Raw genomic sequence first — 70,870 nt, 5'->3', positions numbered from 1 at the left:
ATGATCTGTGAGAATAATTGCTCCACGGAGTGTTCCTTCCAAAAAACAGAATAATGAAGTATAAGAGACCAGGCTGAGCATGCAAACCCAGCACCCAAGAGGTAGAGGAAGGAAATTTGCAACAGCAAGGCCAACCTAGCTGTATACACAGGTCCTGTCAGAAACAAAAAAATAGCCCAAAGCATGTGACCTCTGTGTATGCTCATGGGTGTCTGTCACTCATGTGTATGCACATGTGTTTGTCTCCTGTCATTTGTGTGTCTCCCATGTGAGAGCACATGTGTGTTTGTTACATGTGTGGTGTGTTTTCTTACCATACTCACAAAAGGCTGGTGAGGAATCCAGTTGGTAAAGTACTTTTTACATAAGAATGACGGGCTGAGTTTGGTCTCTAACAATCACACAAAAATCAATCCAGATCATATGTAATCCCAGCATTGACTGGGGAGCCAGGGGCGGGGTCTCTCCAGGGCTCACTGCCAACAACTAAGGCAGGTCAATGAGCTCTAAGATGGAGAAAGGTTGAGGAAAACACCCAGCTCTGATTTCCACATGCATATGCATACGTGTGCATGCATGCTCACCTGAACACACATGTGCACATAAAGAATAGGTAAAACCACAAGAAACACAAAAGAATAAAGATGCAAGCCTAAAGCGACTCAGTGCGGGTGTCTACTCTTCAACTGTCACCTGAGAACACAGTCTACAGTAACTGAACAGCAAGCTGAGTTGAATTTGTTCGAAAATATATTTGGTCAAAAAAAATTAAAAGTTCTGTTTACTTTGTAGTCTGTTTTTTGAATGGTCTGATTAATGCCTCTTGTAATTCTAGTGGTTGATTCATACCCACAGGAGACACGTATTCCTGTTCTGGATTTTATATAATTTAAGTGAATTTCACGAATTGTAAAGAAAGAACAATGCAAGATTAAATTCCTTTCCAGACTCATCTTTGCCTGCATAGTTCTTCCTCTGGCTGCACACTCTGATCTAGGAAACCGTGTGCTTTATGAAGGGTGTGTAAACAAGTAATAACGGTAGATGGGCAGGGTGTGGGGTTGCTGTATCATACCAGCAAGGGGGTTGTGTCCATGGCTGACCTTCCTACAGACTGTCACACAGTGTGGCTGCATCCAGCTGGACTGAAAATAAAGATCCACTCATTCATCTCATCATCATCATCGTCTCTTCGTCGTCGTCGTTGTCATCGTCGTCTTACAGGGACGGAAAGACTACCCAGTGGTTAAGAGCGCGTGCTGATCTTCCAGAAGACCCGATTCAGAAGAGCCAAGTTAGTTCCCACCATCCACATGAAGCAGCACACAGCCCCCATGACTCCAGCTCCAGCACCCTCTTCTAGACTCTGAGAGCATCTACACACACACACAGACACACACACACACACACACACACACACACACACACACGTAATTAATTAAAAAAAAAGCAAAGCTACCTTAATTTCTTTAAATATTTTCATGTAAGCAGATCTCATTGCAAAATGGTTTTAAATTAAGCTGTGATTCACAGAGCTATGCAAATGTCCGTGCTGGTGACACAGAAATGCACTCTGTGATAAACAAGCCACACAAGTATGCACCACAAACGTTTAGAGACATGAAGGATCATGGTTAAATCCGTGAACCAGTTCCTGAACAAGAGGGTGAATGAGGGCCCTGGGAGCACAGAATCCCACCATGTTCTCCCTGGGCAACCCAGTGGCCTCTTACATGGCAATTCACAGGCTTTGCTCTATAGGGAAACCAGAAGGTCCTGCTCCAATTCACACATTTCCTCCTGCCCTGCTAGAGCAGTAGCTAAGAGCTTACAGGTTGATCCCTCAGCAGGAGGCAGAGAAATACAGCCACTGGGAATGGTGTAGGCTTTTGAAGCCTCAAACCCCACCCCCAGTGGCACATCTTCTCCAACAAGGCAACGCCTCATCTTTCACCATCAGATCCACCAACTGGGAACCCAGTTTCTAAACATATGAGCTTGTGGGGGGCCATTGCCATTCAAAACACTACAGTTCCAGAATTGAATTTTGTTCATCAAGCCTGGCAGAGATCCATCCTGCTGGCCTGTCTACTGTCTCCAAAACACAAGCTGGACAGCCAGATTTGGGGATGAAATTATATCATCTACAAATTTCAGACACCCAAGCAAAGTTTGAAACAGGAAGCTAAGCAGTACTGTCTTCCTGTCTTGATCACGGCTGCTGGAAAGCAGTGTGTAGAGACACTTAATCCTCCTGCCTCAGTGCTGAGGTCCACACCGAGTGTATTCCTTCCTTCTGACATCTTGTTCCTCCCCTGCCTGGAAAGCAGTCCACCCAGATATCTATTGCAGGACCCAACTTCCTATAGGTCTTCTGTCCGAATATTGTCCCCATACAAGGATCAGCTTTTGCCACAGGCTTGACTTCATCATCAAAATCCTGACACATCCTGACCTAAAACTTAATGGGGCTTTCCAGAATATATCTAAAAAGGAGACAGCTCCGATCCTCTCCTGCCCCTTCCTCTGCCGTGTCTTTCTGTATCGTCTCAGCATTAAAGCCTTCCCTGTATTCCCGTCTCTCCACTGAGCTGCAGACGCTGTGAACATGGGACTGACATCTGTTAATCAGCCACAGGATAGCGCTGGGTCAGGGTAGGTGCTTGACAAATGTTTGTCAAACAATTAATGTCTATTTTATGGAAAGTGTTAGTCGGATTGGGATGCTAGAGGTTGTCCCAGCCTACCAAACCATTCTCTTTGTGGCAGGCACTAGTCTCTTCCTTATATGAGACAAAATTCTCCAGACAAATCCCTAACAGAACCAAACAGAACAGTGGGGTCAGGCATGTCCACAGACAACCAGAACCCACCCACTCATTTAATCTTTATTTACAGAATATTTATAAGAGACAACTAAAGTTGTTCTTTTTAAATTATTTTATGTGCCAAGATGATGTAGAGTCATAAGCCTTAGCCAGTGTGTTTTCCCTAACAACCGAGCAAGCGAGTGCTTACTATACCAGATGTAACTGAGTAACACAAGGCCCATAATCACTCCTCCTAGGAAGGGGAGACTATACCACTTCCTCTGACCCTGTTATTTTGGTATTTAAAGAGAGGAAACCTAAGCCTCGGTGAACCGAGGGAAGCTTCCCGGTGGAAGCCTCATGACAAACCTTCCAAGGGAATAAGCTAGAATTTAGAAAGAGTGGCCTGTACAGTCTGCTGACCTGAAGCCAAAAAGATTATAATTCATTTAAGAAACAATGCAGGCTTTGGTGCCTTTATTCTTATTGATGAACATTAATTTTCATGTTGCTGTATATTTGCTAGCAGAATATAATGGAAAATACAAGCATATACTCGCATGCCTGGTTAGAAACAATGACAAAATCAGTTAGTGTGCCATGGAAGCCAGCAGCCAACAGATGACCAAGGGAAATGGGTCAGAGATGAGCAGGAGACTGGAGGAAGAGCTGGCATCCCAAAGTTCAACAAAGAGATATGCCTGCAAACAGCACTTCCCATTTATGGCGCATAATTAAATAACTTATGTGGCAATTAAATTACATGCCAATTAAGTAGAATTGCAAGCTCTAATGCAGCGAGCGAAAACAAGTGAAGTCGTCACCAAAGCACATCAATTGCTTTTCTCTACTAAGCTGAATTGACATTTTTAAAATGATTGCTGACCTGTCTCATGTAATTCCAGCATTTAGAATATAAGTTTGAATTAGATCATTAAAAATGTAAAGTTAAAAAAACCAAAACTGAATCAGGTTATGATAAGTAGATTCTGCCTCATCCAAACAAAACAGTAAATGAAAAATCTGTTGCAATGAACTGTTTTACTATAGTTATTTAAATCCATTTTTGTGTGTCTTTGAACTGTTAAAAATGGGGTTTTCCCTGAAGGAAAACAGTAAGTACCCAGAACTGTGTTTAGATACTACAGTAAGCCAACTTCTTCACCCATGCACCAAACTTTACACATACTTTACAATGCATATGCAAATCTGTGTACATCCATAGCTGCCAGGCCTTCTGTGATGTGATTGGAATTCTATTTATTGTTTGCTTAATGACTGCATTTTAATATAATAGTTTCTTTATAAGCCTGATGCTACAGTTTTCATGTCTCCTTGAATGGAGTCAGAAAGCTGTTACAAGCAGGAAATTGCCCCCAGTCTACATAATCTTTTACCCATAACCCACCCTTCTGCCTGATCTTCTAGTTCATATCCATCATACTGGGTTCCAGCACAAAAACAGGGGATCAGAGCAGCATAGCCCTTTAGGGCTACGTGCCCATCCTGTGTGGTCCCTGGGTCTAACCCTCAGGGCCATATGCATAAAAATAATGCAAATGAGGAAGGGGGATATCTATTCCTCCCAGTCAACAAACTGCTTATCCCACTGGAGTCCACCAGGTCTATCTCTGACCGGTAACAACCATTTGCTTCCACCTAGGTTTGGGTGGAGGCTGGTGGCTGGCTATGCACACCTCCTGCCTATCTTCCTGACAGAAGAAATGTCCTGTTCATCTTCTGGATACGACAGCAGAGATATGCACAGATAATCATGACGCTGACTAACGATGAACTTCCAGGCTTATGTGGAGAAATGGTGACAAATGGAGAAACCTGTCATGAGAGGGGACACCCTAAGAAAGAAGGGTAAGTTGGAAGGGAAGTCTGTCGGATCCTGCTACTGGAATAGCGTGTGCAAGTGGGATGAACTGTGGGAAGGTGGAAGTTGAGGCAGCTTATAGGTTTCATTTGGGGTTATGTTTCAGTGAATGGCTGCTGTACAGAGGATGGTGATTCTAGATAATTAAGTTATTCTGGTGACCAGCCTAGGTAAGCCTAGGTGTGTCCTGAGAGACATTAGACCAACGTATTCTAAAGGAATGAACAGAGGGGACTGAGGTCAAAGGGCAAGTATAATTAAAATGAAAGAAATGATTGAAAGTATAATTACATGCTGCAGACCCTCTGGGCCCCTTTGTCTGCATGGAACGGGTCTCTAGTCTCGGTTGGCAAAGCGTCGGATGACAGACCAACATGGGAGAGGTTGTGTAGGATCTGAATGTAATTTTTCAAATCGAGCATCAGACTTTTTATGCAGAAGACAATAAGGAAGTTGGGTGACACACCAGCAAGGTACAAAGAGGTTACTGGATTCTTACATAAAACAGAGGAATGCAAACACAGAAGGTCTAACTGGAACCACCTGGGAAAGAATTCATTGTTAACAACTGGGATCAACAAGGCCTCCACCTAAGATTCACTTAATCTTAGAAGCCAGGGTCAAGGGCTTCACGCCCATGCCATAGTTCCTATTTTAGTCTATTGTATAGTCCACCTTCCCCTTAGGCCATTGTAAATACATGTGTATGGGTGTAACTCCGCTATAGTTCTATCTATTCTGGTTTCTCCTTTGGTCTGAAACTTCCTTCTTCTTTAGTGATGGTAAATTCCTGTGTAAGGGAGTGACTTAGCTTTTATTCAAAGTGAATAGTGTAGTACCAGAGGCTATTCTAAATGTCAGTGAATAGCAACATTTTTACTAAATTTCAAGCCCATGGTCTTGCTCAAGGACGTTCTAGGACTGTTAGAACACTGGGGGAAGGCTTTAGCTATGTCAGAATTCAATCTTAAAAGGCACTTATAATAGGGTAATACTAAAAGAGAGCACGTGGATCCATACACTAGACTAACTTGGGAATGGAAAATTAATGTATGGGTTAGAGAGAACGCCAGACTTCAGGAGTGAGTTTCCATGAAACTCTTCTGCCTCATGAGTAGCTTCCAAACCTCTCGGCTTGTCAAACTGACTCGACCAGAGTGCGTGACAATTACAGTGAGAAAAAAAGAAGTATGTGAATATTTGTGTCTCTCCAACGTTCATACGTCACAATCCTCCCTCTGGTGACCACAGAAATGGATGCTTGTTACCTGCTGCTCTTGCAGAGGACTGGAATTCAGTTCCCAGTACATATATAACTCCAGCTATGCCCTCTTCCAGTCCCCCCATCAACTCTCTCTTTCTCCTTCTCCTTCTCCTTTTCTTTCTCTTTCTCTCTCTCTCTCTCTCTCTCTCTCCCTCACTCTCTCTCACTATCTCTATTTCTCTCTCTCTCTTTCTCTCTCTCTCTCTCTCTCTCTCTCTCTCACTTTAGAAACTCCTTCTCCTCCAAGATGATGATCTTAGGAGTTCTGGCCTTGGGAAGAATGAAGGCCTGAGTTCCCAGGAAGACAGTCCCCCTTCCACCACGGCAAGACATGATTGGATATTTTCACTCCCCGTGGCAAGCACAGCAGGTCAAGCATGTCTTCATACATCTTCTGGGACCTTCATCTTGAAATCACAACAGTAAGAAAGAAGCCCCATTGTTTATAAACCACCCAGCCTCCAGTAATTTTTCATAGCAGCCCAAATAGGCTGGTGATGGTTTCTTATCTGGAATCAATTCTACCAGCTCTCTTGTTGCTTTAAAAAGTATGCACACTGATTGTCACCAGTCCTTGTCACTGAGGGAGTTGAGAATGAGACAGATGAAGTCATATTAGTGACAATGCAGGCTGTCCCAGTGATCCTACTGTCTGGCTTGGGGTTGATGACTCCTTGCAAATTCTCCAACAGCCATTCCTCGAGGGCCCAGGGCCATATGGACCCATTAAACTTGCCTTGGTGTGGCAGGGGCAAAGTCTTGCAGGCCCTGGATACTGCTGCTTCTCCCTTGTGTGTTTGAGTATGAGCACAAGACCTGGGGAGAACAGGGGAGGTGGGGAGAGAGAATTGACCTTGAACACTAGAGGGGGAAGGCTGATCAGCTCAGGCCTGGCTAACTACATGTGGCTCCTAGTCCTCTGAGACTGAAAACACTGGAGGATGAATCAGGTGTCACAGGCAGTTGCTCAGGAACAGAGCAATTCTAAGCAACTGGGGGAAGACAAAACTGATGAGCAGCAGCCAGTCTAGTATATGGGCCTCAGGACATGGACCAAGCTGGAAACAGGTCCATAGATATCAACACACCAGTGATACCCAAGCCTAGAGACTCCAACAGTGACTTCCTTCCACTGAGAAGGAAGGGCTCTGGGAGAAGAGAATCATATTGCAGTTGTAGAAGTCAGGGTTGAGAGGAATTGAGGTGCCTGTATCATCACAGAGGATGAAGATGCGGGGATTCAATACAGCAGAGCTAACAAAGAGGTCACAACAATGGGATTTGGAGACATGCTTGTATGTCCTATCTATACAAACAAGACTGGGGCAAGAAGATGCAAATACGTTTGTGGATGCAAAGTGGTATTTTCTTCATTGTGAAGAAAGAAATCCAGTTAGGTGATCCACCACCAGAGAGAACAAAATGCAAAGAAAGAGCATTCTTCCTTTGGTTAATCAGCAGGCTGGCACTAAAGACATAAAGAATTCCAGCAACTTAAGGGTTTTTGTTTATGCGGGAATGTCGTTCCATAGGCATTAAATGGGAACACAGTCTGAGGAGCACTTAGAAGCTGTGGTGATGACCTTGTAAACAAGACTAGGGGAAACCCCTTAATACATCCAGCATCATTCGCAGATGAACCACAGAGCACATAAAACCCCTCAACAAGGAGACACAGTAAGACAGAATTTGGTAACAAATTCTACGCAAAATAATTTCACCAGATAAGATGTGTCATCCATGAGGAGTGGTCCTTGTATTTCACACAAGAAGCTGTGATGAGGGAAAACACACAGACAGGCAGAAGCCTGCTATCTCAGGTTTTAGACTAACCACAAGGAATGGCTAGGAGCTCATTCCTAGAGATGCAAACATGTTTTCTTTCTTTTTCTCCCCCCAACCCTGCCCCCCGCGGCACCGCTTACTCCAGCCATATTTATTTCATGTATGTGGGTCACTGTCACTGTCTTCAGACACAGCAGAAGATGGCATTGGATGCCCATTACAGATGGTTCTGAGCCACCTTGTGGTTGCTGGGAATTTAACTCAGGACCTCTGGAAGAGCAGTCAGTGCTCTTAACCGCTGAGCCGTCTCTCCAGCCCTGGTGCTTTCTTTTTAATCAGATAGTTTTAATCACCAGATAAATATTTTGTCTTTTTAAAACAAAACTAAATGAAGCTAGCAAGATGGCTCTGGGGGTATGGATGTGGCTCAGTGTGTGAGGGTATGGCTCAGGGGTGAGGGTATGGATCAGAGGATGAGGGTGTGGTTGAGTGGATGAGGGTGTGGCTCAGGGGTGAGAGTGTGGCTCAGTGTATGATGAGAGTGTGGCTCAGTGGGTGAGGGTGTGGCTCAGTGTGTGAGGGTGTGGCTCAGTGGGTGAGGGTGTGGCTCAGGGGTGAGGGTGTGGCTCAGTGGATGATGAGAGTGTGGCTCAGTGTATGATGAGAGTGTGGCTCAGTGGGTGAGGGGGTGTCTCAGTGGGTAAGGGAGTAGCTCAGAGATGAGGGTGTAGCTCAGGGGTGAGGGTGTGGCTCAGGGCTGAGGGTGTGGCTTGGTGGGTGCTTGTTGCTCAGGCTGAGTTCACATCCTGGAACCCACATGGTGGAATGAGAGAACCAGCCCCTGCACATTGCTGTATGGTCTTCACAGCCTCTCAAACGTATGAATGAAAAAATAAATATGCAAACATAAAAAGCTTTTAAAGATAAAACAAAATCTTGAAAATGACAATTTGATATTTAAAAAAAAATTGAAAACAATAAAATAATTCTCTTAACTTTCTACTGCTGGAATATAAACCATCACCAAAGCAACTTGGACAAGAAAGAGTTTGTTTATCACAGCTTGTAGTTCTCGTGACGGGAAGTCAGGGCAGGAACTCAAGCAGGAGCTTGGATTCAGGAACTCAAGAGGCCATGGAGGAGTCCTGAATACTGGTTTGCTTCTCATGGCTTGCTCAGACTACTTAAGTTGTTTTTATCAGGCCTTTTGTCATAGCATGAAAAAGGAACTAAAACACTTTCAAGTCTAATTATGTGAATTTCAACAATCTTAAAGTATATCTCTCATCACCAGCAGTGTTTCTCATAAACATAATTAGTCCCATGGGTGATGAACTACTCTGTTGTTTAGCTCAGGACATTTCTCTTTTAATTGTTTTTCTCATTTCCTAGGGTATGTTCTGGTTGAACAATACCTATCATGTGTAGTTGTAATAGCATGCTAATCACTCAGCTGATGGAAATTTGGTTGTTTCCAATATTTTACTATTAGTATGATTACGATGAAAAATTACATGTGTCCTTATAGATATCCCTGACTAGGAGAACTTCCTGTGGAGGGAACAATATCAATTTAAAGGAGATGTGTGTTTTGAGTGTAAAGCACTTCCCCCCTCATTAATTAATTAGTTAATTAATTAACCTCACAGTCCAAGTGCAGCCCTGCCCTCCTCCCCTCCCCCACCCTCCCTCCACTGCCATAATTTAAGGTCTGCTGCTCCTTCTGTCATATTTCTTCTCAACCCTTTTTCCCTCCAAGGGAGAGAGTTACTAAGTATTTTCTGTTATAAAAAGTGTTCTCAGGTCGTGCTCATTTCTTCTCTTTCTTTTTGCACATTGTAGGGTGATCCTCTTCACTCCTCTCCTTCAATGTATCTTTCCTCTTGGATACTGAAAATTAAGCATCATTTAAACATATCTTTTGTGTGGCAGGCTATGAAGATTATATGGCAATTCTCCTACTCTTAAATTCTTACCTCTCACCCATGCTGCATATTACCAACTGAGGCTCCAATTATTAAATCATCGCTTCCAGTTCCAGATCTGGCTAGCGATACGTCTGGCATTTAAAGCTATGTCTTCTGCCTTTCTGAACCCTGGTCTTATTGTGTTGGGGTTGCATATGCATGTGGCCCCTCCTTCTTGTCTATAGGGGATCTCCAGTCGCATGGATGTCTGATTTTGGATCATTTGGTTTGGGTAGAAAATATGCACTTCGGAAGTGTGGTTTCCTTCAGACTGTGATGCAACACAGGGATCATCCAATCAACATCTGTATGTAATTGATTTGCAAAGTATTTTCTGGGTGGCAACTGTCGATCTAGGTTGCTGAGCTTGCTATTCCTGTTAACACTTGAGAATTGTAAGCATTGGCTAAGGTCCCGCCATACTCTCACTATCTCTAAGTGCTTAGACTGAGATATTAGCTGGAGGAGAATTTTCCAGTTGCTGCAGACATTTAGCGAATACTTGTGTCATACCATGTTTTGGGAATCAGTGTCAGGGAGACACATGAACCATCATGGATGCCCTACTAGTCAGTGACAGACAATAGTGAACGCAGGTGTGTAAGACATAACACTCCCTAGGCTTTTCTGTAGAGAGATTCTCTTACAGACATCACTTGTTAATTTAAAAAAAAAAAAAACTGATGTCCAATGAGTTGTGTGTAAATAGGAGGTAGGACATTGGCTGGAGGAGAGAGGATTCTGGGGAAAGTGAGAATATATACGGGAGGTTCAAGGGAACTTGAGGGGGAAAGATGTAAAACAGCAGGTATCAGAGCTCAGGATGGAATAAGGAGAGATTCTCGAAAGACACTGAGAGAGACACCAAGGAAGAGGCTAAGGAAGAAGCAGGCCAGGGCTGAAGGAGAGGTAACTAACCAGGTGGTAATCATAAAATAGTTCAAATGGGTTAAATGAGTTACGAGCTAGTCAGGGAAGCTTATGGCCTAGGCATTTAATAATAAACCAGGGTCTCGGATTCATCATTCCAAGAGCAGGGACTGGGAAAGGTTTTTTTTTTTTAACACTTTTCCTTGGATGTAAAGTTCCCCAAACATGGGCTTAATGAAGTAATAAAAAAACAAAATAGAAATAGAATTTTAAATGGCATTTTTAAAAGCACCATACTGAAAGTTGTCATTACTAGAGATGGCTGAGCTGTACTTGGATGCTCTGTTGCTGTGGGATGTGGCTGGCCGAGGACGCTAAGTCAGGTCAGGTTGACCTGACAGGCTTTGTCATTCTTGGAGGTTTCCTGGTACAGAAAACAGCTCTTGATCCTGAGAACCGTGGGCATCCCAGAGTCACATGTAATTTCTTGCTTTAATGTTTATTTAAGGACAGTAGGAAATGTTTCCTGGTTTCTTTACCCTTTCAGACGGGTGGTCCCCAAGCCTGGCTCTATGGTCAAAGCAGATATAAAGAGCTGACAAAGACCGTTAGAAGACTTAAATGTGCAGGTGGAACTCCCAAGCACCACTATGTGACTGCCCCGTGTCCCCGAGTTCCCTGTGATGGTTGGTTCTATGTCACCATGGTCATGTTTTGTTTATCTACTTACAAAATCATTACAGTAACTCTAAGGAATTCCCCTGTAGTACAGGGAGGCCTTTCCAACCAACTAGTTAAAAGATTTAATCACAAGAAACAAAAAACCCTGAAGTTTCACTGAGAGAATTCTGCCTCAAGACTCCAAAGTAAAAATCCCAACCTACATGTCTTTCCTGCTTGCTCTGACACATCAACTCCTGTAACTACTTGAGGGAATTGCTTCAAATAATCCTCTTAATATATGTCTTGTTGATAATGTTTCTCTGCAGACTCCTGATACACACACACACACACACACACACACACATCCCAATTGTGGGAAATACTTTACAGGGTCATATCCCCATTTACCAATGTGGCCAAGGATATTGGTCATGTTTTATATATCTTTGTCACCTCAGATTACAACACAGTGCCTCCCCAGACTGACCCTCACTGGATGCCATCCAACCAGCAAGCAAGTGAAGCCAGGTAAGGATGATGAGCAGGATCAGAAAAAAGCCAAAAAGAACCCAGGCAGAGCGGAGCTGGACAGGAGGCAGTTCAACACCTACGGAAACCAGGGGAATAGTAAGTTAGAAAAAGCCAAAGACCTTGAGAGGAGAGCTTGAATTTTTTGCACCAATAGCCAGCAAAACAAGCAAACAGAACTCAGCTCTACCTCAAGCTCCTGGTTGAGTTTGCAGGATAAAGGCTGGCTTATTGCCTTGTTCTCTAGCTCAAGTCTTAGGCATAGAACTCAAAGAACCCAGGAACAGAAATCCAGAAGCAATCACTGTCTGCCTTTCATCAAGAACAGCTCTGATGGCCTAGGCCATGAGCCCTAAGCCCTAATTAGCAGACTGCAGTGAGCCAGAAGTTGGGACAGGTCTACAGCCAGAATTACAGGGAGATCCACACAGAAACACACCCCATGCAGTGGCATGTTAAACGTGACAATTAACTCAAAGTATGCCTAGTTTTGCCCTCAAAAGTAACTGGCCCAGACCAGTGACTGTGAAGTAGCATGGGGTCTGGGTGTGTTAACTCCCATTCACAAGGCACGTGTGCAAACAGGTCAAGCTGTCCATTGCAGCAGTAGTAGATTAATTCATTCTATGCTCTCGGCAGCAGTAGTGTAAGTTCCTCGTTACTGCCCCAGTGTTGTGAATTCTCTAATGAAAGACACAGACACACACACAGACACACACAGACACTGACATAGACACACACACACACACATCCTTTTATTTCGATATGCATTAAGTAGCCCAATGGCTAAACCACTTCAACCCTCCATGTTGCTAGCACACTCTCTCCTCTGATATTCTGGAATTATTACTTACTAAAACCTATATTCCATCCTGGCTGCCCCGTACCTAGGCCTACAGCCCTCCTGGGCTAGCCATGATCCCCAACTCTTACATGTTGGCAGTCTCAAGCCTGGCCCTTCTGCTCCCCTGACATGGCAGCACTAAATCCTTTTTCTTCCCTGGGTTCCTTTGTCTGCAAAGTCTAAAGTCCCACCTCTGTCTCCCTGCCCAGCCAATGGGTAACTCTGTTTGCCAATCAGAACCAGCTGGAGGCAGGGACCCTCAGCATCTTCCATGCAGATGTTTCCAGTAATTTGGGGAACACATGTAGCATTAGAACCAATCTACAACAGTTCATGGGGCCTGGGTGTGTTAGCTCCCACTCACAAGGCAAGTGTGCAAACAGGTCAAGCTGTCCACTCAATCATCACATCTTTATCTTTTTACACAAGAAAGAGCCCTCCATGTAGGAAGTGCTTACAGCCCCACTCTAAGGATATGAGATATTGTCTTCCTGAAACTTTGCTAAAGTGTTATTTTATAGGACAGTTAACCAGTAAGATAAATGGTGGCTGAGCATAGACCATGTTAATAGCTAAACTGCTATGATTACAGCAAACACCTCAAGCCATCAGTGGCTATCCCTCAAATACATGAGGAATGATGTCTACTCACTACTTGGCAAGGGTCCATCTTCAGACTACAACCTGCTACTCTATCTACAGAACAAATGGAACAAGACAATCCGCCACACGATGTGAAAGAGAAGGATGTGGAAACGGGTGGGGGTGGGGGGCGGGGTGTAGAAATGGGAGGATGTGTTCGTTTGAAGAAAAACACACCAAAAGTGAGTAACCAACCACTACTAAAAGTGAATAGCCGACCATCATCTCCTTGGACATAATGCTGGTGTGAGATTTCTAAAAGGCTGTCCTTCCATTTAGTCTAAAAGAATTCCAGGATAGAGCAGGTGTAATAAGGCCACAGGGTCAGGAGCTATGCAGAAATGAGGTTTGTGTTAAACACACGAGACAGACAAGGGCTTCAGTGTTCTACAGAATTTACTCCAGGTTAAGATACTATGAAAACCAAAGCAGACAGGTCTTAACATGTTAAATTTGTGAACTTACAATTTTAAGTGAAACTATGAGACTCATGTCACATATACAGCAAACTATAAGTGACCATGAAGCATTTGATGGGTGACCATACTGAAGACCACAGACCCAGGATAAGGCTGCTGACCTCCCAGACTACAGGTAGCTGGTGACCTCCCAGACTACAGGTGGCTGCTGACCCCCCAGACTACAGGTGGCTGGTGACCGGCATGCAGTATTCTGATATTCTCAAAAATGTTAGGAAAGCTGACTGGGAGGTCTCCCAAGTATTGCTCATTTTTGCCGAAGCTTTCCAGAGGCTTACAGACTGAGATGACATTAGTTTTAAAAGGATATTTTTCAGCCCAGAAAGTCTTCAGGGCCCAAGACAGCCATGGCTGAGGGGGCAGGTGACTCCCTAAAGAGTAGCAGGCTTGGGAGCCCAGGAAGGTCAGTAGAGGACCATTTTGAACTTGTACATTTTATTCAAAGGTCTGAACTTAATCAGACAAGAAGGTCTGAGATGAAGCTGTGTGTGGTAGTGTGCATCACTACTGATTATCCCAGCATTTAGACGGCTGAGGCAGAAAGATCACTGTGAGTTCACGGCCAGCATGAACTACAGAGAATGATCCTGTCTCAAGCACAAAACAAAAACATCCAACCAAACTAAGAAAATGAAGAAAAAGGAAGAAAAGAGTTTTGTGATGCACGCAGACCCCATTGGGCACACCTGCTCTCTGCAATTATGTCACTCACTGTGTCTACTCCCTAAAGTCCTGTTTTTAATACGTGAACCTCAATCAAATAACACTGTTTAAAGATGGTGGTGCAGAGACTTGAGGAAGAAGGAGCCCAGTGACACAGGTCTCATAAGAGGAGAATCATTTTCCCCGTCTTCCCACTGCCGTGAATGATATCTTCGTGGGCCTGGGCTGCTTTCTCCAATGGATACTCAGAACCTATCACAGGTTTCACCCAACCTTTTTCTATTCCTGCTTGGAGAAGGCCTGCGAATTGTTGAAATTCCTCCTAGAGGAAAGGGATTGGAAGAAAACAAAAGTGTGTGTTTATAGTCATTTGTTTCTTGGCAGTGGACCACATGACCCGAAAGGTCCCCTTGCAAGTATGAAGATTGACAGTTTTCCCAGATCCACACTTTAATTCTCTGTCATTTGCATATGCCTGGGACAGTGTTAGTATACGAAGTACCGTCTTGACACAGCTGTAACTGACTAGTGCTCCCTCTCCATACTGCGGCTCGCACGAGCCACCTCTCCAGCCAGGTGACCTAGCTTAGCATGACTAAACTGTCAGTCTGCTGACCAGCACAGTCAGAACTTCCCTTCCTTACCTTGGTGGAAGAAGAGAGAGAGACCCCAATGATGCTTGTTTCTTTTGCCATGGTGTCCCTTGGGTTTATCTCAATGGGACCTCGACAGCCAACAACCTACCATGGAAACAACAGGTACACAGTTGAAGGTTGCTGTAAAACGGGCTTGAGCCCTGGTGAAATTCACGGTGCTGAAGTCATACTTACGACGACCCGTCCTCCGTGGGACAGAAGCTTCAGGTCATTGCTAAGGTTCTCATTCGCCAGCATCTCAATAATCACATCAACCCCCTTGTCCTTGTCACCAACAGACATCTGCATGGTAAAAGAACAAGATGGAGGCGAGAGTCGGTAAAACCACTTCTCTAAGCACGCATCAGAACCAACAGTGCATGTTTTAAAATAATCTAATTACAAAGTGACCAGTCACACTCTCTACTGTACCAACTCAGAAACATTGGGTGCGATACCATGGTCAGGTCAAATTTGTATGGATTAGTGTGTGTGTGTGTGCGCGTGTGCGCGTGTGTGTGTGGTGTGTGCATGTGCATGTGTGTGGTGTGTGCATGTGCGTGTGTGTGTGTGTGGTGTGCATGTGCATGTGCATGTGTGTGTGTGTGTGTGTGCTCGAGCATGTCTATGAGTGGATATCTGTGGTGTACGGATGGGTACCTGTGTGGGGGTTGGGGGTTGTGGATGTGTATTTGTGGGTGGGTGTGGTGTGTATTTCTGCCTGTGTGCATATCAAGTTGTGTTATAAGTGGTTTATCATTTGCTTGATATACTGATCCTTTCTGCCTGCACTGTTGGGTTGGTTCTCTACATTTTAAACTGGTTCTTAAAGATCCAGCAATGTTATAATTATTTTGCATTAGGTTTATATAACATTCTAAGTAATGAGTACTTAAGCCTGGCACTGTAATTGATGTAGGAAAATGAAGGAAAAATGACACACAAGGGCCTTTGGGGAATGCTTCCTCACACCGCAGCATTGTGGGAGAGGTGGGGAATGCTTCCTCACACCGCAGCATTGAGGAAGAGGAAAATGCAAACTGTTACAGGCTGCAAAACATGCAGAACAACATGTTAGGTAAAGAACTCCGTATTTGGGTTTTGGTTTGGTTTTATTTTTCAGGTGTTCATTAATTCAGTGTTTTAGGTACTAGAAGCTCAACAACAGACAGGAAAGTTAAAATTCCTCTTTGAACAGAGCTCCATTTCAGTTATTTCTTGGTACAAATATTTAAAGGGACAGGTATCTCTAGGAACAGAGTGGACAGAGCAACTCTGAGCTCAGTAACACTCATCAGGTCAGAGGGAACGGAGGCTTAAATAACAGAGGACAGGAACTTGAGAGATCCTTGTCAAGGGGTGAAACTGGCAGAGCAATGGGGGTGGGTGACTGGAGGGCAGCCAGGAGAAGCTGATTTAAATGGGCATAAGCAAAGCTCACGCGGAGACAGCACAGGGTAAAGTGCCCGCTCACAGGCTTCTCCAGATCCAGCACCACAGAGGAAGCTGGAATCCCAGAGCTGGGGGCAGAGATGCAGAGATCTGGTCCTGCTAGCCAGGCAGTCTACAGGGAGGAGTGAGTTCCAGGTTCACTGAGAGGCCTTGTCTCAGAAAAAAGATGGAGGGTGACAAAGGATGACATCAAGGTGAACCCTTGCCCTCTACACATCCATGCATAAGTGCACATGCACATACACACACACACACACACACACACACACACACAATTTGAAAACAGCCATAGACAATGATATAAGGGTTCTTGTCAGGGTAACAGGTGAGTACCAAGGACTACTAGGCTAGTGACACAGAGATGGAATTCAGGCGATGGAGCCAACAAAGGGCATACATACACACAGACACAAAGATACACAACGTATAATAATGTGAAGAAGAGGAGGTTACTAGTGAAGCCAGTGAGCAGGGAGACAGAGAGTTTCAAGAGAGCCAATCAAGATCTCATGCTCCTTAGGATAAGGACAGACACAGAGCAGCCTGGACACAAGAGCTCTCCACTCACCAGAGACGCAGCCACTGTGAATGTCAGAGTACACACAGGCAGAACTGCACAGGGAGAGAGGGGGCAAGGGAGCAGTGAAGCCTGCTGTTTCTAGAAGTTAGGCATGGGAAGAAGAGATGGGATGAGGGGATGGGAGAGGAGAGCGGAGTGGAGAGACGTGGGGAAGATTCCTGAGATCAAGAAAAAGCAGAAGCCAGCAGGTAAGTGAAGGAGTCACCCTCGTGGCCTAAAGTCAGATGCTGGAGAAACAAGCAGCAACTTTCCCCAGTAACCAGTCTTCTCTCAGCTCAGACACGCCTGAGAACCACATCAGCACTGAGCACCAGGAGCCAGCTCCTCTCTGCATGGCACAGGTCAGAGCTCTGGCTGGCATTTTTTTTTTTTTTTTTTTTTTTTTTTTTTTTGGCAAGGTGGTATGGTGGAAATAACCCCATGCACACATTCTTCTTCCTTGGATAATGACCTCCTTAAGGCACTCCATGCCTGCAAAATTCTCATTGTCCTACCTTAGGACAGTGCTTTTGAGGATGAGCAAGGGAGTAAGTGCTGATTCCATTATCAGTGATATATAAATAAGGACTTCAGGATTCAGGTGAGCAGTGGACAGAAGTCAATGGCTGAGCACTTGCCAGGCAAACCAGACAGACAGATAAGATCCTGTGTGAACTGTATGGTAAGCAACATTATCTGAATGTGCCTCACTGTGGTGGGTGGAATAGTGATAATCCGTACCCAAGGACCCCATTAGCAAGCGGCATCTTTCCTGGATAGGTACATCTGGTTTGTAATTCTGGGAACCTCGAGTGCAATGGGAATTTCACATCCTTAACAACTGCACTATGAGCATCTTGTAGCTGCAAGCTTTACTTACAACGTGATCTTTCAGTTGACTTTAGAAAGGCTCCGTCTCATTTAATTCGCAAGTGTATTACAAGCATGGCAGCAAAATCTGGACAACTAGATGCCTGTCCTTTTAAATCAATTAAAACATTTATAGGGGTGAGAGAACATATAGATATGAAAACAGAAACAATGTTACTTACTAAGCAAAATCATGTTAACTCGTTAAGAAGGCAGTTGTTAAAATGACTTATTTTAAAGCCAAGTAAGTCTCCCAGAAGCAAAGTTTGACCTTAAACTGTAGAAAAGTGTACCTTGATTTTATCAATATAGTTGGCTTCTTTGTGATTAAACACTTCGTGGGCTCCGTTTTGCAGAACAAGCTTTTTTCCTTCCTCAGAACCAGCTGTGCCCAAAACCTTTAAGCCATGAGCTCTGGCAATCTGGCATGTAGCTAATCCAACCTGAAAGACAAAACATAACCCTGACATCACATAGTCTCCACATTCCCTGGAAGCCTCCAGTGCCCACAGGGAAGTGTGGATCTCACTAGTGCAGTGGTTCTTAGCCTATGGGTCATGGTCCCTTTACAACAGTCACCTAAGACCATCAGGAAACATACATATATTTATGTTACAATTCATAACAGTAGCAAAGCTACAATTATAAAGTAACAATGAAAATGATTTTCTGGTTGGGGTCATCATAGTATGAAAGGGTCACAGCATTAGGAAGGCTGAGGACCGCTGCTCTGGTGTTGAACTTTCCTGCAGGAAAGAATCATTCTCCCAATGCCGTGCTCAGCACACCTCACAGAGCTTGCTGAGTTCTCCATCACTGTCAGTGCTATGCCGACGAGGAGCTGTAAGCTCTGAAATACATCAGCTTTGAGCAAGTCTCACAGAGCAGAGCAGGCCAAGCCACACTGCAGCCCATGACCACTAACTACTGCAGCAGGCCAAGCCACACTGCAGCCCATGACCACTAACTACTGCAGCAGGACAGCTGCTAATACACGCTTTGTGCAGGAGGTACAGCCTTTAAAGATTGCCTTGATGCTTCTACCTGGCTTTATTTAACCAATTAAATAATACATTCTTTATAACAAGCATAGGGCCTCTATTGTGTAAGTTAGAGATATAGGCTCTGCCCATGGACTTAATGTAAAAAAAAAAAAATTACATTCCAAAGAGAAAACAGGTGATGTGAGTTAACAAGTGAGTGAAGTCAACAGAAAGCACTGGGGAAATAAGAAAACCACCCAGGGTTAGAGCTGTGGAGAGGGGCTGTCTAGGCCATCAGGAAAGGTGACCTGGAGAAAATGAGGAGAAAGGGGGTGGGGGGAGGGGGATCCAGGCAATCCCTGTCCCGAGGGTGCAGGTGGTAAAGGGAAGGGTAGAGTGGGAACACGCTCGGGGTGCTCAAAAGGCAGAAAGAAGGATGGTGTGTCTCAGGAACCAAGCTCACCGCCCAGTGGAGACTGACGGCCAAGGTCCACGGCAAGGTAGAGGCCCTGGACAACACTGAGAGCCATGGTGGTGCGGAGAGCCTAAGCTCTCAAGGAGTGGCAGCAGCTTTAGACTCTGGAATCAGGCAAAGACCCTGATAGACCTGACAAATATACAGCCAGGAAGTCAGGATGGTGTGAAACGACCCTGTAGACAACTGCTGGCCCAGAGCAGGGCATGGAGTTTGTAACTTCAGCTATTTACCCTCTTTCTTCATTGGAAACAAAACCCTTCCCAACAGCGGTTTGTATTAAGTTTTTTCTATCCCCAGTTTTATTCAGAGTCACATTTAGAAAAGCACTGACTTCTTGAAAAGGAAATAAATACTCAGGTACTTCTTTTTCTTTTGAGAAGCTCAGTATGTAGCCCAGGCTGGCCTGAACTCATGGTGCCTTAGTCCCTGCAAGCTCAGTATGTAGCCCAGGCTGGCCTGAACTCATGGTGCCTTAGTCCCTGCAAGCTCAGTATGTAGTCCAGGCTGGCCTGAACTCCTGGTGCCTTAGTCCCTGCCAGTGCTGGGTTCTCACCATGAGCTGCCATGATTGGCTGTTATTTCCTGTTACGTATCAGTTTCAAATGCAGACCAGGACTTCTTCAACGCTTTCTACCAGACCACTGTTTATCTGGATTTTGTATATTAGGTATTATAGACACATGAAACATACATATGAATCAGCAGTCTCAGAGTCTGACCCATTACTCTGACTTTATGAGCATCAAGGGTAATATTTATCAAATTATATAAATGTTGAAGTGGCAGACGTGTTTGGGCCTACTTCAGAAATTGTTGAAAATTCTATTTTACTCTTTAGCCAAAATTTAGTGCATTATTTTTCAATGAAACTCAAGGCAGCAATTCACTAGTAGTTTTTAAAAATCAAGGATTCTGTGTGTGTGTGCGTGCGCGTGTGCACGTGCATGCTGCCATATGTGCCCAGTGTACATGTAGAGGCCAGAGGCCAACTTTGAGCATGTCTCCTCTCATACCAGACCATCCTTTTAAACCTGAATAATCTAACCCAGCGCAGTTCACACAGAGCATTAACTGACAGGGTCGTAGGCTGGGCTACTTTCCACCAAGCCAAAAGTCAGCAACCATCTGGTAGAGGCAGGGAACCAAGTCAGGCAAACTGCCCTCTGATCAGCACAAGTCAGGCAAACTGCCCTCTGATCAGCACGAGTCAGGCAAACTGTCCTCTGATCAGCACAAGCTTGCACAGACTCACAAAGTAAATGTAAAAACTCAAGATAAAAAGTCAAGCAACTATGATCTGGAAGGCCAATAGAATTGGGTAAAGCAGGAGAAATAATTACAGTGGGAAATACGAGAAACCCACTGGATAGCGACAGCCCTGCCCCTCCTGGGCTGAAGCAACCCATGGACTGAAGGCCCATGCAGTGGATGAGGCTCTGCCAGGCTTTCTATAATCTAACCAAAGCAAGTATGCAGGACCCTATGTAAGGAAGGATACAGCCAGCCCATCAGGAGGAGCACTGTACTGTGGGGTCACTGCAATTGACCCCCAAAACTTAACCTTTCTATTAAAACTATGATGCTAATAAAATCACATTCTAAGGTGCAGACCTAACGCAAACATCTCACCTAAAGCTCTCTTTGAGCAAAGTCTCTCAGTTTTCTAAAGGGCTCTGGCTGCTGTTTTCTTGCCAACAATTAGATTCACAATATTTTTTCAAGAGATTGCATGGCATTTTCTGCCAGTTATTTCTCTCCAATCTATTTCAAGAACACTAAAATGAGACTCTCCCACCAATGTACTGGGACAATGGCTGTGTTCGCAAATCCACGCCATTTTAAACCCACAACATAATCCAGCAAGAATGTGGATTAAGTGAGGACGGAAAGCACACACAGAAGCCAGGCAAAAGCCAGTGTTCTGTCTCCCTCTGATAGGGCAGGAGGATCAGAGGCGATCCACACATGGGCCGCCAGCCTGTCCCGGCCAGCCAGGATTTAGCAGACTCAGCCAGCTCCAAAACCCAGCAGTTTGGATTTTACCTTTTAAAAAAGCAAACCAATCCCTTTGAAGTGGCAGGGCTTTCTTCAGGAGTGTAAAGGGATTTCCTCTAAACCCTCTCTCTCCACTGTACGAACATCTCTCTTCTCTACAGAGCACAAGGCTCTTAGACAACCATAGCCATTTAAATAAACACGTGTGTTTCAAACCTTCGGTTATTAGATTAAATTGAACTCATCCAAAACCAGCCTTTGGAGATGGTTAACAATGAGTTTAGCTGTCTTTTCAAGCCCTACAGAGACAACTTTGGGCTTTCTTGGTAAATAGTCTGACATGTGAAATCCCTGCAGATTGATCTCCGAGTCGCTGAGGAAGCCAGATGTGCCATAAGGAAGCTCATCTCTATAGAGACACACGGCAGCCTGACTTTCTGAGTTACCTGGCCACTGTAGAGCCATACTGTCAGGACGCTATCATCGTTATGTGGGGCATGCTGGGTAATGAGTTACTCCTTTCCATGTGGTCCCTAGAACACCCAGCTCCCTGGAGGTGAGCCATCGCCCCGCAGGCCCTTGGTTTTGTCTCCGACATTTGCAGTGTCTCTCTGTGCTGGCTTAGTGAATTCCAAATGCACAACTCTGGCTTCTCCTCCATGCTCCCTGGAGAATGAGCAGCAGTGAGGAGCTTGAGCAGTCTGACAATGCTATGCCTGGGGACTCCTTAGAGCGCTTAGGTGCTGAGTTCTCAGTCCTTTCCCCAACTAGTGACACTTTCAGCCTTGGGTTGTGGTGTTGAGGACACAGCTATATACTGTGCACCCTTTGGTTACCATAAAAGTATGAGCCTGCTGGCACAACAGGGAACCCGGATAGGAGGAAAGCTGACCACTCACTGGATGGGAGGTTTAATGAGCCTTATTTTGCTACCTAAAGGAATACGGAACAACTACTGTTAATGTTTAGGACAGCTTAAAAGGCCGCATAATTCTAAGAACTATGCCACGTGAAGGCAGAGGCAAGGCCAGTCTTGGTGCACTCCCAGCACAGGTGGAAAACCTACCACATTAATTGTTTTATGAGGTGGTCTGCTGAATTTATTAAGTAAGAAATGCATCAGCCACGGATTCTACTTAGCAGCTACATCTTAAAGCCTCGTGGCATTAAGGGGGCTAGGGGTGGGGTGGGTACAGCTCTTCAAAATGACTTCATCATGTACGATGTCAGAAGCCCAGCATGGCCAGGTGACAGGCTCCCAAGGCCTTGCCCCAGGGAGGAGCTGCTGCTGGCTGCTCGGGGTGGAAGAGCACCCTGAGCTCCTGCAGCAGATTCTCACCTGGGTACTACTGACTTGTAGACACAGTGGGTTATTTTAAAAGAAGAAGAATAGAGCATGAAGTTGGGAAGGGCATACTGGGAGATAAGATCAGTCACACAGAGTGCATGAATGAAGTCCTTGGAGAATAAATTTTTAAAACTGAAAACTTAAATGGTGCAGAGATTTCAAGAACTATCACGTGAGACCCATAACTCCATGCTCGCTTGAATACAAACTTGAATAGATACTCACTCCTCCACTGGCCCCATGAACCAAAACGCTTTCGCCAGCTCGAGCACGGGCACTGCAGGAAAAAAAGCAGAGGTGTAATCATGCTCTTGGTCAGAGGAGCCAGGAGCTGCCATCCCATCATCGGTGAGGGATTTCTACCCTTGCTTCAGTTAACACCCAAAGAGATGCTGCATCCTAACATGGAGCCAAATGTCCTCTCACCCCAAGACTCAATGATGGCCCCCACGGCTGCAATGAACACAGACTGTCTATGCAGTACCCACTGGGGATATGCCACTGGGCATCTGTCACCTGCCTGAGGCTGTGTTGGGCACGGGGATCACACTATAATGCTTAGCTGCCGTCCCTGTGTGTTGGTGGAACTTGTGAACCGGGACTGGAGTTCCTCGTGCCCATGTGTCCTCGAGGGTAGAAATCCCCAAGTGTCCCCAAGCAAGTTTGCTGCAGATCAGCCATTATCCTGCGGTCCAGGATTACTCAGGTAGCAGCAGGTGGGCTGCTTCTGACCAGTTCTAATAGCAATGCCTGGCCTCTCCACACCTCTAAAAATCAACTGGCTGTGCAGAGTCACCAAGACCCCAGGCCACGCCCTAAAATGCCCAGGATTTTCTCCCGTGCTACACTACTACATTCTTTCAGACTCTGAATGCTAGGAACAGACACCACCCCATACTGGGGAACATCTCCCTGCTCAATCACATGAATCTTTCTTCACCACTAGGTGCCTTGTGGTCCAGCTCATCCCAGGGATATGGTGGACAGCTTTGGGGGGAATCTGTTCACTCTGGAATGAGAATACACTAGCTCCAATCCCTGGTTATGGTTTCCCGGTGGCTTCTTCAACATCCTGTCTCCTACCTACAAATGTTCCCACAATTACATCTTTACTCTACTAGGTCTCATGGCTGGGCTTTCTTGTAAACTCTGAAGCCCATTGCTGCCTGGGTCTGGAGTCCTTTCCATCCTTTATCCATCCGTGTTTGGATATTCACTATCTCAGGTCATCATTTAAACTCTATGTAGGGTCTACTTGTACTCCTCTACTCTTCCATTGCATCCTCTCTCTCGCTTCTAAACACAACCACGTCTGGCTGGCTGATCCTTCAAAAAAAGAAGTAAATCAAAACCTCCTCTAAGACTATGGCGGTCAGAACCAGGATGGTCCATGCATTTCAATACTTGGTCTCCAGGGGGTGGGGCTGCTTAGGACTAGGAGGTGTGGCTTTGTGGAGAAGTGACATTGAGGGTGGGTTTGGCAGTTTAAAAAGAACTAACTCACTCTCTCTCTCTCTCTCTCTCTCTCTCTCTCTCTCTCTCTCCCTTTCTTCTTCTCCCTCCCTTTTCCCCTTCCCCGCTCTCTGCCTCACAGCTATGGTTCAGATGGAAGCTCTCAGATACTGCTCTAGCACCATGCCTGAAGGCCTGCTTCTATCATAGTTCGCTCTCTAAAACTGTAAGGCCTGATATAGATGATATATCCTCTTTCTTTTATAAGTTGCCTTGGTCATGGGGTCATTGTCACAGTAATAGAAAAGTAGGACTATGGTGGTTTGAATAAGAATAGTCCCTTAGCCAGGTGGTAGTGCCCAGAACTCAGAAGGCAGAGCTCTGGCTTTGAGGCCAGCCTGCTCTACAGAGTGAGTTGCAGGACAGCCAGGGATACATAGAGACACCCTGTCTCAAAAATCAACGAAAGAATGCTTCCCCAGCCCCCAGGCTAATGTGTTTGAATGCTCAATGACCAGGGTGTGGCACTATTTGACAAGATTACAAGGATTAGGAGGTGTGGCCTCAGTGGGGTGGGTGTGGCTTTGTTGGAGGAAGGGAGGAAGTGTCACTGGGTTGGGCATGGAGATTTCAAGAGCCCAAGCCAAGCCCAGGCTCATTCTCGCTGCTGTGGGTCAGGATATCACTCCCAGCTACTTCTTCAGCATCATGCCTGCCATGTTCTCTGCTATGCTGATAATGGACTACGCCTCCAAAACTATAAGCAAGCCCCCAATTAAACACTTTCCCTTGTAAGCGTGGCCATGGTCTTGGTGTCTCTTCACGGCAATAAAACAGTGACCAAGACAAAGATACACATTTTCCTCAGAGTCTCCTATCTCCTCCCTGACTCCCATGTTTTGTGAAAATGATCTTCATTCAAAGGACTAATTTTCTCTTTCTTCTCAAAATGATCAAACTTCTGTCTCCTCTGTGATTGGCATGACCCCAAAATGCTTAATCACAAATGGCTAGCAGCAAGCAGCCACACACAGTCCAGGCAGAGAGGCTGTGAACTCAGAGTGCCACCTCACCTGTGGAACAGAGCTCGGCAGGCCGTGAAGTACGGGATCCCCAGGGCAGCCCCCTGCCTGAAGTTCAGTGTCTCGGGCAGGGGGTAGATAGTGTCATCGGCTGCAAGAGCAAATTCCGCGTAGCCACCAGAGACGGTGCTGTAGCAGAAGACCCTGTCGCCTTTCTGAAAAAGAGATTCCAATTGGGCTAAGATGGCTGGGACCTTGACAGTGCCAGCTTCCACTGAGAAATCATCATTTCCATGTGGATGTCTCCAGCTCAGTGTCTCACAAGCACAGCTCTAACAGCGAATCTCTATGCAGGTTTTATCAAGAGGAAACGTGAGAACAGAAGCGCTCAAGGAGACAAGGACACCAGAAGACACCCCTCAACTGCATGAGGACACTGGGAAGGCTACAGCAGTTCAGCTGAGCACTTCCTGAGCTCAGTGCTGTGCTCTTCCACATAAGCATCACGGTGACCCCCCGAAGGTGTGTGCTCATCCCCACGACAGATGAGGATACCGTAGTTTCCTCCAACTAAGCAACATGTTGAAATAGTACAAAGAGCCAAGCAGATCCCACTACCTCTCAGAGCAAGACACAAAGCACTCTGTTAATGGCCACCTGCTGCACTCTGGCCATCTGAACACCTGGCCTACATCTTTAAAAGATGTATAGGAAACAATGAAAGAAGCCCGGGGGCAAAGGAGGCAGCCAAGAGCAAATACTGAGCCAGGCCAAGCATCTCCTCCTGCTCATGCAAGCCATCGCTCTCACCTCAAAGAGAGTAGGGTTTATTCTGCAGCCATAGCCTGGGTGCAGGGATTTAAGTCAGCTCAAATGCTATATTCCCAAGTGTTAACAGGTTCATTAAGTAAAAGAACAAAGGAAGGCATAAATCAAGGCTCTTTTCAAATGCATTCCTGGAAATATCATGGTAGGGAGTTATGGGAAAGCAAGGAATTTGCTGCTATAGGCTTCAAATGGTGTCTGATGATAATCTTAGCATTAGGGTTGGTAGAAGTTTGTGGTCTATGTGTGCAGTCCCAAGGGATTTACCTAATAGTCACAAAGATGGATGTTAGGTCAAACAAAGAGGTGAGCGATGGATGTCTTTAGCAGGGCCTAAAGACAGACCAAGTTAATGTAGCTCAGGAGCTGTAAATGCTAACATGGGATCGGGGGTTATTTTCTGGAAACTTCAGTGCATATTCCAAATAGTAGGTAGGTATCTTATATGCAGAACACAGTCACTGCCAGAAATAACATGGAAAGAATCCAAACAGGAGTCCAGGAGCCCTAGAAGCTGAATTTATGCTTCAGGGCCATCCTGCCAAATAGCAGAAACAGCACGGACACAGGCACAGGCACAGACACAGGCACAGGCACAGGCACAGGCACAGGCACAGGCACAGGCACAGGCACAGGCACAGGCACAGGCACAGGCTCAGGCACAGACACAGGCTCAGGCACAGGCACAGGCACAGGCACAGGCACAGGCACAGGCACAGACAGGCACAGGCACAGGCACAGGCACAGGCACAGGCACAGGCACAGGCACAGGCACAGGCACAGGCACAGGCACAGGCACAGGCACAGACAGGCACAGGCACAGGCACAGGCACAGACAGGCACAGGCACAGGCACAGACACAGGCACAGACACAGGCACAGGCACAGGCTCAGGCACAGGCACAGGCTCAAGCTCAGGCACAGGCACAGGCACAGACACAGACAGGCACAGACACAGGCACAGGCACAGGCACAGGCACAGACACAGGCACAGGCACAGGCACAGGCACAGGCACAGGCACAGGCACAGGCACAGGCACAGGCTCAGGCTCAGGCACAGGCACAGGCACAGACACAGGCTCAGGCACAGGCACAGGCACAGGCACAGGCACAGGCACAGACAGGCACAGGCACAGGCACAGGCACAGGCACAGGCACAGGCACAGGCACAGGCACAGGCACAGGCACAGGCACAGGCTCAGGCTCAGGCACAGGCACAGGCACAGACACAGGCTCAGGCACAGGCACAGGCACAGGCACAGGCACAGGCACAGGCACAGGCACAGGCACAGGCACAGGCACAGGCACAGGCACAGGCACAGGTACAGGCACAGACAGGCACAGGCACAGGCACAGGCTCAGGCACAGGCACAGGCACAGGCACAGGCACAGGCACAGGCACAGGCACAGGCACAGGCACAGGCACAGGCACAGGCACAGGCACAGACAGGCACAGGCACAGGCACAGGCACAGACAGGCACAGGCACAGGCACAGACACAGGCACAGGCAGAGGCACAGGCACAGACACAGACAGGCACAGGCACAGGCACAGACAGGCACAGGCACAGGCACAGACACAGGCACAGGCACAGACAGGCACAGGCACAGACAGGCACAGGCACAGGCACAGACACAGGCACAGGCAGAGGCACAGGCACAGACACAGACAGGCACAGGCACAGGCACAGACAGGCACAGGCACAGGCACAGACACAGGCACAGGCACAGACAGGCACAGGCACAGACAGGCACAGGCACAGGCACAGGCACAGGCACAGGCACAGGCACAGGCACAGGCACAGGCACAGGCACAGACACAGACACAGACAGGCACAGGCACAGGCACAGACACAGACAGGCACAGGCACAGGCACAGACAGGCACAGGCACAGGCACAGGCACAGGCACAGGCACAGACACAGGCACAGGCACAGGCACAGGCACAGACACAGACAGGCACAGGCACAGGCACAGACAGGCACAGGCACAGGCACAGGCACAGGCACAGACAGGCACAGACACAGACAGGCACAGACACAGACAGCCACAGGCACAGGCACAGGCACAGGCACAGGCACAGGCACAGGCACAGCCCTGAGAGAGCAGGGGCTGCACAGAGAAGAGCAGTTCAGTTCTGAAGAAAGCAGCAGCAGAGAAGGAGAGGGAGACAAGTGTGTAGGGAGCTGCAACAGTCCCACCTCACGGTCATCAACGCCAAAGCCCACAAGCAATAGATGTGAGAGCTAGATGAAGCTTTCTAGAGTTAGGAGCTCAGGAGCCGGAGAGAAGGTAGCATATGTCTATAGACTCCAGGTCATTGGGTTACTTCAATAGGTGAGACAACCTGAACTAAGCCACAGATAGCAGCCACAGGGAAAGGAGAGGAAGAGCGGTGCCAGAAGACTGAGATGAGCCTCAAACAGCAGATGTCACCAAGACGACCTCAGTGGGCACAGGTGATCTCAGCTTTTGATAGACTGAGGAAGAAGGGCCTCCTAGGGTACAAATGTAAGTTTTATTCACCCGAGGTAATTTCCAGCTGCTAACCTGGAAGCTTCTACCCTCAGTAAAATCTTACCTAGACCTAGAATGTTTTCAGCCTAAGACTTATTGCAGAATAAGCTCACCCTTTCTAGTTCATTCTGGCTGACTGGTCAACTCAGCTATGCAAATGCTGACTGACTTAAGCAGGTTTCTTTCAGCTTTGGACTGAACTGCCCTGCTTGGCCTCATACTAACTTTGGCCACATGTTCTAATTTGGCTCCTTCTTATTCTCTGGCTTGTTCTGTATTCATGTATCTAGCTTTTTTTCTGTCTCTGCAACCTGTTTCTATACAATTGCTTCCCCCACTCCCAGTTGCTGCTCTCTCTTCAGTCACCTTTCTTTCCTCTTGGTTCTCATTAGAGTTGGGTATATTCTATTCTGTCAAATCTTTCTGATTCATTACTTTTCTGCCACTCAATCAGAAATCACTTTCAAACATGGGTGCTTCCTTCTGCAAACTAATTTTACCTTCATTGTTTGGTATTAAAGGTACATACTTAGGGCCTATCTGGTCCAGCCAGAGAGATCAAAGGTGTGTGCTAAGGGCATGTCTATATTTCATCTAGAGTGATTATGTTGCTGAATTAAAATCCCTCTATACTGAGGGATGACCAGAAGGACACAGCCCTTCCTGAAGAGAAGAATCTGTAGTGATGGATATATCATACACCTGCCCTGTCTAGGAAGGGAACAGCTAGATGCACAGGACTATTAAACACTCAAGAGTCACTACTGTAACATACAAACTGGGCTTGAATGTGAGTACATTGCAGACAGTACCAGTTCTTAGCTGAATACTCTAAGCTAGAGACATTGGGTATGGGAAAGGAAATAAAGGTTACCTGTGGCTGTGGATTACTGTGAAAGAAGAATGAAAGAAGGGCAGAGGTCTGATGGGATTGAAGGCTAGAGGCAACAGGATTGGGAGAGAATCCAAAGAGCAAGCATAAAACAAAGGGCGCTCGGAGGGAGGACGGCAAGACAGACGGTGTGGCAGAAACCAAAGTGAATGTTAGATTTTGGTTTTGGTTTTGTTTGAGAAAATGTTAAGTGACTGGGAGTTCCAAATGTCATTGTGAAATTAAGACAGATAATAACACAAAAGGGTCCATTCACTCTGGGAGTCTAGAGACCATCGGTGGCATTGACGAAAACGATCTAGAGATGCTGTGGGGACAGAAACCAGAATGCTAAGACAGAAGCAAAAAGCTGCAGGAATCCACCCCATTCCTGCACAGGGGCAAGTTAAATTTCTCTAATTCAGCCCAATTTTGACAAATATGGTGCCAAGGTTAAGCAGGTTGAGAAATTATGAGGAAAGAAGGTATTATAAATATGCTACAAAGGCACTACCCACACCAGGCATGGCTTCTGCAGAAGAGTAAGGACAGCCATGATCATAGTCCTAATTCTGACTCCAAAACTGCAGAGTCTTGGCATATGCACACATTTTTATCACCCTCCAAAAGAGTTAACCTTCCCTTTATTTTGTGAAAGGAAATTAAAACATCCTGACTGTGCAGGACAAAAGCTGTCCATCTGTCATCTCCCTGTTTGTTTCTGTCACTCACACATTTCTATTAGACCAAAGGGACCTTTCTTTTTGACTAGGAATCCCCCAAGTACCAACAAATGTGCAGTGTTTCTCAAAGCCTTTAAAGATAAAGTTCACCTTCAGAAGAGCTTCTAGGTCTAAATAGAAACAATTCAGAATGGGATACCTTGAAAGCAGACACTTTGTCTCCAACGGATTCTATGATCCCAGCCACATCAGAGCCTGGAGTGTAGGGTAGGGCAGGTTTTCGACTGTAGGCCCCAGAGCGAATGTATGTCTCTACTGGGTTGACACCGCAGGCGTGGACTTTGATTAGGACCTGAAATGACAACACTCGTCAGTTTGTACAGAGCACTGAAACAATGCCTTACAATAGTGCTGTGTGGAAACTGATGGAGTTGGAGAAACCAAGACAATAAAGCAAGACCAAGCCAGCCCCTGCCTCTAGCAAGCCTGTGTTCTAAGTCTGCATGCAGTAGGAAGTAAGGTTGAGATGCTGTTCAGGATGTGGAGAAAGAGGAACACTCCTCCATTGCTCGTGGGATTGTAAGCTGGTACAACCACTCTGGAAGTCAGTCTGGTGCTTCCTCACAAAATTGGTAAGAGTCCTACCTGAAGACTACTACCACTCCTGGGCATGTACCCAAAAGATGCTCCACTTTTTTGAAGTTTTTAAAGTTTTTAAGTTTTACATAGACTTTGGATTTTTAAAGTGTTTGAATTATTAAAGATTGCAGGACTTTTTAAGTTTGCAAAATATTTCATAATGTGATGCTGACATTGATTTGTGGTCTTGGGGATGAACAAGAAAGGTTGTGGGTTAACAGTGATGTGTTTGTCAAGCTCACCACAGGTGAATTATGCTGGCTAATTCTATATCAACTTGACACAAGCTATAGTCATCTGAGTGGAAGGGACCTATTGAGAAAATGCACAAACAAGATAGGACTATAGGTAGGCCTGGATTAGTGATTGATGTGTAAGGCCCACTGTGGGCCATGCCACCCCTAGACTGGTGGTCCTGGGTGCTGTAAGAAAGCAGGCCGAGCAAGAATGAGGAGCAAGCCAGTAAGCAGAACTCCTCCATGGCCTCTGCATCAGCTCCATCTTCAGGTTCCTGTTCCATTTGAGTTCTTGCTCATTGGGGAGATATTTACAAAGATGGAGTGAGAGTCTCTTGGGGAAACGGGATAAACTTAAAGTTATTAAAATCTCTGAGAGGGTGATAAGAAATGAACCTGGAAAGTTGAGCTATGAATAAAATTAAAAAAAATCATATTAGGCCTTCAAAGGATATTAGACTAAGGGATATAGAACGTGCCTTAATAAGTGTACCAAAAGATACTGATAAAAGTCACTAGAGACAATTAAATTCCACAGCTGAATTCCCTTAAGTATAATCTGACCAAGCATTAGTGCAGAGGGGAAACTACTTTCCCACCAGCAGAACTTATGCAGAGTTCCCATGATAGCAGTAAGATTCTGTTATTGTGTTACAGAGCTGATTTTCCACATCAGAAACTTTGTAGCCAGAAGTTATTCTTTTTCAAGTGTCTACTTTACTAAGTATCATGTGCCTTACTTTTTCAGAGTTCACACAGACAGGAGAACACTGCCCTGTTTCAGTAACTGTAGCTCACTGTGCCCCTGCTCTGGTCAGCCACGGCAATGATTGTATCCACCTGATGGCTCTGTGGAACAGGCACGACCACATCCGACTGGAGCTTCAGCACTTCTGGTCCACCAAACTCAAACACTCGAATAGCCCTCATCAACTTCTGCCCAGTTGCCATGGCGACCTAGAGGCTAAGAGAAATTAACATATTATCATATTGTATCTAGGCTATCACTGTTCTTTCTCTCCCCCCAAGAGGAAGCAGATCAAATAATTTTTCAAACAACAATTTAAGCCAGGAGCTTCCCACTGATCTCCCTTCATTCCTGAGGACCTTTCATCTCAAAAACCCGTCAGCTACAAAGCAAACTACTCCATAGGACTTCCTGCGAAGATTCACTGCCTTCAACAAGGGAGGCAAACATGCAAATAAAAACATCTGGACCAACACAGGACACCACATCTGATGTTTCCTTTTGTATAAGCTTGGGTTGCAGTGCCTTAGAAATGTTATGAACTAATATTAGATTTAGGGATCTTTAGTCAGATTATGAAGTGTTACAAACATAACAGAGAAACAAGGAATAAACACATTTATGCCTAGCTTTAACACATTAATCTTTTAATAACCTAAAGCACTATAGATATAATTGAAGCCTATTGCACTCATCCTCCAGACTACCTCTGGGCATCACTTTCAAGAATCGATTAGCACCATAAATCCAATGCTAGTAATTGGTGAGTGTGTTTATATGCATTTAAGAGCAATGTGTGCAATTATTTTTGCATATTTGCTAACTTTATTTAGATTGAATTGTACTGAATTGTGGTATTTCCTTTTTCCTCTTAGCACTAAGTGTTTTAAATTTATCAGGTTATAAAAACAGACTTCCTGCAGTGTTTTTAAATCACATTTGTTTATATGTGCATGCATGTGTGAAAGGAGGTATGGACACAAGCCAAGGCACAGGTGTGGAGGCAGAGAACAACCAGGAGTTATGTGGGTTCCAGGGACCAAACGGAGGTGGCTAGGTTTGGTGGCAAGTGCTTTTAACTGCTGAACTGTCTCACAGCCCCTCCATAGTTCCTTGTATCAAAAGGAGAAAGAAAACTCAAAGTTAAAAATTAGTGCACTGGTTTATATATAACAATGGCCCAGCAAACTTTTCTGTCATCCTATTATAAGGAAGATAAAAGGTAGTTAAAAATAAATGCTAAGAAAAGCAAAGCTAATTAGCAGATGAATTTATGTAACTGGAAACATCATACTGGTAGATGTGATGAACTGGTTTTATCTGTATGTCCATAATGTTAACTATGGCCTATCATAATTTCTTTAAATAAATCAAATCAAATAGTGAGATTCTGCTGCTACCTAGGAGGTGTTTGAGACACAAAACTCAAAACCTGAGAAAAGACAGTTTTCTATCCAGTCCAGAAAACAAGTCAGACAAAACACTAATGCCCCCACATCCTTATGTGCTCTCAGCAACAAAACAAAATACAACTCCCCAGTGTCTGGCTCAGGCAGGGTTGTAAGGCTTACAGAACATGGGTGAGGGGTTACTTACAGGGGTGAAGATGACTCCAAACCAACCACACCACTGGAAAGTCTCACCCAGCATGGACAAGGACTTCCCCATGGCCAGATAGATGGAAACCCTCTCCAGGTAACCCTCTACCTTCTAAATAACCTAGCACCTTCTGGACCTAAGAGGCCAAGTGCAGGTGCAAGGACCCCCATCCTTCTGTGAGGGAACATCAACAGTCAACAATCATGACCTCAAGGGTCTGAGGGTCTACTGTGAGTAAGTCTTCATGGCTTTCTGCTGCAGGCCACAGCTCAGACAATAGCACTTTTCAATAGTAACTCACTGTACTAAATGTAAGGCTGCTATGAACTGCACACACACACACACACACACACACACACACACACACACACACACACACACTTTATCCTGATTCTGCAGAGAGGCAGCCTGGTCCTGGCAGCACCAGCCACCCTTTGCTTCTCTTAATCTCATTCCCCACTGAGCCTTTGCGTTCCGATGGCTCCAGCCTACACTTATTACCTCTGAACTCAATCACAGTCTCATCATCTGCTTCATAACACTCTCACTGTATCAAAGGGAATCTGCAGGGGGCTAGCCCCAGCATTCTGGGGTTCAGAGCTGAGGTGGAACACGGAGTTGAATGAAGGCCAAAAGACTGATGCTCTCTGGCCTTGTAACTCTCTTTAACTGTACTGAGGGTAGAAGCTGATGGCTTCTGGAAAATTCACACTCTCTTGCTTATTCTGTGGCTGAAAACCACTGGTTTCTGCCAGGAGCCATCTAAAAGAAGCCAAAAACTAGCAGGCGATCTTTCTGAGATAGTTCTATCATAGACTATAAAGCTATGACAGATTCACTCCTTTAGGCAAGGCCAAGATTACATCTGAGGAAAGATTCCTGCTATTAGTATGCTTTTCCTGTTATCATTAAACATATATAACAATCACTAGCCTATCCTTTGAGCAGGTTTCTGCAGATCAAGGATGATGTACTGTCTTATAGTGATGCTATATAGACAAGTAGATGATGTCTTAGTTCTTAATGATGATTCTATAAGAATTCCTAAAATTACACTAGTAATTATTAAGATCTTTTATAATAGGACTGTCATTAAGTCCTTTTGATATCACACTGCAAGGAGAACTCTGCCAGTCTTCAATTTAATTGCCTCTGAGATAGAAAGCAGGCATTTACAACTTAGAGCACATTCCAAGAGTTGTAAAACAATTAATCAAAGGTCATAAAAGAGAACCAAAGATTTATTATATTTGCAAGGACATAAGATAACATGTTGACTGGGTTTTTCTATACAAAACTTCAATAACTTAGTTGCATCTTTAACTCTCCATAAACCTGTAGAGCTAGGATAGATAATGAATGTTCAGCCAAATAATTACTCTTAATGGATATGCATGCAAACATTCTCTATTGTATACTTCTTGTTCAATTTATGATTTGAATTTATGTTTGAACTTCTAGGGAACTTTTTTGAAAAAACAAGAATGCTTGGATAAACCATGTGATCTATTCTCCTAGAAAAGGTACAAAAGACTAAGGAAGGTTACATTGTATCAAAAGCAAGGCCATCGTTATATCAGAGCAGAAGGAGAGAGCAAGATTAGGAAAAGAACTTTTTCAGAGAAAACTTTTTTGGGAAAGGTTTTAGAGAGCAAGAGAAGAAGTTTTAAGAGAGAATTTAGAAATACAACCGAAAAATCACTTTTCAAAGTGTCCCCTTTTCTTCAGGTGACTTCAACGAGCAGGCTGGGAGTTAGAGCAGCAGTCAATGCAGAGACAGAGCAAAGGCTCTTTACTTAACCCCCTGCTGTTCTACTATGAGGTGCTAAAGGCCAGAGACTTGAAGTTTTCTGGCCTCAGAACAACTCAGAAAGGCAGGTCAGCTACCATAGGAATGTGACTTAGACTTAAGACAGATAAACTTTTTATTATAATAAAGGCAACCCTAAATATCTTGCAAGACTAAGTCTTGCCCCCAACGACACCCTTCCCCCTCAGTTACCTTCAAGAGAGAACCAGAAAGCACAGCTAGAGCTGGCCCCCAGCAGGCTCCTTTTTCTCTTTAGCTCTCTGTGCTTAAGTAAGCGCTGTGAAAATGTTTTGTGCTTGAGTAAGTGCTAGGAAACCTAACTCTTTGTTACTGCTCTGTACTTAAATGAATGCTTTAAAAAATATCCAGAAGATGTCCCAAACCGGTAAGAAGGACACATGCTCCACTATGTTCATAGCAGCCTTGTTTATAATAGCCAGAAGCTGGAAAGAACCCAGATGCCCCTCAACAGAGGAATGGATACAGAAAATGTGGTACATCTACACAATGGAGTACTACTCAGCTATTAAAGAGAATGAATTTATGAAATTCCTAGGCAAATGGATGGACCTGGAGGGCATCATCCTGAGTGAGGTAACCCAATCACAAAGGAACTCGCACAATATGTACTCACTGATAAGTGGATATTAGCCCAGAAATTTAGAATGCCCAAGATATAAGATACAATTTGCTAAACACATGAAACTCAAGAGAACGAAGACCAAAGTGTGGACACTTTGCCCCTTCTTAGAAATGGGAACAAAACACCCATGGAAGGAGTTACAGAGACAAAATTTGGAGCTGTGACAAAAGGATGGACCATCTAGTGATTGCCATATTTGGAGATCCTTCCCATGATCAGCTTCCAAACGCTGACACCATTGCACACACTAGCAAGATTTCGCTGAAAGGACCCAGTTATAGCTCTCTCTTGTGAGACTATGCCGGGGCCTAGCAAACACAGAAGTGGATGCTCACAGTCAGCTATTGAATGGACCACAGGGCCCCCAATGGAGGAACTAGAGAAAGCACCCAAGGAACTAAAGGGAACTGCAACCCTATAGGTGGAACAACAATATGAACTAAGCAGTACCCCGGAGCTCTTGACTCTAGCTGCATATGTATCAAAAGATGGCCTAGTTGGCCATCACTGCAAAGAGAGGCCCATTGGACTTGCAAACTTTATATGCCCCAGTACAGGGGAATGCCAGGGCCAAAAAGGGGGAGTGGGTGGGTAGGGGAGTGGGGGTGGGTGGGTATGGGGGGACTTTTGGTATAGCATTGGAAATGTAAATGAGCTAAATACCTAATAAAAAATGGGGAAAAAAAGGAAAAAAAATGTTGCTATGAAAAAAAAATAAATCTTTTTTTAATGCCGTGCTTTAACCAGCACTGAGAACCAGCACTGAGCTCTCTAACTCAGTTCCTGGTGGACTAACTCATGCTCTTCAGCAGAGGGAATTAAGTGAAAGGATTTATTGTTAGTGCTCCTCTCTCTGGAGAGTGAGTGGGGAGCCCCTGGCTGGCCAGGTAAGAGGCTCAGAGCTCCTTAACTGTTTTTGAACCAGAGAGAAGTCCCTCACACAAACAACAACAACAACAACACACACACACACACACACACACACACACACACACACCGGAAAATGTGTGTGCTGCACCACCTTCCTTTATTGCTGTCAGACTTTTTATACTTTTAGACAAAAAGTTCTCTAAGAAAGAATTCCCTTATAGATAAAATGTTACATAAAAGGGAGTTACGGAAAGGTATCAGTAACAAGTGCAATGCAGTGTTTTATACGATAAGCTCACTATAAGTTCAGTTTTTACATGCCCTGGCCTGATCATAGTGCACACCTGTGGCTTCATCCTTGGACCTGAATATTTTTCCTTGAACACAAATTTGTCCCAAGCCTATTTTCTCCTTTTAGTGTAATTTTGAAAGCTTGTTGTATCTTTTATTATGCAGCCTTTACTTACTATTCTGAGGCACGGGCACTGTCTATTCCTGATTCTAACTTTATTACATCTTTCTAGCAAAACAACTAAAACCATCTTAAAGCTTTCTTCCCAAAAGGATTTGAATCAAATCAGGAATTCTATGAAATCATTAATTCATCTAAACAGCATTAATTCATGAAAGTTCATCTTTAGGTTGATCTATACGAAATCTGCTCAATAGAGTGGGTGATGCTCTGGAACCCTTAGATTATCTATGACAGGAAAGGCATATCAGCTGCAGGAAGCAACCCAGAGATGAAGCCTCTTGAGAGCTTGCCTCTCAGAGCTCAGCCATCATAAGCCTCCAGGAAGGTCCCCTTTCCTCGATGGCTCCTGACAAGAACCACAAGAATAAAATAGGATGATATACTAACAGCAGTTATGAACTTAAGCCTTCATAATAGTGAGCTTTTCCTAAAAAAGCATAGTTTTTAAATCTCCATTCATTTTATTATCTTTACAAAAGACCAAAGGGAAAAGATGCTATGCAGAACTAAAAAGCCAGCCTTCCTTTTATGAAGGAGACGACCTTTGCCTTTGTTAGAAGAGGTTCAGAAACCCTGGCAGGTCACAGAGGTCACAGCAGGGCTAGAACCCAAGTTCAGTGCCTTAAATGTTGGCTGATTTTATTTCCTTAACTTAGAATCTTCCAACTTCACTTTTGGAAATGTTGGCATCGATTGTCCTTCATGCCTCTGAAATGAATTCTGGAATGTATGAGCAATTGGGTATGAAATGTCACCAAGCTATAGGCTGGGGCATATATTATCTAATAAAGGCGTCTACTTGGGTATTCTTCAAATGCCTACAAATTGGGAAATACAGTAGAAACATAAAAGACATGGTTCTACAGGGAAAGCTAATCTACCCTGATGGTATAGGTTGTCTAGTCTAGGCTACCTGTGGGGATTGGCTGCAACAATGTAAGCTTTATTGTTACTCATGGTCTCACACTGGACAAGGAGGAGCTTTCTGCCACTTTGGAGCATCTCACACTGTAGTCCAGGTTGGTCTGGAGCTCTGGATAACTCCCCTGCCTCAGCTTTCCTAGTATATGCACCATCATGCCTAGTTTCTTTGGTTTGTTAACTATGCTATGGTTTAAATGGGCTTTTCTATCTATCATATATATGTTGTGAAAACTGTTTATAGTACCTTGTTTTATTTTTATTTTACTTTTTATTTCTAGGACATACACAGTTAAAAATTCCTCCTCTAGACTGATTGAAACTCATTCATTGGTTTAAATGAAAGTTAAATGGGTAGGGGATATGTTAGACGTATGTATATCTTAACATAGAGTTAGTGAGTCAACTCTCAAACTCAAGAGGAAAGACATATTACTAATGAAGTGCAGAGGGCCAAGGTTAGGGCTAGCGGCAAGGAACACTTGTTATCCTCTTGCTGAGGGCTTCATTTGGCTTTCCAGCACCAACTTGGTGACTCAGGCTCGAAACCTATTCTAACTCCAGTCCCAGGAGATCTAATACCCTCTTCTGTCCTTTGAGTGCACCAGGAATACACACGGTGTGGAAAAAAGAGCAAAATAAAATAAAATTGATTTCTAGAGAGAGTTTTAAATGAAGACTAAAAAAGAGGCCTCATAGTTATAAAATGTACTGCCACTGTTCCAGAATGGCTCATGGAAGCTTGTGGCTTACTATTAACTTGGAAACACGAATAAATGATGAAAATTAAAGTATCCAGTCCAAGTCTTCTGGCTATATGATGTTGTCACGGTCTTGCTTTCACACTGATCACTCTGTACCCCTGCAGCATCTCATGGACAGGGCAGGCCCCGCTTCAGTGTGACAGAATGCTGCTTGCTACAAGCTGCATTTCCTAGGGCAGGAGCCAGCGGGGAGTTATGGTGGCTTCAGGGGCTCGAGGTGGACACGAAGTCCACACAGTGGCCTCTGCACTTTCAATCATTAACAGGTCTTTTCTGGTCACAAGACTGAGGCAGGAACTCTGGGAACTGTAAATGCGCAAGATGTAGTTAACAATGTATTAGGTTTTTCTAACTCTGTCCCTCTCTGTGTCCCTCTGTCTCTGACTCTCTCTAGGTCTCTCTTCTTTCTTTTGAAGACTACTGTAGGTGGGTGCCACTATGTCTAAAAATAGGAATAACAACGCCCACTGCATACACACCGGAGGACAGAACACAGACCTCCTCTACCTGCACCTGGGAAGTTGTGAACCCGGAGTTGGGGCGCGAGTGCCTGGGTGGCGGCAGAAATCCCCAGGCATCAGTAGGCAGCTACCCCAGTCGGAACCACCGGCCGCCTGCTGTGCAGTTCTCCAGTGCAGATAGATCTCCTGGAGCCTAGAACTTGAAAGAAAGAAAAAAAAAAAAAAAAAAGCCTCCCGGCAGACAAGAGTAGGACCTTGCTTGCGGTCCTGGGTGACTTACCCTCCTCTAGAGTAGGAAACAAAACCTCCTAAGCTCCAGAAGGTCTGTGGGGAAAGAGGTGGGCTGGCTTTCCCTAACTTCGCTAGGCTCCCCCTCTCGGTTTACGCCTGTACGGTCTGGCGGCGCACGTCTTGCTCCTGGTTGCGCCAATGGGGAACTTTGGTCCTCTCCGGCCACCGTGGCGGCAATATGGCTGCGCCCATGGAGAAGAAGGCGCATTCCAGAGCAGAAAGCCGACCCCAGCTCGCTCGCTCGCTCATGGACCGTAGCGCGGAGTTCGGCCGGTGGAAGGCGCAGAGTCTGAGCAAGGCGGACCTTAGCCGCAAGGGCAGTGTGGACGAGGACGCGGTGGAGGTGGTGGAGCTCCTGAACTCGCGGGAAGAGTTTTTCACCACCAGCTCCTGCGCAGGGCGCATCCTCCTTCTGGACGGGGTGAGGCCCGGGCCGGGGGAGGCTGTGCAATGCTAATGCGTCCTCCGGGTGATGGTGGAGCTAGCTTAAGTGGCGAAGGCTGGGGATTGGATTTACAGAGCGCTGGAGGAGCTCGAGTCTCCAAGTCCCTTCGGTCACGCTCGCCCTCGAGCCGCGCTAACCCAATCACTGTCGCTATGAGATGGGCGCCCGAAGGTTAAGGGGTCGCTGCCCCCTGGTGGCCGGTGTCATTATTACAGCCCTGGGCATTTTAGCTCTAAATGAAACAGTACTGTAGATACATGGTCAAAGCCCCTGGCTGCACGCTCTCATCCTCTTCCTGTCCCACAACACAGGATAACTAGACAACACGTGAAATAGGGTAATTTATTTCCAACATTTCTCATCGTGCCTGGCCCCATATTGCTGGTTAAAAGTCGCTAGGTTCCGCTTGGTTCTTCACGTACTGAAGTCCCAGATTATCGAGGTCTGTTCATGTTTATATTGCTTCCACCACTCCCGTTCTGTTCATGGACACTCTTGCTCACAAGCTAGCTGCCCACACCTCTTCTACAACTGCCCTGCCTGGGTTTATTCAGACGAGTCTCCAAAACACTGTTGTCTCTTCTCCAAGCCATGTTTCACAACACATTCATATGTATATGCATATGAGGGATGCATACACATATATGTATAATATATTTATAAATGTATAAATATATATGTATATACTATGTGTAAAATATCTATAATGAAAACATATTATAATTATGATTATACAAAATATAATCATAATAGAATATGATATATATTTTATATATTTTCATTTTTAAGCAGAATTTACTTTAGAAAATCCAAATTTATATTGTTCTGTAACCTGCAATCCTTTCCTCATTTTAACCAACTGCCAAGATTGAACTATTTTCTTTAGTTACTTGTCTTTGTCTTGTTCCTGTTCTTCATTTAGGAGTGGCAGAGTACTGAGAACCGAACTTAGGGTCTCGATCATGCTCAGCAAACACTCTACCACTGAGTGAAACTTCCAGCCTCCTCCCTACCTTTTGTTTTTTTTTTTTTTTAAACCTTCTAAAACAGGATCTTTCAAAGCTGCATAGACTGATCTTGAACACATTTAATAGACCAAGAACTCCTGGAACCTGTGGTCCTCCTGCCTCAGCTTCTGGAGTAGCTGTCCTATAATGCTTCCCCTATATCTACATAGCTGAGACACGACTCTCCAAGCTCCACTGTTATGCCAGACACAGAAAGAGGTGCAGACAAGCACAGTGCCCACTTAAGAGTGGCTGTCCATTCTGAGTTGTCATAGGATGCTTTCTGAACCTTGTCTAGCTTATGTATCTTATACTTGGTGGCTATTTATTTTTACTCTGCTTTATTAGAAAAGAAGGAAAGTGAAAAAAAAAATCAGGGTGGAGAAAACATAGGTAAGCCAGAGATGTTCCAAGTCGTGGTGTGACATTGTGTACATTTGCTAAGCATAAACCACTCATTTGGCTCGGAGGTTGTTTATAACAGCCAGCCCATGTTCCTAGAGCCTCACTATGAAAACCGGTCGTTCAGGGCCCACGCTTCCCCCACCAGCTCCCAGAGGAGCCTCCAGAGCTTTGTGTGCGTGGTTGTTGTAGAGATGCGGTGGTCTTCATGTGTGTGGTTTTCTGCTCTCCCTTTGCAGACTCTGAGGGAAGGATCTGTATATACCGATTAGAATTTGCAAAGAAGCAGTGTTTAGGTCGCTGTTGGAATGACAGCCTCTCCAGAGCTTTGACACATTGCTCCTCGCTGCTTTGCATATGCAGTCTACTTTAGGGATCTCAAATACATTTCCATAGTGGTGAGGAACATGTCGAAAGGTGTGCCCATCCCAGACGTCAGCAAATGGTCGGCCTTCCGTAGTGTTAGCCACCCTGTTCTACAGGAGGTGCCTTCTCCCTTTTTCACTTTTTTATGGTGAAATACTGCTAACATATAAGTCCTTCATCCTTTTCTTCCAGCAAACACATGCCCAGAGAGGCTTGTGACCCAGGGTAGGTGTGCTCAGCTGCCATTCATAAGATCTTGGGTTTCATCCCCAGCAGCACAACACAAACACAGAAGCAAACCAAAAGCACGCCCCTGTTTCTGAAGACACCTGAGTACTTTTACCATCTGAGCCCTAAGTTACTTGAATTGATTTTTCTCCTAGGTTATCTTTACCCAAAATACACTGAATTATTTTTCAGTCATCTTTCTGAGTACTAACTTAAGAATGCCCACCATGTTCTACAATGCAAATGTACTCATCTTGCTAAGTTTTACAGTTGAGTTGTCTGTCATTTTAGAGCACAGAAGGCTCTGGAGTTCAGAAGCAACACTGCTGCTGGCTGCTGGTCACACACAAACCGTGTGCGAGAGACGATGTGGTAAGTTTTTAAGTTAAAAAGTGATCTGCAACTCAGCAGGGAGGCCTGCCTCTTCAGCAGCACAGAGGTGAGGGTGGGCACATGGCTCACTGGGTTCAAATCTCACATTCAGCTCTGTTATTTAATAACTTTGCAACCTGGTAAAAAAAATATAAAAGAAGAAGGGACTTCACTCTGCCTTGCTAGCTTCAATGTTGGAAATAAGAGTATATCATTTACCACGATCCCTTCTGGACACGCTCATGGCTGTGCCCAGTGTGTCGTCTCTGAGCCTGCAGAGTGAGCACAGGGAAGGTTGTACCAGGCAGAGACCTTCCCTCCGGGTCCCTGTGGACATCCGGCCCCATCCTCTGCAGAAATGAGGAAAGGAGAGAAGTGGACACAAAGAGGTGTGGCTGGTTCCAGCATTCTCGTGTGGAATGGGGAGGGCTCCATGCCCTTCATAGGCTCCACAGGAAACTAAGTAAAATAAGCAAAGAATAATGTTTGTAATAAAAATGAGGGCAGAGGACGCAGATGTCTCAGACAGAGTGGGTAGTGAGAGCTAGAATGTCTAGGAAGCAGAAGGTGGGTGGGAGAACAGGTTGACAGGACAGGGCTGGGCAGCCGCACCTCATGCTGACCCTTGGTTCCCTCAGATGGCAGCTCTGAAGGGTGCAACCAGCGAAGCTGTTTTGAAGTTTGAACCTTTTATCCTCCATGTGCAATGCCGGACACTGCAGGACGCACAAACCCTGGTAAGACGTTGAACTTGCTCTTGAATTGAGATGTCTTTCAGTAGAATTAATTTTAAGCTTTAAGCCACCTTTTAAAATTATTTAATGTTGATTGATTCAGCTAATGTTTTGACTTAATTGTTCTCATATGTTTGCTTGGTCTAGCTATTTATGTCAAGTGTTAGGAGTAGGGACTCCCGGTCATCTCTGGGAAAGTAAAATGAGTACCCACACCTGGCCCGCGGTCTCCCTCAGCGGGAGGATTCATGTGGATTTCACAGTGCTGTGTCTTTGGTTTTCTGGCTGAGTTCTAGACGAGAGCTCAAGAACTGCATGTCTGAGGTCTCCCTGCTCACCTACACCTTTTACTCCATTACATGCAGAGTCGTCTCATTGCAACATAATTTAGTAAATCATGAGCCACAGAGCATCCGGGTAGAGCTGTGTGCAGTCCTTGCTCACAAGCTGCTCTGAAGAACTCCCTGAAGCTGAGACTGAAAAGGACGAAGCAGAGTTAGGCCTGCAGCTGGGAGATGAAGATTCCGAGCAGATTAGAGTGTTCCCTGTTTCAGAAGCAAGAAAGGTCTGGTGTGTTCACAGAGCAGAAGAAGCAGGCCATAGAGGGGAGGGGGGATGAGGAGAGAGGAAGATGGAGGCCTCTAGGCCAGAAGAGGTCTGGTTGCCTTGTCAGGCAAGGGCTAGCTGCAAAGGCTTGGCGCACTGTACTTTGAGAGCCTAGTTCTGCCACAGTATATTAGGGCTCAGCTGTAGTGTCCTGGAGTGTGGTGGCATGGCCTGAGAGGACACCAAAGAACATGAGAGGGTGACAGAGTCAAAATGTTTTAGCTTCTGCATTAACAGAGTGATGAGGCCGCTCAAGAATTAGACAGCCTGAGGGGAGAAGTGGTGAAGAGATCACAGCAGTGCCATAGTGTCACAGCGCCCTAGTGTCACAGCATCACAGCGCCCTAGCACCATAGAGAAGTGTCCAGGCTTCAGACGTGCGTCTTATTCTGGATGCCTTACAGACAACCACCTCTCCCTTGCCTCTCTCATGGCCTTCCTCTGTGAATGCACAGCAGTGGCATCTCTTATAAGGTCATCATCACCCCTGTTGACTTAGGTCCCTACCTTGACAACCTTATCCAGCATGACCAACATAAAGGCCCTTTCTGCAAATGTTGTCGCTGGGGTTAGCACAACTTGAAAGCCACTTCAGTTCTAACACCAAAATGTGGTTGGTGTTTGTGTAAAAGGCTGCTCTGGAGTATAGACTGGCCTGCAGATGCACACTGGAGAGATGTTAGCATGCACCATTTAAAGCCATGTGCCCGGAAGCACTCACTGTGGAGAGAGTGAGAGGAAGCAGGAACACTTAGACACGCTTTCAAAGCCTTGGTTGAGACACAGTGCTCCGCAGCCTGCGACTTTGTTTCCCCTAGACTTGGATCTGCCTTGTTCTCATCTTGCTCCAGAGCAAACACCAGTGCTGCGTCCACAAGCTTTACTCACCATCCATATCTCAGTGCTGTCTTAGTTAGGGTTCCATGGCTGTAAAGAGACACCATGACCAGAGCAACTCTTGTAAAGAAAATGTCTAAGCAGGACTGGCTTACAGCTCCAGGGATCCGATTCATTATCCTGGTGAGAAGCATGGCAGCATTCGGACAGATGTAGTACTGGAGAAGGATCTGAGAGCTCTACATCTTGATTCTTCTGCAGGTAGCCAGGAGGAAACTGTTCTGTACTGGGTGGAGCCCGAGTATAGGAAACCTCAAAGCCCACCCCACAGTGACACACTTCCTCCAACAAGGCCATACTTCCTAGTAGTTCCACTCCCTGTGGGCCAAGCATTCAAAAAACAGGCTCAGGGAGCCACACCTATTCAAACCTCCACACAGGCCCAGGTCCAGTTCCCAGTGCTAATCCCAGTGGAGCCCGGATGCGCTCTCCTGGGCCAAAGCTGTGGTGGAAGTCTAACATGCTGACTGCAGGTGAGAGCTCAGCAGTAGAGCACAATTGTGCCCTGCCTGTGAGCACACTCAGTGTTGCCCAGCCTGTCAGGTACCAGAGAAGAGTAGAAAGGGCCTCTGGTGTCTCCCCATAGTTGGTATTTATTCCAGGGGAGGGAGACGAGCAGTCAGAAGACAGACACTTTCTCACTGGGGTAAGTGCTGTTGGCGGCATGGTCAGGGCACTGTGCTAGAGAGCAGTGAGGAGAAGCTCCAAGCCCAACTCTCATAGCTGCGGCTTTCTTCAGGACTGGAAAGGATGCTAAGGGAGCTTTCCCCTTTCTTAGAGAAATCGCTTCATTTGTTTGAAGTTTGCTTCTGTCTAGCATGGTTTGGTCATCAGCCGTAGCTTGCGGTCACTGGCCAGAGCCTGTGTTACCCTCTGTTGGTGACGTTTCCAAGGCTGCTCTTGGGGTGTGTGTAACAGGCATTGTGATGGCTTTGAAGCGCAGTCCACACAGCCCAGCACATCAGTGGGTTTATAGTTATCTGTTTCTGCCACCGATGGGACTCAGCTGAGGGTCTGGCTTGTTGGCACACCACAACCTAGGGTGCTATGTTTTCTTACAGCACTCAGTGGCAATTGATTCTGGCTTCAGGAACTCTGGCATCACCGTGGGAAAGCGAGGGAAGACCATGCTGGTAAGGTGCCATTGGCAGGAACAGTTCTGTAACTGCTGTCTTTTCTACCTGTGCCCCAGTTCCCAAATAAGGACTCTGAGGATTATTCAGGAGTAAATGCCTAGGCCATAAGTTTGGGCTTGTTCCCAATTCATTTATCCTGTTTAAGCTGGTCTAAGTTCTGTTATATGACTCGTTACCACTCCTCAGCTTCCTGTGTCCAACTTCCTAGAGTCCAGGTGGTGTCTTCCCGCCTGACTATCTCCCAGCATTCCCCTCTCTGTGTCTGGATGCCCCACCCTCTAACCCTGCATCAGCTTACTGGCCATCAGCTTTTTATTGACAGGTGATGCTTCCACACAGTACAGAGACTCTCTTGACACAGTTCTGTAAGTCTGACATGAACAAGATCGCTGGGACTGTCTGTTAGCACTCCTGCCCATTCCCTCCTTCTCAGAATTCCTTACTGTTGTCTGGACCCCAGGAAAAGTGTACAGGCCCCTCCTTAAATAGGAAATCCAGACTTTGGATTCATATCTGAGTCCCTGCTTTAAACCACACTCTCTGCTTACTTTGAACCTGTTCCTTGCTCTACTGGCCTCATCCTGAGACATCCAGGATAATGGGATAAATATGGTTGTGCTGTGTAGAGAGATTCATATGCATCAAGTCTTTCATATCGATACAAGTCTTTCATATCAATAATCTCTGTCCACGGCTGTGCTTCATAAACACGTGCGAGCTCCATAATGCCTGCATCTGTTGTCTCCTCAGAGCTCACACAGATCATTACCCTTGAACCAAGTCCAGCCTGTGGGGAGCAGTTCACTCTACCCTCTGATGAATGATTGCACACAGCTTGCTGTGTATCACTGCATCAAAACTGAGTAGTGTGTGATCTGCAAAAGCAAGGAAATTTCCCTTCACAGAAAATGTTTGCCAGCCCTTGACCTAGATGACCGCAGGGTCCTTCCAGCCTGTCCCTGTCCCTTCCTGGCCAAGCCGGCCCACAGTAATTTTGCCCAATTCTGATCTCTGGTATTTGCTGTTCACACAGCACAGGCTATAGCTGAACATTGTCAAATTCCTGCTATTCTAGATCCTTCCACTCTTTCTATTTTTAAGAAGGAGCCTATTTCCCAAATAGAGGTGGCTTTCAAGGAACGTAAAGCGTGACTAAATAGTCAGTCAAAGTCCTCACTCTATAACATATCAGGTGCCCGAGGAAAAGTTCACACGTTTCTTTATCTTTCTCTCCATTTTTCCCTGTTTCCAGTTAGTCACTGGTCTGATCGTATCTGCCTCTGTGCCTTTGCCAGCCAGGCCCTGCACCCTGGCCCTGGTCCTGAGGCAGCACCCGCATCTATCGCCTCATTTCTAAGATTGTCTCCTGACAGGCTTCTGTGAGGTCTCCTTCAGCCCTTCCAGTCTCTGACCAGTATTGCCAGAATCTCTCCTTAAAACACAACCAGGGTCTCCCTGATACTCACAGGCTTAAACTGTGTGTGTGTGTGTGTGTGTGTGTGTGTGTGTGTGTGTGTGTGTGTGATGTTCCAGCCATGTAATCTGTTCTACCGATGTTGCTGCTATGACTAGAACATCCACTGTTTTTATGTCTGATGAAATTGTCCTTGGCCCTGGAAATACCACTCAAATGCTTGCTTTGGTGTGGAGCTGAGCCTCAGACTTCACCAGAGCATCTGTCATGTTCTGCTCCAATGTATATGGAGTTCTGTAGGCTTCTTGTATGTTCATGGGCATCTCTTTCTTTAGGTTAGGGAACTTTTCTTCTATAACTTTGTTGAAGATATTTACTGGTCCTTTAATTGGGGAATCTTCTCTCTCTTTTATGCCTATTATCCTTAGGTTTTATCTTCTCATTGTGTCCTGGGTTTCCTGGATGTTTTGGGTTAGTAGCTTTTTGCATTTTGCATTTCTTTGACTATTGTGTCAATGTTTTCTATGGTATCTTCTGCACCTGAGATTCTCTCTTCCATCTCTTGTATTCTGTTGGTGATGCTTGTGTCTATGACTCCTTATCTCTTTCCTAGGTTTTCTAACTCCAGGGTTGTCTCCCTTTGTGATTTCTTTATTGTTTCTATTTCCATATTTAGATCCTAGATAGTTTTATTCAGTTCTTTCACCTGTTTGACTGTATTTTCCTGTAATTCTTTAAGGGATTTTTGTGTTTCCTCTTTAAGGTCTTCTACCTGTTTACCTGTGTTCTCTTGTATTTCTTTAAGGGGGTTATTTATGTCCTTCTTAAATTCCTCTATCATCATCATGAGATGTGATTTTAAATCAGAGTCTTGCTTTTCTGGTGTGTTGGGGTAACCAGGGTTTACATTGGTGGGAGAACTTGGTTCTGATGATGCCAAGTAGTCTTGGTTTCTGTTGCTTATGTTCTTGCCCTTACCTCTCGCCATCTGGTTATCTCTGGTGTTAGCTGGTCTTGCTGTCTTTGACTGCAGCTTGTCCCTCCTGCAAGCCTGTTTGTCAGTACTCCTGGGAGACCAGATATCTCCAGGAGGAATTTGGGTATGGAGAGCTGTGGCACAGGGTCAGCTCTGGGGTGTAGACAGAAACCAGAAGGATCCTGTCCTCAGCTGTTCCTTTGTTCCTGTGTCCTGATGTATCTATCTGGGAAGGCCCCTCTTGGTCCAGGAGTTTGAGCAGAAGTGGTAGTCTTACCTGTGCTTGCAGGTGTGTCAGGACTCCTGGAAGAACAGCTCTCTCCTGGCAGTATTTGAGTATGGAGAGCTGTGCACAGGCTTAGCTCTGGACACAGACGGAAACATGATATTAGCATGTTTCATTTGTGAGTGTGTGCACACATACAAGGATTCATGTGCTTCTTCTGTCAGTTGTTTATTTCTAAATGTGAGCTCTTATAGGCAGGAACCAGGCTTTTCTCGGCTACTGGGAAGCTAGGAAAGATCCATTACATGAGTTTCTATTCTTCAGTGCAAGTGGGCTTTGTTTGTTTTGTTTAGTTTGCTTCTGTGCTTACTCTGTACCCAGCTTTGGGGCGCACAAGGATGGGCTGACTGTTTCCGTGACAGTTGCTGAGCTCACAGCCTCATAGCCCTGAGGAGGCAGCCGTGCTGCATGGTGGAGGAAGCAGGGCTTCCTGATTGCCGTCCTCAGCTCACGCAGATGCTCCAAGACACTCATTTTTCCTTGAGGCCTCTGTTGATGTGTCATCTATTTCTGTTCTTTAAATCATGTGCTAAGGCTTCTAAGCCATAGTGAGATTGAAACTGTACAAAGTTATTAAATTCTTTGATATCATCTCCTTCTCTGAAAAAGGATGTATAGACTGTCCTTGCAGAAGTCTGTTTCATCTCCTTTGGTTGGTTTGAGGTTGATAAATTCCATGAGGTCAAGGGCCTACAAGCTGTAACGGAAGTTAACTGTTCGAACCGAGCCCTGACTGGGACTTGACTCAACTTCAGAGGCTCTGTTCTTCACGTCTAAACTCCTACCTATTCCAGGCTGTCCGGGGTACACATGGATTGGAAGTCCCATTAACCCACAAGGGAAAGCTGATGGTGACAGAGGAATATATTGAGTTCCTGTTAACTATAGCAAATCAGAAAATGGAGGAAAACAAGAGAAGAATTGGGAGGTACAGTCAATTATTTATTCCCATGTTACTCGCATCTGCCCACGTCATACTTGGAATTGGGGAGCATGTCCTTATAGTCCAGACTGCTTAGATACTCATCTCTGTCCTACGGAGGAAAGGAAGGTTAACTGAGGTCTGCAGTGGAACTAGAGCCACTGAGAAGGGCGCTCCATGATTGCAGAAGGAGGCTTTGCAGAGTAGATAGAGGTGACCACCAGTAACACTGCTAAAGAGAGTCTGACAGCGGTGGGGACAGCTTGAGGGGAGTTGTGCACACTGCCTTCTCCTTTCACCCTGACAGTGTCTTAGACCCCAGGCTAGTTCAACAACCAGCTATTGTCATGGAGAAAATCTGGAATTGCCTTGTTGGTCAACTAGGAAGGAGACTAGATTCCAATGCACATCTTTCTACTGTGGCTCTCCAGTTGGACCTGCTGGCAAATGGATGAACTTATGGTGCCCTTTAAACAGAGTTTCTGTAGATGTTGCCTGCCTTCTGTGTACAAGCAGTGCCACTCAAGTCCCCTAGTGCATGACTGTGTACGTGTGTGGACATCTGTGTGCATGACTGTACATGTGTGGACATCTGTGTACATGACTGTGTATATGTGTGCATGTATGTATATGTGTGAGTGCATGTGTGTATGCATGCATTGTATGTGTGTGCATGAGTATATGCATGTGTGTATATGTGTAAGTGCATGTGAGCATGACTGGGTGTGTGGGGTGAATGGGTTTGCATGTGTGTTGCATGAGTGTGTGCGTGTGTGTGTGTGTGTGTGTGTGTGTGAGAGAGAGAGAGAGAGAGAGAGAGAGAGAGAGAGAGAGAGGGAGACAGAGCAAGCCAAAGCACACTGTTGTAGAGGTCAGATGACAACTTTGTGAATTACATGATTTTGAAGATGAAGCTCACACCATCAGGCCTGTGTGACAACTTCTTTTGCCTCCTGGGCCATCTCACTGTGGCTCACCAGTACAAGTTGTACCTTTCCAAGTTACAGAGCGATGGACATTTTTATGTAACTTCCCTTGTTCTTTCTCCCCACACTTTTAGAAGTCTCACATTACACCACTGCCTAAGTATCTCTCGGTCAGTCATTTTTCTTTCCATCTACATTGCCTCTCTCTTCAAGACCTGTAAAGCAGCCCCTCAGGCTGCTCTCAGTGCAGGATGTAGACAGGATGTCTGTCTGTCTGTCTGTCTGTCTGTCTGTCTGTCTTCATGTTAGTGGGTCTCTGCATTGATGTCAGAGTCATGTCTTTATACTGGAGAAGAGCCCGTGCCTTGTCTTGCCTGCCTGAACCCCCTAACTACCTAGAGATGTCCAACTGCAGCTAAGACAAAGGTGCCAGTGACAACAGTGGGACCTAGTCTCTACAGCAGCCTGGGTTCAACCCTGTCCCACCAAGTCACTCAGCCCTGGTCTGTCACGACACTCTTGTATTTTGATTGTGTCATCAGTAACTTAGGGGAGATGCCACCTCAGAGAAGAGTTGCCCTCATCATTAAGTAGCGTATACTTCATGATAGGCTTCAGCACCTGCCGTGGACGCAGAACAGGGAGCCCTTCCTCCTTCGCCACTCACAACTCTGAAGGCTAGAATTCCTAGAGGTACTGAAACCTCCCCTAGGGAGCTGTGTGACCTGTACCAGACTGGAGTGGGGGCTGGGGACAGCTGATTCCTTACCACAGTTGTCATCTCAGCATGCAGCCTGAGGATCCTGGTTTAGGAAAATTGATGACAAATCCTGCCACAAAGCATGGACAATCTAACCAAAGCAAAGCCTTCAGGTAGGCAGCTGGCACCTGCAGACATGATCTGCGCACGGACACCCACCACCACAGAGCTTACTGTCCACCAGGTAGACTGGGCTGTGGGAGTGGGTACAATACCACAGGAAGCAGCCGTTCAGTTTCTCGTGTTTTCTGCCCTGAATTCCAACAAGTTTATAAATATAGCACAAGATCAACTAACTCTACACCTGGCAAAGTTAATTGAGCCATGCTCACCAACCATAAAATCAAATTATGAGTTAAATCCATTGACTCAAAAATGTGTTTTGAGATGATAGTTTGCATGCCGCTATCAAGAGAGCAGGCTCATCATATAAAATCAGGGAAAAATTAAAGAAGGATAAAAGTGTCTTAAGATCCTGATTAGAAGAATGCGTGTGGATTCAGAGTGTGCGAGCAAATTAGGGCTCCTCAGGGAGCAGCCAGATGCAGGCACAGAACTCCTGATCCTAGGAGCGAAAGGGCTGTTAGCCACGGGCAGGTATGGGGAGGGACATATCTCTCAAAGAATTTGGAAGCCTCAGCCCAACAAGTAACAGTTGATCAACCACAAATAGCTTAGCAGCATGACAATTAAAGTTGAGTTAAAGTACTTAAAAATATTTGTGTATGTATGTGTTATTTGTGTACATGTGTGTGTATAGGTATGATGCATGTGTGTATGGCGTATGCACATGTGATAGGTATGCATACATATGTGTGAGTGTGAAGTATGTCTGATCACATGTGGCATATATGTGAGACTGGTGTATGTGTGTATGGTGTATGTGCACATGTGTACAAGCTTATGTATGTATATGATGTATGTATGTGATACCTGCAGATGAGTGCAGATATGTGTGTGGTGTGTGTGTGTGTGTGTGTGTGTGTGTGTGTGTGTGTGAGTGTGGGGAAGGGTAGATGTGTGTGGTACCTGTGTGCAAGTGTACATATGTGTAAAGCCCTGTGTCCTGCCCTGTCATTCTTTACCTTATCCCCTTGAGACAGGGCTCCTCACTCAGCCTGGTGCTAGGGTGGTGTCAGGAAGTCCCGGCAGGCAGCCTTCTGGGCCCTGTAGCTCACATGAGCCTTTTACACGGGTGCCAGGATCTGAAGTCCGGTCCTCATGCTGATGCAGCAAGCACTGTTACCACCGAGCCGTCTCCTCATGCCCTAAAATAGTCTTAGTAGAGAAAAGGTCTTGTTCCTGTTCCTGCTTATGAAGCGCAGTTCCCACGCCTGTTTCTCTGTGGGAAGGGACTCAGCCAACAGAACAGCGGAGAGCCTGCAGTGTCTGGAGCTAGGCAGGACAGTCCAGGGAGCATGGCCTGCTTTGTAAAGAGCCAATTTGGAGACTGGAAGAGACAGGGACTGACAGACACTGTAAGATATTTCATACATAACAACTTCCAGGTGGAAAACTCCAAGTTTGTAGGTCTGCCTCTGACTACAAGAGGAAGGGTTTCGGTGTCTGTTAGCAGAAGGTTAAGACCTGGATCCCACAAAGCCATGTGGCCCTGAGTAGAAAGAAATTAACCATGTTCTTCTTTTCATCAGCTGTGTAATAAAATATTAAATAAAACAGAATAAAGGGCTGAATATATTGGCATATAATATTGTTAAGAATAAAGAAATCAGAAAGGCAATGTAATTGAGTCTGTTTGCAGCAGTTGAATTTTTTTTTTTTATCTTTTTTACTGTGGTAAAATATATGTAACAGAAATTTACCATTGTAACCAATGGCATTGCGTGCATTCACATGATTAGTAACCATCACCATCCACCTTCAGAACCTTCATCCTCCTGAACAGAAACTACATCCTCTGAGCACCAGCCACTCTCAGAACACCCCATTCTCTGTGTGTGTGCACCAGACTCTGTCCTGTTGTGTAGCTGCTGTCTCTGTACTCTGTTGTGTAGCTGCTATTTCTGTACTCTGTTGTGTAGCTGCTGTCTCTGTACTCTGTTGTGTAGCTGCTGTCTCTGTCCTGTTGTGTAGCTGCTGTCCCTGCACTCTGTTGTGTAGCTGCTGTCTCTGTCCTGTTGTGTAGCTGCTGTGTCTATGTACTCTGTTGTGTCACTGCTGTCTCTGTCCTCTGTTCTGTTGTTGCTGTCTCTGTCCTGTTGTGTAGCTGCTGTCTCTGTACTCATTTGTGTAGCTGCTGTCTCTGTACTCTGTTGTGTAGCTGCTATCTCTGTACTCTGTTGTGTAGCTGCTGTCTCTGTACTCTGTTGTGTAGCTGCTGTCTCTGTCCTGTTGTGTAGCTGATGTCTCTGTCCTGTTGTGTAGCTGCTGTCCCTGCACTCTGTTGTGTAGCTGCTGTCTCTGTCCTGTTGTGTAGCTGCTGTGTCTATGTACTCTGTTGTGTCACTGCTGTCTCTGTCCTCTGTTCTGTTGTTGCTGTCTCTGTCCTGTTGTGTAGCTGCTGTCTCTGTACTCATTTGTGTAGCTGCTGTCTCTGTACTCTGTTGTGTAGCTGCTGTCTCTGTACTCTGTTGTGTAGCTGCTGTCTCTGTACTCTGTTGTGTAGCTGCTGTCTCTGTCCTGTTGTGTAGCTGATGTCTCTGTCCTGTTGTGTAACTGCTGTCCCTGCACTCTGTTGTGTAGCTGCTGTCTCTGTCCTGTTGTGTAGCTGCTGTGTCTATGTACTCTGTTGTGTCACTGCTGTCTCTGTCCTCTGTTCTGTTGTTGCTGTCTCTGTCCTGTTGTGTAGCTGCTGTCTCTGTACTCATTTGTGTAGCTGCTGTCTCTGTACTCTGTTGTGTAGCTGCTGTCTCTGTACTCTGTTGTGTAGCTGCTGTCTCTGTACTCTGTTGTGTAGCTGCTGTCTCTGTCCTGTGGTGTAGCTGATGTCTCTGTCCTGTGGTGTAGCTGCTGTCCCTGTACTCTGTTGTGTAGCTGCTGTCTCTGTATTCTATTGTATAGTTGCTGTCTCTGTCCTGTTGTGTAGCTGATGTCTCTGTCCTGTGGTGTAGCTGCTGTCCCTGTACTCTGTTGTGTAGCTGCTGTCTCTGTATTCTATTGTGTAGTTGCTGTCTCTGTCCTGTTGTGTAGCTGATGTCTCTGTCCTGTGGTGTAGCTGCTGTCCCTGTACTCTTTTGTGTAGCTGCTGTCTCTGTACTCTGTTGTGTAGCTGCTGTCCCTGTACTCTGTTGTGTAGCTGCTGTCTCTGTCCTGTGGTGTAGCTGCTGTCCCTGTACTCTGTTGTGTAGCTGCTGTCTCTGTATTCTGTTGTGTAGTTGCTGTCTCTGTCCTGTTGTGTAGCTGATGTCTCTGTCCTGTGGTGTAGCTGCTGTCCCTGTACTCTGTGGTGTAGCTGCTGTCCCTGTACTCTGTTGTGTAACTGCTGTCTCTGTACTCTGTTGTGTAACTGCTGTCTCTGTCCTGTTGTGTAACTGCTGTCTCTGTCCTGTTGTGTAGCTGCTGTCCCTGTACTCTGTTGTGTACCTGCTGTCTCTGTACTCTGTGGTGTAGCTGCTGTCCCTGTACTCTGTTGTGTAGCTGCTGTCTCTGTCCTGTTGTGTAACTGCTGTCTCTGTCCTGTTGTGTAGCTGCTGTCCCTGTACTCTGTTGTGTAGCTGCTGTCCCTGTCCTGTTGTGTAGCTGCTGTCTCTGTACTCTGTTGTGTAGCTGCTGTCCCTGTACTCTGTGGTGTAGCTGCTGTCTCTGTATTCTGTTGTGTAGTTGCTGTCTCTGTCCTGTTGTGTAGCTGCTGTCTCTGTCCTGTTGTGTAGCTGCTGTCTCTGTACTCTGTTGTGTAGCTGCTGTCTCTGTATTCTGTTGTGTAGTTGCTGTCTCTGTCCTGTTGTGTAGCTGATGTCTCTGTCCTGTGGTGTAGCTGCTGTCCCTGTACTCTGTGGTGTAGCTGCTGTCCCTGTACTCTGTGGTGTAGCTGCTGTCTCTGTACTCTGTTGTGTAGCTGCTGTCCCTGTACTCTGTGGTGTAGCTGCTGTCCCTGTACTCTGTTGTGTAGCTGCTGTCCCTGTACTCTGTGGTGTAGCTGCTGTCCCTGTACTCTGTTGTGTAGCTGCTGTCTCTGTCCTGTTGTGTAACTGCTGTCTCTGTACTCTGTGGTGTAGCTGCTGTCTCTGTACTCTGTTGTGTAGCTGCTGTCTCTGTCCTGTTGTGTAGCTGCTGTCTCTGTCCTGTTGTGTAGCTGCTGTCCCTTTACCCTGTTGTGTAGCTGCTGTCTCTGTCCTGTTGTGTAACTGCTGTCTCTGTCCTGTTGTGTAGCTGCTGTCTCTATACTCTGTTGTGTAACTGCTGTCTCTGTCCTGTTGTGTAGCTGCTGTCTCTGTCCTGTTGTGTAACTGCTGTCTCTGTCCTGTGGTGTAGCTGCTGTCCCTGTACTCTGTTGTGTAGCTGCTGTCTCTGTATTCTGTTGTGTAGTTGCTGTCTCTGTCCTGTTGTGTAGCTGATGTCTCTGTCCTGTTGTGTAGCTGCTGTCCCTGTACTCTGTTGTGTAGCTGCTGTCCCTGTACTCTGTTGTGTAGCTGCTGTCCCTTTACCCTGTTGTGTAGCTGCTGTCTCTGTCCTGTTGTGTAACTGCTGTCTCTGTCCTGTTGTGTAGCTGCTGTCTCTATACTCTGTTGTGTAACTGCTGTCTCTGTCCTGTTGTGTAGCTGCTGTCTCTGTCCTGTTGTGTAACTGCTGTCTCTGTCCTGTGGTGTAGCTGCTGTCCCTGTACTCTGTTGTGTAGCTGCTGTCTCTGTATTCTGTTGTGTAGTTGCTGTCTCTGTCCTGTTGTGTAGCTGATGTCTCTGTCCTGTTGTGTAGCTGCTGTCCCTGTACTCTGTTGTGTAGCTGCTGTCCCTGTACTCTGTGGTGTAGCTGCTGTCTCTGTACTCTGTTGTTTAGCTGCTGTCTCTGTCCTGTTGTATAACTGCTGTCTCTGTCCTGTTGTGTAGCTGCTGTCCCTGTACTCTGTGGTGTAGCTGCTGTCTCTGTACTCTGTTGTGTAGCTGCTGTCTCTGTCCTGTTGTGTAGCTGCTGTCCCTGTACTCTGTTGTGTAGCTGCTGTCTCTGTCCTGTTGTGTAGCTGCTGTCTCTGTTCTGTTGTGTAGCTGCTGTCTCTGCACTCTGTTGTGTAGCTGCTGTCTCTGTACTCTGTTGTGATGTGGTGGAAGGAGCTGAAGGTCTAGCAGAAGGGAAGCAGCAGGCAGAGATGGAAACACGGTGCTCAACTAGACATGGCACCTGCATGGCTGGCTTCACCTGTGAGTGCTGCTCTTAAAGAGTTGAAAACACAGTTTTACAGTGATGAAGGCAAAGAAAGATGTAGTCGGTTGACTTTATAAGGTTAAAACACGACATTGTCACGCTTCGAAACAGAGGACCAGTTCGAGGATGGTTTCAGTCATTCATTTTCAAAATACTCATCTATTTAACCATATATTTAATTCGTTACAGGTTTTATAACTACCTACAACATGCTCTCAAACGAGAAACCATTTCAAACTCACATTCCAAGATCAAAGAGAGAAATAACCCACTTTGTACTCATAAGAATAGGCGGAGCCAAGGAAAAGCGCAGGGCCCATCGACCACTGAAGACAACGGGAGGGAGCTGGAAGACGGTGATGGCCTGGAAATCAGTGCTGCACTCTTCCTGGGAGACGACTGAGGCCTGGCACAGTGTCGTCTCTGGTGCACGGTATAAGGCTGCTCTTTACAAGAGTATCAAGGCTTGCTGAGGGCATCAACCCTACAGGAGGCAAGAGTTAATTTCTCTGTTTTAGAGAAACTTAAGTGTAAATGGCTTTTCAAAGTAGCTTTGTGTATGTTTGCTCTCTGAAGACTGCTTTTTAAGCACATTAGGAGTCACTCTACAAATAAACGTAAAGCTTCCTGTGTCTATTTATGTCAAATAGGAAAAGCAAGGTTACTTCTTCTCTGAGGTGGCCTCAGCATCATGAGCATGCGAGTTGGAGCCATGGGAACAACCTCACTCCAACCCTGAGCCTTTCTTACAGGGCAGCTCAGAATTTGCATTTCTTGCCCTGGACAAGTGTCTCCTCTTGCTTTGGCCGTGTGGATAAAAGTAACTGATATACACGTGAGTATTTTGTTCAGGGAAATACCTGTGCCTTCTGTCTACTTTGTCTCTCACCACCAGAGCTTGCTGCTAGCAGCCGCTGAGACACATGGGGGTAGCTTTTTCTAAGCTTGCTTAGGAATGATCACCAAGACACAGACATCCGCATAAAACAGAACACATGTGCCATGACAGCTTGAAGGGTTAGGACTTGAGTTCTGACATCAGAGGTCCTGTAGCAAACCATTTCATTTTGTGGGTTTCCATTTCTTCTAACACCTGCTGTGTTCGCACTTGAGGGATGACTGGATCAGATAGGAAGTGAGCATTGGCCAGCAATAGTCTATTGCAGCATTACCATTTTTCCTCATTGAAGGGAAGGTGACTTCATCGTTTTCAAATGTACCAGTCATGAAGATGGCATTGACAGCATCAGGGAGCATCATGGGAGCAGAGGCCGTCTCTAGCTTTGGCAGCAGGAGCTTGAGGCAACTTGTCACATTGCATCCGTAGTCAGGGAGCCCAGGGGATGGTGCCGCCCACATCAGGATGGATCTTCTTGATTAAAACTCATAAAACAGACAGCAGAGGTATGTCTCCTGGGTGATTCCGAATCTCATCAAATCGAGTAAATTAACTGTCACAAGTTCAACCTTTGTCAGTCAGATGTCCAGACACATTACTTCTTAAACTTTTATTAGGATGTATTTTATTAGCTCTGGTTATACATCTATGTGTTTGAGTGTGGATATGAACACATGTGAACAGTTGCCCATACAGGTCAGAAGTTTGAGAAGCCCTGGAGCAGACAAGTGTGATCTGCTTAGCACAAGCACATCTCCTGAGTCAGGCGATTTCAAATGCCGGCAAGCTGGAAAGGAAGGTTAACTGTAACTGTCATCTTTATTTTTCTTAAATCTGTAAGTAAAGTCAGTCAAGTCGGCATTTTAGGAACCCTTCCTGACCGGCTTATTCCAGACAGCACGAGAAGAAGCCCCATGAGCGGAGGCTGGAGCAGACAAGTGTGATCTGCTTAGCACAAGCACATCTCCTGAGTCAGGTGATTTCAAATACTGGCAATTTCAAGTCGGCATTTTAGGAACCCTTCCTGACCGGCTTATTCCAGACAGCACGAGAAGAAGCCCCATGAGCGGAGGCTGGAGCAGACAAGTGTGATCTGCTTAGCACAAGCACATCTCCTGAGTCAGGTGATTTCAAATACTGGCAATTTCAAGTCGGCATTTTAGGAACCCTTCCTGACCGGCTTATTCCAGACAGCACGAGAAGAAGCCCCATGAGCGGAGGCTGGAGCAGACAAGTGTGATCTGCTTAGCACAAGCACATCTCCTGAGTCAGGTGATTTCAAATACTGGCAATTTCAAGTCGGCATTTTAGGAACCCTTCCTGACCGGCTTATTCCAGACAGCACGAGAAGAAGCCCCATGAGCGGAGGCTGGAGCACACCTGCCCTGTAGGTTTCTGTGGATTCCTTAGATGAGCAAGCACCTGTGATACTGTCTATGCTCAGGACAATGCTGTGTTTGCACTCTGGTGAAGGGCGTGGCAGGAAGCCCTGGTGCTGTGTGGCGTGTGCCTTGCACAACTTGCACTCTTGTAACTGCAGCTGCACGTTACGTATAAGCATATACAGCTTGCTGCCAGGTAGGGAACTGGGGTAGGGAAAGGAAACTTACAGTCTTAGAATGTCTTGAGCATGGCTTCTGAATTACTGAATAAAATCTAAATGATCTGCCAGGTAAGCAGTCAGAAGGAGTGACAACATGTAAACAGAACAGCCAGCATGGTGGTAGTGGTGGTGGTGGGGGGACCCTAGGTAGAACCACCACAGGGAAGGGACCTGAGCTGCAGTGACCACCCTGGGTTTTAGCCTCTGAACTAGAAGGCATTCTCTGCTTCTCCCTGGGGCAACCATTCACTGCCCAGGTTTGACTCCTCCAGGTTCCACAAGCTTTGTTTCTGGAGTTCTTGGACCAGACATCAACCAAGTTATGGCCAAGCAGATACGTTTCATGTGGCTCACATGAGGGTGGTTTTCCTAATTGGGTCATGATTTTAAAGTACAATTAGCTCACAGTGGGAGTAAAACTGCATCTCTAGGGTTTGTTTTGTTTGTTCCCTTTAATTGGAAAACTTGGGTTGTTGGAGGCACACATCCCACATGACACTCAGCCAGCCACATTCTGGCTGTAACATTTGAAAAGAGTCATCCAGTTCCCCTCAGACCCTTCCCATTGCTAGCTCTCTGACAGACACCTCATTAGTTGGTCCCTATGGGTGTCAGTCTGTGGTGGCAAGCCCCGGATAAACACTGGAGAGAAACAAACCTGTTAACTGTATTAGTGTATCGTAGGACAAAAAGATAAACTGCTACAATTCCTACGGATGCAAGATCAAAATGCCAAGCCCTTTGTATAACGATGTTTAGGAATTTGAAGATAGCTACCACCAAGAATGAAATCAAGGTTGAGACTTCTCTCTCTCTCTCTCTCTCTCTCTCTCTCTCTCTCTCTCTCTCTCTCTCTCTCTCACACACACACACACACACACACACACTCTCTCTCCTTTTGAGATGGTATTTGGTATATTTAGCATTGTCTCTAGTTCATGCAGGCATGAGCCACTACATCCAATGTATGTGCTAAGAACCAATCAAACCCAAGGCTTTGGTATACACCAGGCAAGCACTCTACCAACAGAGCCACCTCTAACACCATAGAGCAAGATACTCTGAGCATAGGCAACTGCACAGCTCACACACTCAGAAAGCCAACTCTACATAGTAAGTAGGTGTGTTGAGTTAACAGAGAACAGGTGCCTTGCCCCTAACATGGCAATTTAGCTGTCCTGTCCTCATTAGGAAAAGAGGGAGGGCACTGGTTCCTGGAATAAATGCTGGGGGGCTCTGAAAAATGACCACTGCCTCCCTCCTGTGATGGAGGCCAGAAGTGACTTTAATCGAATTGGAGATGGGGAAATAGATCTGACACTGCTATGCAAGGAATACAATAAAAATATATTCCTACCCCACCATGGTGCTTTGCACATGTGGGTGGGTCCTAACAGGGATTCAAATAGGCACAAATGTTAATGTGCTAAAACCCAATAAAGTAGTTTAATTTCCTAGAATTTTGTCTGTTCTGTTGCAGTAAATATTACTTGGGGTTTGTATTGCACTTTCGATCATTTAACTCTCAAATAAAAGACACAAAACCTTTATTATAAGCCTTAAAAGCACTAGAGCTGGGCATATACCAACCCTCTGTGCTGTTTTGTCTACTCGACTGTCAGTAGTCCCAAGATGTCACTTGCCACATTTCGCCTTGGCCGCTCCTGCTCCAACTGGCCGCCCCTGACAGCCATGCTCTCAGGATCCACCTACCCCATGGTGCCTTCTTCCTTTTTCCAACCCTCCCCATGCCAAGGAACTGAAGCCCCAGTACCCCTCTTCTGCCCAGCTACAGGCTGTAGGCATCTTTATTCAACCAATAGTTTTAAATTAAGGTACAAGGTTTGCACAACAAAATCTGGTATAAGTGAGAATTGAGGCACTAGACTTGTCTTGAGGCAACCAGACCTTGGAATACAGAAATTAGCATTTCATTACATAGCTACAAACCAAACCTCAACATTGTTCGTCCTTGTGAAGTGAGTCATTCATTCATTCATTCATTCATTCCAATAGACTTTTTGTTTTTTAACAGCACTTCAGGTTTACAGAAAAACAAGGTCACTTGATAGCTGCATAGTATAAGGTAGCCTTTGTCTCTGACTGAATGTGCAATCTCCCACATGGTCCCCTCTGTTTGAACCCTTGGTCCTGGGCTGCCCAAATGGTGGCACTGAGGAGGACACAGACCTTCAGGTACTGGAGCCATGCTGGAAGAGATGGAGTACTGAGTGGGGGTGGGGCAGTTACAGATTACAGCCAGGCCCTGGTTCCCACCCCAGACCTCTAGCCCTTTGCCCCTGGGATGAGAGATGTCGCAGCTACACACCCGAGCCATCATGAAGTCTGCCACATTTCACCACAGTAAGGTGTGTCCCTTTAGACTGTGAGCCACAAAGGACCTGCCTTCTGCATGTGCTGCATCCAGGCACCTCATCTTCCTGCCAAGAAAATAACCAGCACAGACAGCTCTCCTGACAAGACGACAAGATTCCCAGAACCAAGAATTCTAAGATATGCTTTGTGACTAATGGTGTCATGGCCTCTCTGGTTATTTTTCAGCGACCCTTTTTAAATTTTTATATTGAAATCATTTCAAAACTGAAGAAAATGGACACTCTGAGAATCTGCTTACCCCTCACTCAGGGTGATTATGTGTGCCCCTCTCCCATGGAGTCTAGATAGTATACACCCACGTGTATGATCAAGTGCCTGGACGCATCTCAGAATATACTCAAGATGTACAGAACTCTGCCTATTCTTTTTGAGGGAGGACCCATTGTGTATCCTCAGGCTATCCTTGTACTCTCTGTATAGCCTTGACTTCTGTCTTAGTCATAGTTCTCTAGTGTCACAGAGCTTATGGAATGAATACATACATACATGTGTATATGGGTGTGTGTGTGTGTATGGGTGTGTGTGTGTGTGTGTGTGTGTGTGTGTGTGTAAATGACTTATAGGCTGCAGTCCATACTAACTCAACAATGGCCAGCTGTGACTGGGAAGTCCAAGAATAAAGCACTTGCTCAGCCCCAGGAGGCTGGGTGTCTCAGCTGGGCTTCTGTAGAAGCTGGAATCCTGAAGCAGTAGGTTCCAACAGATGTGCTGGCAAGTAAGTGCAAGCAGGCAAAGAAAAACGAACCCTTCCTTCTTCCATTGTCCTTATACAGGCCTCCAGCAGAAGGTATGGCCCAGATTGAAGGTGTGCCTCCAGATCTGGATTAAAGGTGTGTGTCTATGTAAATTAAGAGAATGTGTCATCCCACCTCATGATCTGGATCAAAAGCTTGTGTCTTCCAGCCTCAGGATCTAGGTCAAAGGTGTGACTCCATTTCTGGATTGTAGTTCATTCCAGATATAATCAAGATGACAAGCTTGAATAGCCATCACAATTTCCTTATTCTCCTGTCTTTATTTTCTGGATGCTGGAATTAAGTTCGTATCATGGCACCCGGTAGTACTTGGAATTGAACAATGCCTCATGGATGCTAGGCAAGCACTCTATGTGGGGGGGATATGATCAGGAATCCCTGTGGATACCAAAATCGGCGGATGCTCCCACTCCTATATAAAATAGCATTGTATTTTCATGTGCCCATATATGTCTTCCCATAAGTGTTAAAACACATTGAGATAGCTTATAGTGCCTTATACCCTATAAATGCTTACAGAATAATAACAAGGGAAGGACTTAGTGATCAATACAGAGGCACTCTTTTCCATAGCCTACCAATGTGGATAGACAACTGTGTTTCCATTAATGATATAACTACATGGCCAAGACCCGATAAAGTCATGTTGACAACCTGCACAATAATACCACCAGTTCACAAGCCAGCAGGGCTGGGGGAAATTTAACAAGGCTCCACCCACATTAAGAGCAACAGGCAATTAATGGCTGTTAAGAGAGAACCAGTCTTCTCGAGGAAAGAAACCCCTGGTGGGTGATTCAGTGTCAAAGCATCATTTCTAAACACATGAACATACGAGCAACTCTGGCTAGACTCAGCAGGTTGTACATATGTAGCAATAATAACTAAAGAGAACATGAAGTTGAGAAGGAGTGGGTGTGAGGGCAGGGGAGGAGCTAGGGGCTGGAGATGGAAATGATGCAATACAGTACTCGTGTCTAATTCCCAGAATATAATGAAAAACGCTGGAAAGAGGGAGTTGCAAACGCCTACACTTTGGAATTTATAAACATCCTGCTTTTTTTTTTTAGATCAAAGTCCCGCCCACCTGTCTTACTATGGACTCACAATATCCAAATCAGTTATGACATGATTGCTCCTTTATTTCTTTTCCTGTTATCCCGTGACACATGCATGCATGTGTACTAAGGCGCGCACACACACATATGTTTGTCAAATGGGTTATTCTATTCAGTGATCTAAGAGTCATTGCTGTTAGCATTTATGTTAATGCTAACATTGTCCCAGGTGTAGCCCACGGAGTCCCCAGGTTGCCCCTGTGTGCTTTCCAGGTGTTCTTGTCTTGCACAAACAAGAAGATACTCCAGCCTCATTCTGTGAATCTCCAGCCCATGAGTCTGGCCCCTTTGGTATTTGTGCCTCTAGGTTCTGCACTTGTGACAGTAGGTTATTTTTATATATAATTATGACATTGTTCATCATGCGTGATAGTTATTAACAAATGATCCTATTCCAAGGCTGTACCTTGTAGCTCATCTCACCTTCAGGACACACTGGCAGGAGTGCCTTCCTCTTCTTTCTTCTCTGTGACACAGCAGTGACAAGCTCCCATTAAAGCCTTGGAGTGTTGTCCATGATAGCACTTAACGCAGCCCTTTGTTTCTCAGCTATAATGACTAACTCTCAGCCTCTCTCCAAGGCACGATGGGACTAAAACAAACTCCGTGTATGTCTTTAGAGAAAGCCAACAAGGAGAGATCAAAAATCTTAGTGAATTTCCTCATCTTAACAATAAGTTCCTGCCTGCTGGTGGTGGTATGCCTTTAATTTAAATTAAAATTATAACAGAATTCTCTCCTTTAAAATTATTTTCTCAATGGTTTATCTTTAGCTTAAAATTTCACATAGTTACAAATAAACTTAATTCTAATATTTGAAATGAGACTTCTTAGCTGGACAGTGGTGGCAAGCATCTTTAATTCTAGCACTCGAGAGACAGAAGCAGGCAGATCTTTGAGTTTGAGGCCAGCCAGCCTGGTCTACAGAGAGTTCCCGGACAGTCAGGGCGACACAGAGAAACCCTTTCTTCAAAACCAAAGCAACAGCAACAACAAAAAGGAAACAACAGGCTCCTAACGCCACCTGTTTTGTCTGTGTGTTGCTTTGGAGTGGCAGAAACTATCAATGCCTCCTACAGCAGCAAGAATGGCATGATGTCAGAGGAAAGTTTAATTAACCCGTTTTACAAAACAGAGAGCGGGCAAGAAAGGGGTGAACAGAACGTTGAGTAACTGCCTACATCGGCCACCAGGTGGCAGAGTAGCACGCACAGTCCTAGAGCGGCTTAGGAGGCGCCGGTGAAGTTCAAGAGCTTGGCTGTGCTTTATTTACAGTCCTACAATATTCCAAAGGTTTATTTTTTCAAAAGACATTATGAAACCAACTTCTATTGTATTTTTATAGTAATTATATGCAAAATGATAATATTTTAGTCATTTAGTGTTTTAATACTAAAAAGCTATTTATCAGGAATATTTGAAGCTGATACATTAAAAAAGTGAACACTAAAAACAAGTGCTTCAGTGTTTAGTCTGAGGTGTGTGTGTGTGTTTGTGTGAGTGTGTGTGTGTGTGTGTGTGTGTGTGTGTGTATGTGTACATCTGTGTGTATGTGTGTGTCTTGTGTGCTTCTTGTATGAATGTGTGTGTGTCTATGTGTATGTGTGTGTGTCTGTGTTTGTGTGTGTACTTAAAATTGTTCTGTTCACTTTCATATTTTTAAGTACATTTCACTTATTAGGTATGTAAGTAAAAATTTGTAATCCTATTTGTGCAATTTCAAAGATGAATCTGTGTGTTAATGCTTATGTATGTGTATGTGTGCATGCCTGTGTATGTATGTGTGCGCGCGCGCGTGTGTGTGTGTGTGTGTGTGTGTGTGTGTGTGCGTGCATGCAAATGCACTCATGCACTTCTAGAGAAATTACAGTTTCAATACATCTGTATTGAATCTACAAGTGTTCTGGACAGAGTAGATAATTATAGCCAAATTCATCCGGACTATATAGATTTTCGCCTTAAATTGTTTTCTTCTATGAGTACAAAGCTCCCACGTTTCATATGGGCCTTTCGATCTTTATGCTCATTATAATGCTTAACACTGAGCAAACAAAATGCTTCAATATCTACATTTAACAATCCAATCTAAAGAATGCACCGCTATCCATTCCAAATGGCCATTCTAAGTGTGTGGGTGAATATGTGGTTTTGTGGTTGCACATGTCCATATGCTGACCAGGCAAGAGGTCAGCCTCAGATGTTTTTCCTCAGGCACTGTGTACCCTGTTTTGAGATGGGGTAGCTGACTTGGCCAATAGCTCACCAGTTATTCTAGGCTGTCTGGCCAGGGGACCCCAGGGAGTCCATTGTCTCCACTTCCCTAGTGCTGGGGTTACAAAACAGGACTATGCCTGATTTTTTTACATTCTTGCTAAAGAGCAAACTCTGGCTGTGCATGCAGCCCTCACTGTTAACTCAGCGTCCTTCCAGACCCTCCAGGGAATTTCTGATATCTCCGTTTCGAGGGTCTTTGCAACACTGGTTTTCTCTGAGATTCTAAAGCTGAAGTGTCAATAGGACCCTTTCAACTCAGTAGAGCAAAGATTGTTCCAAGTACATCACAGCTAGAGTGTAAGACAACGGTTGTGGCTTGGCTGTGTGAAAGTGGAAATCAGCTAAGAGAGACTGGGAGGGGAGACTGGTTAGAAGCTCTGCCCTTCCTGTAAACATGTGCGATCAAATGTTGAGAAACCGGCGATGACTTACCTCCTTGCTACTAGCTGCTAGATGGAGCTCAAGTAAGATCTGGCTCGCCCGCATAATCTCTAGTTTACACGTCCCATTTAAAAGACAAAGGAGCAGTTTTGCTAAATATCGCATTTGTATTTTCACTTACAAACTAACAGAGGAATTTGGCAGGCGCCCCTCCGTGAACTTGGAGCGCTTACTTTCTGGCGGGGCTCCTCCTTGGGTCCTAAGCTTAACTGCTTCTGCAGACGTTTCTATATTGCACTCTGGGTAAATCAATCCTCTAAATGGGAAAAGGGGCATTCTTTCACTCAGGGGGTGAAGGATAGCTCTTCAAGTGGGGACATTTATTTCATCGGCCGTTTTCTTTCTTTCTTTCTTTCTTTCTTTCTTTCTTTCTTTCTTTCTTTCTTTCTTTCTTTCTTTCTTCCTTCCTTTCTTTCTTTCTTTCTTTCTTTCTTTCTTTCTTTCTTTCTTTCTATTACTTCTCTTTCTTTAATCTTTCCATTGTTTTAAAAAATTAAAAAGGCTTCATGTGATCCCGAGCCTCGGTTGTTGGTCAGTGGCCTGCTGCCCTGTTGACGTGAGCAATCTAAATATAGGAATGAGGGGATCGTCCACATTGGCTCTCAAGTCATGCTTTCTTTCTACGGAAAACACACGATTCAATTTAATTACATCATCTGTCATTCTCCAGGACAGGGCTTCCAACAGGGCCAAACAATCCTGAAGCCAGTTCATCTCTTTTAAAGAGGGCTAATCAGAAGGGATTTGCGATATTGAAATAACGGAGAGGCCGTTGTGATTGATTCTGAGCAATTCAGGAATGAAGAATTCTTCCCCAAAGCCCCAAATCATTGAGCCGGCTCTGTTTTAAAATAATGGAAGCGAGCCGCATCTCTTACATATCACACCGGTGCTGTCTGTGGGTTCCCCAAACGCTTGGAATGAAATGTGTTTCTATCAACAAGGATGAATGGATTACAAATGACAGCAAAATGCATAAGGCAGCTCTGTACAATTCTGAGAGCAGAAATCCTTAGTGTTAAAAGACAGAAATCTGTTCCGGGAAAATAATATTTAAAGAGAGTTTCCACACCAAAATTATTTCCATTGTTTCTTTACAACAAGAAAAGACAAACATTGCGGAGGAACTTTCCACAGCCCTGTTGACGGGAATGCCAAGTTTTGCTACTAATGTAGAAAGCAGTAATTACGTTTTTAAAAATGACAACTCTGGTAATTATACATTTAAAATATGAATCCCAATGTTTAATTAGGTCATATGACTATAATATCAGCTTGCATGAGCAGCACACCAATTTCTAGCAATTCAAAGAAATACAGGCATAAAGGCTGCTATGATTGTGACATTTAAATAGAATGAACCATAATGTACTACATTATTCTTTAAATATTTTAATGTTTACCAATGTTATTGAGTAATGAAGTTTGTCATCATGGCTTATTCTTCATAAATAATTACTCTGGTAGCAATGAGTGTACTAGAACATTCGTGTGTTCCTTCCAAATTAAACACATAGCTAGACTCAAACATACATTTGAACGTGGTTTTGTATATTTCAATATGCCTAAGTAAATAATATGTTTCTTAAATTAATTACAGCAAGTTTTATGTTAGGAAAGTAATTCTCATTTTACCCTGTATTATAAACCCGTATTTATTATTATTATTATTATCATCATCATTATTATTATTACGTTCACTTCTTCCCATTTTTCATTTATAAATTCTGCATCTCTTGGCTTTTTAGTCTTTGTCTCACTGATTACTATTTCCAAGAAGCTTAAATGCCTGTGCTTTACAAAGTTTCATTTTGTCGTAGTTTTTTAAAATTAGGTTTTCAAAGCTTGTTTTAAATTACTCTTTTTTTCTCTAAACCACACGGATATGTATCTAATAGCTTTATTTGTTGCAAACACAAGATAGCCGTTGGTCAGTTACTGAGTCTTTGCCCCCACCCTCTCTCTGCTGTGCTTGAAGAGAATTCTTTCTAAGGCTGTGCTGAGTTTTGATATCCGAAGCCCATAATATCACCTTTCTATCCCCAAATTTGCTCTTGAAGATAAAAAAAAAAATCAATTAAGCAGATTCTGCGGAATTCATTTGCACATGTTGGTGACACAAGCTTTTAAACACAAATGCTAAACACCTCCTTACATCAAAGTAATGATTTACACAGCTGAGATGCTCGGGTGCCTTTTCATTTCGTCCCTAAAAGCCGGATTTCTTAATGTGGTAACCGCTACTGGGCAATCCTGCCTTGCCTTCCTTCAGCACTCCGCCCTTAACAAAACATTGCCGGAAAATGTTTCGAATCCTCTGTTTTTGTAGCTACATCTGCTAAAAGCTACATCAGAAGCCTGAGAATCTACTGTGATAAACAAAAGAGAAGTCCTTTCTGGAAAAAAAAAAAAAAGTGAATCACTTTTGTGTCCTGAAGGATTATATATGATTATATATTATTGTATTAAATGGGGAAAGGAGAGAGAGAGAGAGAGAGAGAGAGAGAGAGAGAGAGAGAGAGAGAGAGAGAGAGAGAGAGAGAGAGAGAGAGATCCTTCTCGAAGCCACGGTGAGGTCCCTGAAGTTGACGGAGCAGTGAGTTGACCATGTCTGGCAAACCTGCCTGACCTCCCAGCAGTTAGAAATGTCTGGTGCCTGAGACTGTGGCTTTAAACAGAAAACCTGTGTTTTAACAGGAGGGGTCATTTCAGCTCGTGGTCATCAAGCATGATGCAAGAGAAGGTTGGGGACGTAGCCTTCACGGGACCTACGTTGTCACCTTTTCTAATTTTACGAATGTGAAAGAAACAGTATGCTTTCAATTTCTCCTCAGTTCAGTTTCATTAATTCTCCCCAAACATGAGCACATGGCAGGCACCCAGAGCTGGGGGCGGGCCTCGGGGTTGAGGCGCCTCCGATATATAACCTGTCTTCTAGTCTTCATATTGACTGGGCGCTTCTAGCCTGTATCGCTGTGGCCCCCTGAGCCACAGAGGAACGCTTGATTTCAAATCGCTGTGCAGCAGACGCAGCCACCAGGACAGACTTTGTGTAATAGTACAATCCCCATTCCCTTTACAATATCTTAGGTATTCTACTGCACAAGGTGTTGAAAAGTTCAGGCCTTTTCCAAGAAGTACCCTTGCTGTCATTACCTGGAAGTTATCAGTAAGAATTAGTTATTTCTTTACAAAAACTCACTTGGAGACCAAGGAACTAGGCATGGGTAATAATGCTAAAAAAAAAAAAAAAATCTACACACTATTTTCATGTTTGCACTGGGCATTTTCAAATGCACTGTAGACTCTAGAATATGAATTATGATCCTGTTTATATTGAATGGAGTGGGTAATTACTAGCTATAAATCAGTTCTGCTATCTTGAAAGCACAGCCTTCTTACTCCAGGCATCAACATAAATAAGTTTTAGACCTGTGCTGAGTCTGTTGTGCTTCATGAAATAAAACCTGTAAACGTTTGAAGTTTCCAATCTAAAATAAAAATATTTCCTTTGATTCAAAAACCATATATATTCCCCATACCTAGTATTTGCTAAACATACCAAAAGAAAGCTGTTTCATCCACTAGGAAGGAGTCAATTCCTTAGGATGCCCTCCTCAATACTAACATAGAAGTGTGGCCTGTTTCCAGACCTGTCATTTACTCTGAGTAGCTTCGGAGACAGAGACCAGGAGTCTGCTTGCTGAATCCTCCCACTGTTGGCTGCTTACCTTGATAGCCAGATGTGCAAGAACCCTGCTATGCTGAGATTCCACTACCAAGGGTCTGTTCTAAGTATCTGGGAAATTTTTAAGCCAGATATATTTCCGGAAGCTGGCAGTTTGTTCTGAACCTTCCATGGGACATAAAAGTGTTATTAGGACGGGAACAAAAAGTGGCCAGACTTAGAGAAAAAGTTGATATTCCTACAGTAGACTGCAAGCTGCCTGCTAACCTCAAAGTCCTTGGCGCCTGTGCAGAAACACACAGTTTAAAGCAAGTTGTCAGGTGTAGGGGAATTCAGGCAAGCAAAAGGCAATGCAGGGGTGGTCAGAGAGACACTGGGGCCTCTGTCGGAACTGCCACAGGCTGCCTTCTTTATGGCATTCCAACCCATCCTTTGCCTCTGCATCTTCATTTGTAGGAGACCAAGAAGCTTGGCAAGCAGTCTCGTGGTCTCTCCTGTTTCTGTGAGTTGGTGTGTGTGTCTGTCTGTCCAATACTCCTACCAGTCTTATTCTTTTTCAGAAAACATCATCCTAGGGGCTGGAGAGAGAACTCAGTGACTGAGAGCACTGCATGCTCATGCAGAGGACCCACACTCTGCAGTCAACACCCAGACTGAGCAGCTCAAGACTGCCTGTAAGCCCAACTCCAGGGACTCTGACATATTCTTCGGGACTCTACACTTAACACATGTGGCATCCATCCGTACACATAAATACAAAATAAATTTAAAAATAAAATTTCAAAATATAAGACAGCATGTTTTTGACTTCTTTAATATACTAATGCATTTGATATGTATGCATGACTGTTTTCAGGGAATATTCAATATACATGTGTCTTGCTCAGTGGAAAAGTTACATTAATCTCAAAATAGTTCCTACATTGTGGTTTTGTCGAGTTTGTGGATTAGTGTGTTAATGAAATAATTATGAATTGTGTCCAGTGAGTTCTAATAAGAATACAGAAACATGCTGTACCATAAGGCATACTGAAATAAGAGTACACACACACATGTGATGTTATAGGTTTCTAGAAATAGTAACTTTTCCTGAGTCAAATCTGCCACAACTGAAAACAGCCTGTGGAGCCTTTATGGTGTTTTTAAGAAGTCAAATCCTCTGAAAGGTCAAAACCCTTTCTAAAACTGTGACAACAGTGACAAGTGTCCAGATTTACTTTGGATAGTATAGTCAGTGTTGTCAAAAGAAGTCACAGCCCCGTTAAGCCCCGTCCTGTTTCTTCATTCCTTAGAGACTTAAAATCAATCTCTCTCTCTCTCTCTCTCTCTCTCTCTCTCTCTCTCTCTCTCTCTCTCTCTCT

At 45.1% G+C, this 70,870-nt stretch overlaps 2 protein-coding genes and 1 long non-coding RNA gene across 12 annotated transcripts in view; 2 read left to right on the top strand and 1 right to left on the bottom strand.

The window, feature by feature from the left end:
* Window positions 1-13,633: 13,633 nt before the first annotated feature.
* Window positions 13,634-40,105, bottom strand: Cryz (crystallin, zeta). Of its 8 annotated transcripts, none has more exons than NR_151773.1 (9): window positions 39,289-39,619; window positions 31,701-31,924; window positions 30,285-30,437; window positions 25,243-25,406; window positions 22,943-22,994; window positions 18,207-18,356; window positions 15,228-15,335; window positions 15,042-15,137; window positions 13,634-14,719 (listed from the first exon to the last, which is right to left on the bottom strand). NR_151773.1 is itself a non-coding variant. In NM_009968.4 (9 exons), exons 2-9 carry the CDS (start codon window positions 31,909-31,911, stop codon window positions 14,558-14,560), a joined length of 996 nt encoding a protein of 331 aa, NP_034098.1. In that variant the 5' UTR covers window positions 31,912-31,924; window positions 39,532-40,105; the 3' UTR covers window positions 13,634-14,557. The 8 variants fall into 8 exon arrangements, 6 of the variants coding, with proteins under 6 accessions (NP_034098.1, NP_001344603.1, NP_001344601.1 ...); NR_151774.1 differs by having other exon boundaries at window positions 39,298-39,619; NM_009968.4 differs by having other exon boundaries at window positions 31,801-31,924; window positions 39,532-40,105.
* Window positions 39,703-60,296, top strand: Tyw3 (tRNA-yW synthesizing protein 3 homolog (S. cerevisiae)). 3 transcript variants are annotated; one of them, XR_375504.4, is made up of 7 exons: window positions 39,703-39,963; window positions 42,282-42,362; window positions 43,001-43,099; window positions 45,661-45,732; window positions 49,206-49,339; window positions 56,525-57,170; window positions 57,526-60,296. XR_375504.4 is itself a non-coding variant. In NM_172474.5 (6 exons), exons 1-6 carry the CDS (start codon window positions 39,790-39,792, stop codon window positions 56,736-56,738), a joined length of 774 nt encoding a protein of 257 aa, NP_766062.1. In that variant the 5' UTR covers window positions 39,718-39,789; the 3' UTR covers window positions 56,739-60,296. The 3 variants fall into 3 exon arrangements, 2 of the variants coding, with proteins under 2 accessions (NP_766062.1, NP_001161830.1); NM_172474.5 differs by having other exon boundaries at window positions 39,718-39,963; window positions 56,525-60,296; NM_001168358.1 differs by lacking the exon at window positions 49,206-49,339 and having other exon boundaries at window positions 39,718-39,963; window positions 56,525-60,296.
* A 9,402-nt stretch (window positions 60,297-69,698) lies between these two features.
* Gm40186 overlaps window positions 69,699-70,870 on the top strand; it is an 8,972-nt gene continuing 7,800 nt past the window's right edge. The window contains exon 1 of the long non-coding RNA XR_867792.1: window positions 69,699-70,183. This is a non-coding gene — a long non-coding RNA (predicted gene, 40186). The remainder of the gene's footprint in view (window positions 70,184-70,870) is intronic.

This window comes from Mus musculus, chromosome 3, assembly GCF_000001635.26.
Source record: "Mus musculus strain C57BL/6J chromosome 3, GRCm38.p6 C57BL/6J".
NCBI classification, from domain to species: domain Eukaryota; kingdom Metazoa; phylum Chordata; class Mammalia; order Rodentia; family Muridae; genus Mus; species Mus musculus.
The sequence above is the reverse complement of the archived record's forward strand: the minus strand, read 5'-3'. Positions and strand labels throughout refer to the sequence as shown.

What these genes read in the sequence shown, in the direction of transcription:
- Cryz (NM_009968.4), bottom strand. Translation starts at nt 31,911, where the DNA reads ATGGCAACTGGGCAGAAGTTGATGAGGGCTATTCGAGTGTTTGAGTTT. An exon ending in ACAAAGTGTCTGCTTTCAAG is followed by an intron (nt 25,407 to 30,284) that starts GTATCCCATTCT and finishes TCTCTTTTTCAG; the next exon opens with AAAGGCGACAGGGTCTTCTG. An exon ending in ACTATATTGATAAAATCAAG is followed by an intron (nt 15,336 to 18,206) that starts GTACACTTTTCT and finishes TTTACCATGCAG; the next exon opens with ATGTCTGTTGGTGACAAGGA.
- Tyw3 (NM_172474.5), top strand. Translation starts at nt 39,790, where the DNA reads ATGGACCGTAGCGCGGAGTTCGGCCGGTGGAAGGCGCAGAGTCTGAGC. An exon ending in GCATCCTCCTTCTGGACGGG is followed by an intron (nt 39,964 to 42,281) that starts GTGAGGCCCGGG and finishes CTGTCATTTTAG; the next exon opens with AGCACAGAAGGCTCTGGAGT. An exon ending in AGCGAGGGAAGACCATGCTG is followed by an intron (nt 45,733 to 49,205) that starts GTAAGGTGCCAT and finishes TACCTATTCCAG; the next exon opens with GCTGTCCGGGGTACACATGG.